Source organism: Thalassophryne amazonica, chromosome 20 (genome assembly GCF_902500255.1).
Source record: "Thalassophryne amazonica chromosome 20, fThaAma1.1, whole genome shotgun sequence".
In the NCBI taxonomy this organism is placed as follows: domain Eukaryota; kingdom Metazoa; phylum Chordata; class Actinopteri; order Batrachoidiformes; family Batrachoididae; genus Thalassophryne; species Thalassophryne amazonica.
Window position 1 is genome coordinate 26,051,018 of NC_047122.1, and position 60,173 is coordinate 26,111,190.

General features: G+C 43.1%; 1 long non-coding RNA gene across 3 annotated transcripts; it reads left to right on the forward strand.

The window, feature by feature from the left end:
- Window positions 1–283: 283 nt before the first annotated feature.
- Window positions 284–34,881, forward strand: LOC117501846. 3 transcript variants are annotated; one of them, XR_004558102.1, is made up of 3 exons: window positions 284–330; window positions 421–525; window positions 34,785–34,881. It is a non-coding gene; the product is annotated as an uncharacterized LOC117501846 (long non-coding RNA). The 3 variants fall into 3 exon arrangements; XR_004558104.1 differs by lacking the exon at window positions 34,785–34,881 and adding an exon at window positions 7,742–7,753 and having other exon boundaries at window positions 421–519; XR_004558103.1 differs by lacking the exon at window positions 34,785–34,881 and adding an exon at window positions 659–769.
- Window positions 34,882–60,173: the final 25,292 nt, after the last annotated feature.

Consider the following 60,173-nt stretch of genomic DNA (forward strand, 5'->3'; position numbering starts at 1 on the left):
CCGCACTTCAAGCAGGGCGCCATCTGGTGGTGGTGGGCCAGCAGTACCTCCTCTTCAGCGGCCCACACAACACATTTGTAGTTTGACTCAGCTGGCACACAGACTGTTGCTGTTTGACAGTTTTCCTGCTGTTACAGTCACATTTTAAACTTTCATTTTGACTTTGTAGCAGGAACACAGGAAACGGTTTTCCAGTTGCTGCCGACCTGCAGTGACTGTATGCTTGTCAACAGTAATATCAACTTCATCCACTACCACCAGTTCGAGAAGATATTTGATTTCCAACCGTCAGAGAAGATAAGTTTCCCGCCCACTCCTTTTACCTCATGGGTATGATCAAATGACTGAGAAGGGAAATGAGGCGAGTCTGACTGCATTCAGCAAATTCTTGAAGCTTTTTGTTTGTTTGTTTCTTTGCAGCAAAAAAGGTGTCTGTGAAGGAGGAGGACCTGCAACAATTCAGGAAGCAGGCGGCCTGTGTCGGCTTCTCTGGAGACCCAGACTATCACTACAACCCCAGTAAAGGTGCTTCAGCTTTAAGTTTGAACCAATCATATAGATTAAGCTCCACACATTTTTCTCAAGGACTGCAAAACTATTCAGCTTTTTATTATTATTTAATTCTTATTTTTTTTACAGTTTTTTTTTATCCCCACAGAGTTCTGTGCTGAAGGTGAAGGCCGACAGATGACAGTCTGACCATAAAGCCCTCAAGTGTCATCAGAAAGTCATTCTCCAAAAATAAAAGTGACAGAGTAAAAACATCAAACGTCTCTTGTGTCACTTCTTTGTACAATCAGCACATTGGTTGAGTTTGGTGACATAGTGGTTTGAACATTGGGATCCGGGATCATTTTCAGATCACAGTTAAGCTCCCAACTGGCACTTTGAGGTGGAGAGACACGTGTCGTGGACCCCTCTGGAAATTAGCTTTGAGCTTTTGTTTGTGAACCATGTTAAATAAAAACCTTTTCTGCAGGCTTAAAAATTCAACTTTCCATTTTCAGCAACAGAATATATTTTTGTTTCACAAACTCTTTGAGGGGAGGAGACAACATTTCCATCCAAAAGTGGTTTTCCAATAGTAGCCTGAGTTTTTTTTTTTTTTTTTAATTAAAAGTTCTTTTAATTAAGAGCTCCTTCCACAATTAACACGCTCGAGTCCTGGGTATAACTGGGCATTTTGACTACTTTTTTTTTACCTTCATAATTTACCTTGCAAAACTGTTTACCTGGCCTGGTTGGGTGTCATTTTTTTAAACACAACCTCACCTATGCACTTCAGCTGCTCCCTTGTTTTGCACTTGGGGTCGCCACAGCAAATCCAAGGTGGATCTACATGTTGAATTGGCACAGGTTTTATGCCGGATGCCCTTCCTGACGCAACTCCACATTACATGGAGAAATGTGGCAGGGGTGGGATTTGAACCCAGAACCTTCTGAACTGAAACCAAGCGCATTAACCACTTGGCCAGCCTTGTAGGGAGAAAAGATCAATAGTTATGATAAATCTGACTTCAGAAATCAAATCTACATACCTGAACTGACCAAAGCACAAGTTTTCACGTCTTAAATATAAATAACGACAGAGAAGTCGGCCAGAGAATCGACAGTGATTACAAGCTCGGGGCATGTGTTGTCCACTGAGGCAAAAGCTATGTACACCACTGACATGTAAATTAACATTTAGTACACTCCTATTTGCACCACCTTCATCTACACAAATTTAATGTATAATATTAAATGCAATATGGCTTCCTCTGCTCTTCTAGGGTCAAATTCAAAAAGCCTTCTGATAAAGTCAAATTTCACAGCTAAATATTTGATCCAAACTAGCAATATTTTGAAGTTTCCTTCCACATAAACTGCCCACACCATCCCAAAAGGCAATATGGCTGCCTTGGGTGGTGCATATTGTGTGATACGCATGAGTAATATACACCAGGTGGTGCAATTCCGCATTCAAATCATGCAATATGCACTACATGGTGCATATTGTGCATCCATATATCACAAAATGTACAACCCATGGTGTATATAGCCAGTCCAGTTGGCTGACAGCAGCTGCGCTTCAAGCCTTTCAAGATGGGTGACTCAGCGCTCCAGGTCACGTGACTGAATTCCCTGTCTGTTATGGGATGTCTATGGTCCAGACTGTTGTAATTGCCAGTATAAACAGCTTTCAATGCATTTTTACTCATTATAAGTCATAAATTTCCCAGTTACCAGTTGCCTGGAACGCACCATAAGGGGTAAAATATGATGCATATGACGTAATTTCTCTACTTCCAGGGTACAAACCATGGCATTTTCAATGGGTTTTTGGGCAAATAAATTACATGCACACAAAGTGAAAATGTAAATAAAAAGTGACGCGGTGGGAAAGTGGACATGTGTTGTGGTTTGTTCATGATCCGGAGCACAAACGTGTTGAGGTGGTTTTGCATGCGAGAGACCGGAGCTACTCTGGTGAGCTGTGTCGGCTAACACTTACAGACATGACGTCTCCCACCTCATCACCTTTTCTTCTCCACCGGGAACCGAAACAAATAAGAACCTTTTCACGACTGCTTCAGTGATTGCAGCCAAAAACAAAACCATACACAATTTATCTGTGTGAAGTTATGCTGTGTATAAGCCATTTCACAGTTACGGGTGTGCATGCGCGGGAGAGCCTATAGCACTTCCAGGTTAACGGTCAGGTACCCCAAACATTGGCTTGCTGCAGGCTCAAACAATACAGCTGGACTTTGTGTGTCTGCTTTTTTCTTAACCACTGTCACAATTATGTTTTTGTTCAATCTCGTGTTGCTGAACGCCACTTGTCCCTCTAAGAAGCTGGCGGCGACCGCAAAGGGCCGCGTAACTAGTTAGTATGTTGGAGTCTCGTTTGTTATCAGAATTAACCAGCCAAATTGCTCCACCAACTAAGAAGGGTGAGAATAAAAACAGACAGGAGCCGGTGGCAGCAAAAGAGGGATCAGTCTGCTCATCCTTTCTGTGTCTGAGCCGGGTGAGGTTTCCCATGTTGAGTCAAATAAATCCGCAAGCTCTTCTGTCTCCATTAGACTTCCTGGTGTAACCGGTTGCCCTGGAGGTTATGTGAATAACGCCGCTGGAATCTTAGTTGGCATCGCTTATGGTCAGAACTACAAGGGCATCTGATCATCTTCAAACCTCTGACAAAATATAATCGCAGTCCTAGTCCATTATTTCTAGATGGGATATCTAGGTGGCATGCTTTAAACACTGTAATTTCCAAAGTAAACACTTCAGACCAGGCCAATATCCCAATATATATTGACCAAACTGGACCTTCCAGGTGTGAAGGTGTTTCTTCCACTGAGATGCTGCCATGTCTTTCTGTCAAAGGTAAGACACTGGCTCGACATGGTATGACGACTGTTGGATTCTATGTCAAGATACCACAGTCACATACTTTTAATCATACACTTTAAAAGTTAGACTGAGACAAGTTTATTTAAATGTAAAAAAAAAGATTTTGGATCTGCCTCTAAATATAATCAGCTGTGCTTTGTCAGGTTAGCAGACAAAAAGTGAAAACATTGCACTCACTGCAGTCAAGCCACACCTTCCTTCATATTTAATAAACAATGAACAAACTATTTGTAAGTCCACTATGTAGGCACTATTATGCCATGAATTACTTTGTGTTCATGACAAGTTGAAATAATGATTATTATAATTACATGCACAAGGTTACAGACCAATTCGAATATCTTCATTACACTGCCATAACTGTGTCATGACTCATGACAGTCAGTTGATACTTCATGAAATGTTAATGGCCAATCAAAATGCTACGAATTTACTTGAGGTCAAAAAATATATTTATTACATTGTCATACTGCTGTCATGACAGTCAGTTTATACGTCATGATATGTTAATGACAAATCATAAAGCTACCACTTTACTTGAGGTCAAAGAAAATCTTCATTATATTGTCATAATGGTGTCATGACAGTCAGTTTATACATCATGATATATTAATGACAAATAAAAAAGCTACCACTTTACCTGAGGTCAAAGAATACCTTCATTACTTTGTCAAAATTGTGTCATGACAGTCAGTTTATACATCATGATATGTTAATGACAAATTAAAATGCTACCACTTTACCTCAGGTCAAATAATATCTTCATTACATTGTCATAATGGTGTCATGACAGTTTATACTTCATGATATGTTAATGACAAATCAAAAAGCTACCACTTTACCTCAGGTCAAATAATATGATCATTACATTGTCATAATGGTGTCATGGCAGTCATTTATATGCCATGATATGTTAATGACAAACCAAAAAGCTACTACTTTACTTGAGGTCAAAGAATACCTTCATAACATTGTTATAATTGTGTCAGGGCAGTCAGTTTATACATCATGATATCTTAATGACAAATCAAAAAGCTACTACTTTAATTGAGGTCAAAGAATACCTTCATAACATTGTTATAATTGTGTCATGGCAGTCAGTTTATACATCATGATATGGTAATGACAAATCAAAATGCTACCACTTTACCTGAGGTCAAAGAATATGTTCATTACATTGTCATAATGGTGTCATGACTGTCAGTTTATATGTCATGTTATGATAATGACAAATCAAAATGCTATCACTGACCTTAGGTCAACGAATATGTTCATTACATTGTCATAATGGTGTCATGACAGTTCATTTATACATCATGATATGTTAATGACAACCCATTTCTACAATGCATTACGATTTCATGCAATTTCAATGACTTTTTTGTAAAAACTATGAAAGTGAAGACCATTTATGCTTTATAAAGTATTTGTTAAGGTAGACAAAACCCTAAAATGTCACAAATCTCTTTTCAGTGCAGAAATCAGACCAAAATCAGTATACGTAAAGCCACGAGAAGTCAATACAGAATTAAGTATGTGCAAAACTGTACAGAAATAAAAACAGTGTACATATGTGTTGGGTATTCTCTCCTCCAAACATTTTTAAACCTTTAACAAGACAAACAGAGTCAAGAAACACCAGTGAGACAGAAAGTCAAATATTACGCGCGGAGTGCGGCCAGGCTGTACACCAAGGCTACACTAAAGTCTGGCCTGCTTTTCCGCTCTTTTTATTAAGAGACGCCCTCATCACATAAACAAGAAACTTGTCCTAAGGGTGGGGGTAATGATGCAAGACAAGTTTCTTCCCATAACATAAACGCATACGTCAAGTGCAGCTGTAAGGAAGAACACTTCAGGTCAGCACATCTCGTTCGTCTGTTGCAGTTATCAGCTGTTTTGCATCTGCCTGGAACACTAAGCATCACAATCAGTCAAAATTCAACCTTCAGTTCTTTTACTCCCAGTCGTTAGCGGCTACGAAAACAAAGTTATGTTATAACAATAAGTACATCCAGTCCTTCATTCCCAGTTCAGATTGACCCCAGAGTGCTAAAACAAAATTGAATTCTCAGGATTGCATTAAGACAGGTGCAAAACAGCACATCTCCGTTCTCATGAGAAAGAAGACAAAGCTAAAACAAGGTTGAATAACACGTACGTTCTCAGGGTGAAGTGCAAAACAGCACAACACCGTTCTCATGAGAAAGAAGACAAAGCTACAAATGTTTAACAGTGATAACATATATATATATATATATATATATATATAAAATCCTTAACATTTCCCACCTGTTTATCACCTGTTAAACGTATAGCAGGCATCACCCAGCTTAGTTAGTTAGTTTATTAACTTAGTTTATTCTGTCCACGTTTTTATTAATTGAACACCACCAACAGATGGAAGATTTGAATCCAGCTGCTATTTGATCAACCAGTTTATACTCGTCAGGCACTCCTCTGGGGACTCCTATTGCGTCAATATATGTTGGATTTCCTACTCCTTTCCAATCTCTTTTTACTCTATGTCTGGCTATGCCTTTCTGCCAATCCTCAGGAATAAGAGGCTGCATATGTCGTAACGTCTTCAGGGGTCATGGGTAACAATAATGATATTAATGCACAATAACCTGACACATTTCGTGGCAGTCTATCAAAGATTCTGTTATCACCACACCACCACCATACATCACTCCTACCGACTGGTATAAATGAACCGTTTTTCTGTATTATTCGACTACACCACTTGTCTTATTACTTTTTCAGCTAAAGCTTCATAGGCTAAGAGTGTGTTAACTCATCACGTCAACAGTTCAAGCTTGAACTGGAGTTGTGAGCTTTTCAATATCATCATAATTCTCAGTACAGTCATTACAGTTTTCTCCACTAAGGTCTGACTGTTTCAATGCTTGATATTTTGGCATAGTTTGTTGGAAGGCCAGATTACGCTGTACAAATGTATTTGACACCATTTTCAATAGTAACTGCCAACATGGTCCTGAAGTCAACCAGGACCAGGGATTCCACCGGTTCACGGCTAGGGTGTCTTTATGCATTGCATCACGAAGTTCATTCAGCTCCTCCAATGCGTCCTGCATATCCACTGAATGAATGGAGTCTGGGATGAAAGTACAGCATGTTGTGTTCAGCAGAACACAAACTCCTCCCTGTGAACCAGTAAGCAAGTCTAAAACCATGCGATTTTGCATCACCATGGTACGTAAAGCATCTATTTCAGTGTTTTGAGCCGCTACTATTTTTTTTGTTACATTCATGAACAGACCCAATCAATAATTCAGAGTTTCAATCATTAATGAATTTTTTCCCACTCCTATCCAGGGGAACAATGAATGTGCTATTTTATCTCCTACAGACCACAATTTTTTGGTCCTTTAGTACATCCGAGCCCCACATGTGATTATGTGGTAACACATCTGGGTATATCAATCTCCTCCGTCTGGTGCTGCCATTCTTCTCTGTGGAGGTCTTACCACATATGTATGGTCAGTCACCTGGGTAGGTGCACACACACCACCCCAATTTGGTGGGAGACTCATGTACAGTCTGGAACCATAAAGCCAATAGATGTCATCATACACCGGAGTACCATTTACAGGTGGTAGCAAAACTTACTAACATAAGCACATGATTCATCCGTTCCCCATGGACAGGAGCCTGTATAATTACATCCCCGTCCAATGTGATGAAGATAAGTACCATCCACATATTATGTTTTGGTTAGGCTTAAATTATTTGATAAAACATACGTTTGGGTACACAGACGTTTCTTAATTTTACCTACATTTTTATTCCCTGTCCCGTAAAAGCAAATTGGGAATGGCCGTTGTGATGACAATTTAACGTGATGATATTTTTGCGTTTCCCTTCAGTCTAGTCAATGGAGCAGCACTTGGGCACGCTTGTACGTCCTCTGTTGAAATCCCTATCATATAAGTGGTTGCACTGAGGCAAGTGGTGTTACATCTTATCAGATTTGCTGAGAACTGCTGCCCCCGAAATACAGTTTGATTATGCATCCGTATGATAAGACATTCTGTCACCCTAGCAGGGTACGGTTTAGCCGTCAGAGCTGGGTGTGTTGAGGATATAGGTATTTGCGAACAAACATAATAATTAGTAACGTAATTCCATAGCCAATAAATGAACATATCTGTACCACATATTAGTATGGTATATATGAGGGTGTCCATCTGTCTCGTTCACATTATGAATAAACCTCTTCTGATGTTGCTTGCGTTGTTCTCTGGCTCGGTCCACAGTGAGCTGCAATTCTTGGGTCAACCACCAGGCCAGGAATCCGAGGAGCACGAAACACACTAAGATCACAACACAACCGGCTGCCCTACCAACAGTCCGGCAGCGGCGGCGCTGAGCACGCCGCTCCGGGGTCTGCTGTAGTTCAGTCATGATTGCTAGGATACAGTGTTGTTAACCACCTCACCTAATAGTGCAAGGATCTCCCTGCTTCACTGGCATTGAGACAATCTATTGCTAATTAAATAGACTCCCTTTGTAGCCAGACTTCCCCTTACACTGTGGAGGCCGCCAACACACGCTGTATCTTACAGTGATGTATCCACGTTGATCTCTCCGCTATCTTTACTGCAGTTGGTGTTGTTAACAGCACTCGGTATAGACCTTCCCAACGAGGACTGGACCAGTTCTTCCTCTTAATCACTCTGATGAACACCCAGTCTCCTGGCTAGACTACTGGAAGGCCGTCCTGTGGAAGATCAAAATTATTCGGCAGTAAATGTGTTTAAGTTATCTCTTTCTGTGTTAATGTCTTTTTCATAAAATTTGCTAATGTTTGTTCCTCATCTGCTGTTTTAGTATCCATGTCAAAATTGGTAGACGATATGGTCGTCCATAAAGTATCTCAAATGGTGTTAACCCTGATGGTGTTGGTGTTATTCTCATATACAATTTTACTAGGTCCAACATTCAATCCAGGTTCGTTTTGTCTCTTCTATACATTTCCTTAATCTTATTTTATTGTGCCCTTTGTCCTTTCCACTAATCCGGCACTGTGTGGATGATAAGCGCAATGAGTTTTGAGATTGACCTGTAGCGCTTCTCCTACGTATTGCACTATTGTATTAACAAAATGCGCTCCATTATCTGAATAGACTGTTTCTGGTATTCCAAATCATGGAATGATGTCTTTGCACAATGCCTTAGCCACTGTAAGTGCATCTGCATGTTTTGTAGGGAACAATTCTACCCATTTTGAGAAGGCATCAATTATGACTAAACAAAATTCCTTCCCTTCATGTTTACTCAGCTGTATATAATCCATATGAATCACTTGAAAGGGATATTGTGGTGTTGGAAATTTACCTCTTTGGGGTCTCAAATTGCCTTGTGAGTTGTGTTTTGCACATGTCATGCATGCTCTACAATGCTGTTTTGCATATGCATCGAACCCATAAAGACAAAAAATAGATTGCAATTGCGATATCATACCCCCTGATGAGACATGCGTCACGCCATGGCTCATAATAGCTGCCCATTTAAACATATTTTTTTTTGGCAATATGGGTTTCTTTTGTGGTCATATCCGGAGGGGTGTCATATAGGAGAAAAATAGAAAGAGCTGTTGCCGCCTTTGCGGTTTTGTCAGCAACGTCATTTCCTTTTGAAACACTGTCAGAGCCTTTGGTGTGAGCCGCACATTTGCATATAGCAATTTGGTTAGGCAATTTCACAGCGTACTGAAAGCGTACTGGCTGTCTGTATAAATTGATACAGCCGTACCTTTAAACAGATAGCAAGCTGCAGTTAAAGCAACTAATTCAGCTGCTTGTGCTGAAAATGAGGATGGCAATGAAGCAGAATCCAATACTTCTGAATTTGTGACAACAGCATATCCAGATTGTGTTTGTCCATAAGCGTTTTTAGTGGAAGAACCATCCACATACACAATTGTACTGTTTGGGATGGGTGTGTCCTGGAGGTCTGGACGTGCTTTCGTACAGACCGTAGCTACATCAAGACAATTGTGCGGCTCACCATCCTCAGGTAAGGGTATCAATGTGGATGGATTCAATGTTGTACATCGCTCTACCGTAAGATGTGGTTGTGATAATAGCAAGGACATACACGAAAGATGTCTTGCTGGGGACAAAAGGCTCATGTTTGTCTGCAACAGAAGTGCAGAGACTGCATGTGGAACTTTCAGTGTCAACTGATGGAATAGAACAACATTACTGCTACTTTGAACAGCCATAGAGGCTGCAACAACAGCCTGTACACATGGTGGTAGAGCACTTGCTACTGCATCCAATTTAGATGAGTAGTAGGCAACTGGCCTCAATTTTGAGCCATACACTTGAACCAAAACACTAGTCATGAACTTATTCTTACAATCAACTGTTTGAATGAATGGTTTACTATAATCTGGTAGTGCCAAAACTGTGGATGACACTGTTTGTTTTACTTTTACAAAAGCTTCCTCAGCATCTTTGTTCCATTCCAACACGGTTGACATTGAAATATCATCCTTGTACATCAAATCAGAAAGTGGACTAGTCAATTCTGCATAGCAGGGAATCCATGCCCTGCAGTAATTAGTCAGTCCAAAAAATGACATCATCTGCTTTTTGGTTTGTGGTTTTGGAGCGTGCAAAATTGCTTCCTTCCTGTCAGACAGGATTGTGCGCCCTGTGGCTGATAATTCATGTCCTAAATATTTTACTTTATCCCTACACAACTGAACTTTGTTTTTACTCACTTTGTGGCCATTATCAAATAAGAAACATAATAATGCTACTGTGTCAGTTATGCAGTTTTCTCGTGTGTCAGAGGCAATCAAATGTCATCAACATACACTAATAGTTGGCTATCTGCCGGTGGAACGAAATTAGCTAAACATGCTGACATGACTTGAGAATAAATAGTTGGGCTCTCTGCGTAACCCTGCGGTAATCTGGTGAATGTATATCGTTGTCCTTTAAAGGTAAAAGCAAACCAGAATTGACTATCTGGGTGTACTGGTACGGAAAAAAAAAAAATGCATTACTGATATCTATTACAGAAAAACAACTAGAATTTAATCTCAATGAGCTTAACAGTGTGTGCGGATCTGGTACACATGGAGCTCTTTTTACTACAGCAGCATTTACTGCCTGCAGATCTTGAATCATTCTCCATCCCACTGAGGGCGGAGCCTTTTTTTACAGGAAATATGGGTGTGTTACATGGTGAATCTGGACATGGCACTATTACTCCTGCTGTTAATAAATTCTCTATTACTGGCCTGATTCCTTCAATTGCATCAGGTTTCAATGGATACTGTCTTACACATGGTCTGTATTCTGTTTTTGGTCTTATAACTACAGGTTGTGCATTTTTTTATCAGTCCTACGTCTGAAGGACCTGTTGTCCACAATCCTGATGGTACAGAAGAGAGAAGATCGTCCTCTTCAGGACTCAACTGAAACACTCAGGATTGTGAAGTGGACACATCAATCTGTGTTCCAGCTGTCAGCACCAATGAGACATTAACTGGCACTTTATACAATTTAGTTGATGGACTGAACTCCGTTCGTGGTCCAACTCTGCTCCAATCAGTGGCTGACAAAGCTGTTATGACTGTCAGTCCCAATTCTTGCCATTCTGTCAAATATGGTTTACAAAGTGACACATGTAATGGCATACCTGTGAATCTCAATTTTAAAACATCTTCAGTGGCACCTGTTACTGTTATGACAGCTGTTGAGTTGCCATCATGAATCAAATCGGTCATTATCAGCTTCACAGGTGAAATATTTTCCAATTTGTTTTCATACACTGGTGTTCCTGGCAATATGCCACTATGGACTCTAAATACACTCAAATCTGCATCTAAACTCTATCCATGGTTCTCCTTCTTTCTGAGTTGTCCTGGTAATTTCAGTATAATTTATCTTTGGTCCTAACACTCCTTTTGCACGTGTAATCGTAGCTTCCACTCTTGTTTTCAAGACTAGATCATCATGTGTCAGTGGTACGCCTTGTTGATCTGCAGGATTCCAGTCTCCACGTACCTGACTCCATTTAGGGCCACATGCTTTCATCCACACCTGTTGGACTTCAGGTCCATTAAGGTGGTAAGATGTTCTAATGTTTTCTATATCCTGCATAAATCCCTCAATGTCGACATGTGGCGATGGTATCATGTCGACTGCTGCTTTGATATCATCAGCATTCCATGTCCGATAAACGAGCATGGTTGGTAGCTGTCCTGCTGTTTCTGCACGAGGATTTGGTACTTCTATCATAGGATAGGCACCTCCCTGATCACTATGTTCCACCATGGGAGGGGCTGTAGGCACTTTTGCTTGACTGCGTGTTTGTGGTTTTTCTGGTTTTTCTCTTTTTACCTTAGGTTTTACTGCCAAATCATACTGTGGTGGCAATACATCGTCATCCTCTGGTAGAGGAGATAAAGGTCTCTTTGCCACCGACGGTCCAGCCGGCGGTGGTTGTTGAGGCTGTTCTGGTTCTCTGTGCTGAATTATCACATCTTCTTCTGCCTTACCTACAGCTTTCTTTTTTCTTGCTTTCTCTAATCGTCGCTTCTCTGCTCCCTTCTGTCTGTTCTCTGCTTCTTCCTCCCAAAATGCCACTAAATCTGCCCCTACTTTCTGCATCTTTTTCTCATCACCTTTATGTTGCTGTTCTAACTCCTTCTTCAGCTTCTGTATACTGATCAGGTTCAGTCGTCCGTCAAAGTCATGTTTATTAATCCAGGTCTCCAATTTTTTGTTGTTTTTGGATTTTTTGCTTCCATAAATTTCCAGTCGTCAGTTGATAAATTTCCCTTATTTATAGACGTCTTACCCCCCATTTTTTATTATCCCTTGTTATAATTTGGACTTCAGACGGGGGCACACCTAGGGTGTTCTAAATCTGAAGTTTTCACACTTTCTTTGGACGTGACAATTAATTTGCCGTCGTGTGGTTGATTCCTTTCACCTCCCCGTAGGAAGCGGAATCACTTGCCTCTGCTTCCACACGCACGGTTGTCACTAACGTTGTCCAAAGTATTACACACACACAGTTTTCACACAGTTATTTACACTTGCGCAAAACACTATTTACACATAGAAACACTCCTAATAATCGTACGCGTATTCTTATGCCAGGGGAGCTCACCCTCCTGTGAAATTTAACTAATGTCCTGCATTAGGGGACTCCGCCGTCCCTGCCAAATTTAACTACTTTTTACAGTGCACGTATTTCTACCCGGGATTTCCTTTACGTATTAAAACAGAGGAGTCCGTATCCTCCTTCCGGAATTTAACTACTTGCGTCCCTCGCAACCGTAGAGGAGTCCGCCCTCCTTACAGAGTTTAACTGCTTTGCATTAACAGACGATTCTGTATCATCGCTTACGGAGTTTAACTGTTTTATGTGATCACTTTTATCCCCTACCGGTACGCGTATATAAACAGAGGAGTCCGCACCCTCCTTACAGAGTTTAACTGCTTTGCATTAACAGACGATTCTGTATCATCGCTTGCGGAATTTAACTGTTTATGTGATCTGATCACCACTCACTCAGTACTATTTACAAAGAAATTCTACTCACTGACTCGACTTCCTGTCTGTCTTCTTCGGGAAAATCTCGTCAACCAGACGATGCCAACGGTGGTCGACAATTGCAGACACGATCAATCGATCGGACCTTGGCCAAGGATTTACGTCTGGACTTGACGACCTCCGCTGGACACCTCCGGTATTGTTGAGATCCCGGACGTAGCCCCCAGTCAATGTTGGGTATTTTCTCCTCCAAACATTTTTAAACCTTTAACAAGACAAACAGAGTCAAGAAACACCAGTGAGACAGAAAGTCAAATATTACGCGCGGAGTGCGGCCAGGCTGTACACCAAGGCTACACTAAAGTCTGGCCTGCTTTTCCGCTCTTTTTATTAAGAGACGCCCTCATCACATAAACAAGAAACTTGTCCTAAGGGTGGGGGTAATGACGCAAGACAAGTTTCTTCCCATAACATAAACGCATACGTCAAGTGCAGCTGTAAGGAAGAACACTTCAGGTCAGCACATCTCGTTCGTCTGTTGCAGTTATCAGCTGTTTTGCATCTGCCTGGAACACTAAGCATCACAATCAGTCAAAATTCAACCTTCAGTTCTTTTACTCCCAGTCGTTAGCGGCTACGAAAACAAAGTTATGTTATAACAATAAGTACATCCAGTCCTTCATTCCCAGTTCAGATTGACCCCAGAGTGCTAAAACAAAATTGAATTCTCAGGATTGCATTAAGACAGGTGCAAAACAGCACATCTCCGTTCTCATGAGAAAGAAGACAAAGCTAAAACAAGGTTGAATAACACGTACGTTCTCAGGGTGAAGTGCAAAACAGCACAACACCGTTCTCATGAGAAAGAAGACAAAGCTACAAATGTTTAACAGTGATAACATATATATATATATATATAAAATCCTTAACAATATGTACACACTTTTACATTATGTTATAAAAGATAAAAAGTGCCAAAAATGTGCCATCAAAACTCAGCTACACAGTTGCAAAACTTGTGTAGGCTACTTTAAAACACAAAATAATAATAAACAAAAATATTTTATCAGTGCAAATACTTATAAACATAACTCTGAAATACTTTTCAAAGGCAACAGTATCTTAGTGCAGATGTTTCTATCATAAATACAACTAAGAAATACTTTCTGAAACCAATGAACAGCTAACACTATAATCCATCATTACTTTATCTTAAAAGGCAGTAGCTTTCCACAAAGTAAAATCACCAGTGCTAAATTACCTTCTTCTTTGACTTCTGGCTGTTCCTGTTAGGGGTCGCCACAGCAGATCATTCGTTTCCATCTCACCCTGTCCTCTGTATCTTCCTCTGTCACACCATTCACCTCCATGTCCTCCCTCAGCACATCCATAAACCTCCTCTTTGGCCTCCCTCTTCTCCTCCTGCCTGGTGTCTCCATCCTCAGCATCCTTGTCCCTATATACCCTGGGGTCTCTCCTCTGCACATGTCCAAACCATCTCAATCTCGCCTCTCTGACTTTGTCTCCAAACCATCCCACCTGAGCTGTCCCTCTGATATGTTCATTCCTAATCCTGTCTATTCTCGTCACTCCCAAAGAGAATCTCAGCATCTCAGTCTTGCTTCTACTAACTTTCATTCCCCTTCTCTCCAAAGCATATCTCAACCTCTCCAGACGAGACTCAGCTTGCTCTCTACTCTCACTACAGATCACAATGTCATCTGCAAACATCATAGTCCATGGGGACTCCTGTCTGATCTCATCCGTCAACCTGTCCGTCACCTCTTGGAACAAGAAAGGACTCAGCTGATCATTGGTGTAATCCCACCTCCACCTTGAATAAGTCTGCCATTCCTACTGCCCATCTCGCTGCTGTCACACTATTCTTGTTCATGTCCTGCACTACCCTAACATACTTCTTTGCCACTCCAGACTTCCTCATACAATACCACAGCTCTTCTCTTGGCACCCTATCATAAGCTTTTTCTAAGTCCACAAACACACAATGTAATTCTTTCTGGCCTTCTCTGTACTTCTCCAACAGTATTCTCAGAGCAAACATTGCATCTGTAGTGCTCTTTCTTGGCATGAAACCATATTGCTGCTCACAGATCTTCACCTGTTTTCTAAGCCTAACTTCTACTACTCTTTCCCATAACTTCAGGCTGTTACTGATCAACTTTATGCCTCTGTAGTTACTGCAGCTCTGCACATCACCCTTGTTCTTGAAAATAGGAACCAGCACCCTTCATCTCCACTCCTCAGGCATCCTTTCACTTTCCAAGATTGTATTAAACAATCTAGTTAGAAACTCCACTGCTCTCTCTCCTAGACATTTCCATGCCTCCACTGGAATGTCGTCTGGACAAACTGCCTTTCCACTCTTCATCCTCTTCATAGAAGCCCTTACTTCTCCCTTACTAAATTCTTGCACTTCCTGACTTACTCTCACCACATCATCCAGCCTTTTCTCTCACTCATTTTCTTCATTCATCAGCGCCTCAAAATATTCCTTCCACATTCTCAACACACACAATGTTTATCTTTAACCACCCTAACCTGCTGCACATCCTTTCCAGCTCTGTCCCTTTTCTCCTTCCTTACTATTCAACTTCTTGTACAGCTCACAATATGCCCTTTCCTTCGCTTTTGCCACTTCTATTTTTACCTTACGCCACATCTCCTTGTACTCCTGTATACTTTCTTCATCTCTCCGACTACCCAAACCTTTTTTTGGCAACCTCTTTCTACTTATGCTTTCCTAAACCTCTTAATTCCAGCATCAAGTCTCCTTGTCTTCTTTCCACTGTCCAGATGTTACACCAAGTACTGTCCTAGCTGTCTCCCTCACCACATCTGCAGTACTTTTCCAGTTGTCCAAGATTGCTTCCCCTCCATCCAGTGCTTCTCTCACCTGCTCACTAAATTTCACACAACAGTCTTCTTCATTCAACTTCCACCATCTGATCCTTTGTTGAGCTTTCACTCTCTTCTTCTTTACCTCAAAAGTCATCCTACAAACAATCATCCTATGCTGTCTAACGACACTCTCTCCTGCCAACACCTTACAGTCTGTGATTTCTTTTAGCTTGCATCTCCTGTAAAGAATGTAGTCCACCTGTGTGAACCTTCCTCCACTCTTATATGTTACCCTGTGCTCCTCCCTTTTCTTGAAGTAGGTATTCACCACAGCCATTTCCATCCTTTCTGCAAAATCAACTACCATCTGTCCTTCCACATTCCTTTCCTTGATACCATATCTACCCATTACTTCCTCATCACCTCTGTTTCCTTCACCAACATGCCCATTAAAGTCAGCTCCTATCACCACTGTTTCATGCTTGGGCACACTCTCCACCACCTCATCTAACTCACTCAGGAAATCTTTCTCCTTCATCTCACAAACGACCTGTGGGGCATATGCACTGATGATATTCATCATCACCCCTTTAATTTCCAATTTTACATTCATCACCTTGTCAGACACTCACTTAACCTCCAACTTTTAACATACTCTTCCTTTAAGATGACCCCAACACCATTTCTCTTATTATCCTTACCATGGTACAACAACTTGAACCCACCGCCAATGCTCCTGCTCTTACTTCCTTTCCACTTGGTCTCTTGCACACATAATATGTCTACATTTCTCCTCTCCATCATATCAGCCCCCACTCTCATTTCCACCCTTTTAGTTTTCCTCTTCTCCCACTGTTCTCCTACTCTTCTTCATCTTTGCCCAGCAGTAGCCCAATTTCCACCGGCACCCTGTTGGGCAACAGCACCGGTGGTGGATGTTGTTAACCCAGGCCTCGACCCATCCGGAATGGAAATTTGATTCTTACTCTGCATAGTTGAGAAATTAAAATAATTATTTTTATTCCATTTTAAATACCCATTCTCTTAAAAATGCATTACTTTTAAATTGAACTCTGATTCAGCACCACTGATCAGCACTTGCCTTTCCTTTAATACGAGGTCTGTCCGAAAAGTAACGGACCTTTATATTTTTTGCAAAAACTATATGGATTTGAAATATGTGCGCTTGCATCAGACAAGCTTGAACCTTCGTGCGCATGCGTGAGTTTTTTCACGCCTGTCGGTTGCGTCATTCGCCTGTGGGCACGCCTTGTGGGAGGAGTGGTCCAGCCCCCTTGGCGGATTTTCATTGTCAGGAAAATGGTGGAGCGACTGCCGCTTTGCTACATCAAAATTTTTTCAGAAACTAGGAGAGACAGCCAGGTGGAAACCATTCGTAAAATTCAGATGGCTTTCGGTGAAGATCTTATGGGGAAAACACAGATTAAGGAGCAGTACAACCAGATTAAAGACCGCCCACAGCGGCTGAGAGTGCGCTGCGCTCCAAGCGGCGATTGACAGGCTGAAATGACCAGATCATCTCCAAAGTGAATGCTGTGATGATCTGGGACCGTCGTGTGATTATCCGAGAAATTGCGGAAGAGGTGGACATCAGCACTTTTTCGGCACATTCCACTGTGAAAGAAGATTTTGCCATGAAAATTGCGGCGGCAAAATTCATCGGCACGAAGCTGATGGCGCAGCAACAGCACCTCCGTGATGAAGCCTCACAGGACATGCCCTGACATGCCCAGCTCTTGCACCAGTTGGAAGATTCAGATGGCTTTCGGTGGCTTTTCAGTCATGTGACTATCCGAGAAATTGTGGACAAGCTGCACATGCCACAACATGTCCTGTGAGGCTTCATCATGGCGTTGCTTTTTGTCCCGCGCCATGCGGCTCCGTCCCGACACGCGAATTCCTCCGCTCCTCTTTCCATGACAAAACACTCCTGTAACAGTGGAATGTGCCGAAAAAGTGCTATGTCCACCTCTTCTGCTATTTGTCTGGTAGTCAGACGACGTCCTGGATCAACACAGCGTTCACTTTGGAAATGATCTGGTCGTTTCAGCCTGTCGATTGCCGCTCGGAGCGCGGGGCACTCTCAGCCGCTGTGGGCGGTCTTTAATCCGGTTGTACTGCTCCTTAATCTGTGTTATCCCCATAAGATCTTCACCGAAAGCCATCTGAATTTTACGAATGGTTTCCACCTGGCTGTCTCTCCCAGTTTCTGAAAAAATTTTGATGTAGCAAAGCGGCAGTCGCTCCACCATTTTCCTGACAATGAAAATCCGCCGAGGGGGCTGGACGACTCCTCCCACAAGGCGTGCCCACAGGCGAATGACGCAACCGACAGGCGTGAAAAAACTCACGCATGCGCACGGAGGTTCAAGCTTGTCTGATGCAAGCGCACATGAATCAAATCCATATAGTTTTTGCAAAAAATAAAAAGGTCCGTTACTTTTCGGACAGACCTCGTAACTGTTTTAAAGTATGCAAACTTTAAAGATATGATGAGGAGACTGTTGTGTGTTGGGGGGTGTGGCTGGATGTTTTGGTGTTCTTTTCTTTTCTTTGCTCCTCAGGTGGCATGGAAACTGATTTGTCTGTGGAGAAGGTGCTGGCTGAAGAATCCTCACCCTCATCAACATCATGTGAAGCACCTGTGACTGGTGCTCACATGCAACCTTAAAGACTTTCAGCTGAAGCAGATAATTGGATGGCGTTCTGCTTTTAAGGCATGTGTGATTCAAGCAGAACTGCCGGGAACTCGACCTTGTGATGTTCGTTTGTGAGACGCTGAGGACCGCACCTGGGTTTGACACATTAAGCCTGTGAAGCAAGGAAGGGTGAGGACACATGCTGTCAGCACACAGTAAAGGTAATTAAGTATTTGACTAATTGTTGATAGTAACTTGGTGTTTTGTTACATAGTATACTTGAATTGTGATGAGAATTGTGCAGCTTGCTTCTCACTGCTGTGGCGTGCAGGATAAGTGATCCTCCACTTGTTGTGAGAAGCTGCTCATTTGCATAAAGATAAAAAGTACAGACCTGAATGTGTTGCTGATAGCGTGTGTCTTTTGAAAGATATTGTTGTAACTGCTGACTTACCTCACATCTTCTTTGCTTCACAGAGAGTCAGTTTGTCGTGTCCACCTGGGGGGTGTTTGTCTGGTGGTAGTGGGTGCAGGAGCGCCGGACTTCTCTCCTTGCGGGCGCTGGAGAGCGTGCCAGCAGTCACTCCTCCAGAAGGACGTTGGTTTTGGTTTTGTACATTTTATTTAGGCACAGGTGAAAAATAAATTGTTTTGTTGTTGGAACCGCTTTCTGGTTATTTTTAGCGCTGGGTTCTGTCTGACGCAGGTTCGCTCCTCAATCCGCGTCGACACATAACAGAGACCCCTCTCAAGAGATCTGTAACCTCTATTTTAAACACCTTGGTTGAAAAAAAATTACTCTTTTCACAAAAAACTTTATTAAAAAAAAAAACCTTGTTTTACCCTTTTCAGCAATATTATAGGAAAGAACACAGGCTGTATAAGTTTAGAATATGTGGTTTATTACATTTATGAAAGTCACACTTACATAGAGAAAAACATCAAGAAAAAAGCATTTGTTCGCGTTTATTAAAGCCATGCTTACATGAAGGAAAACATGAATAATAATAATAAAAAAAAACATTTGTTCCACTTCCATAGAGAAAAAAAAGCATGTTTTCACGTCCAAACTTGAAAAACTCTGAGTAATACGTGCTTCTCGCATTTACGGTGTATTTCAGTATTTAGTTTGAATCATGTGGGAAAATCTGGGACCTCATTAGTTGCTGGTGTTTTACATGCCACGCAAACACGTCCACAAACAAAGCATATAATATAAATATAATATAATATAATATAATATATATAGACATATACATATAATATATATATAATATAAAGACATGCTGCGGCTTAAACCTTGCAAAATTGTAAGTAGTCGAAACACTGATTCTGAGTAATACATCATTCAGATACTTTTCAGAGGAATGGTGAGCTGTGTTGCAGACATGTTCCCCTCAGACTCCAGGCTCACCGTGATGTCTGATGACATCAAAAATGTGTTCCATAACGCATGAAGGCAGGTTGACAGGATTGTCCAGTCTCCGGATGATGATTTTTTTTTTCCAGCATATACGATAGTCCACGTATAACATACACTTCCCTCAGGTTTTGAAACAAGTTCATCACACAATTGCCCATGGCTGAATGTTTTCCACAACACCCTGCACCCTCTGCACTGAAGGATTGATGAATCGCTGCGCCAGCAGTTTTAAGACCACTGGGATGAACTGTGGGGTCCAGTTTTGTCATGAGTCGGTCAAAGTGTCAGGTGTAAAAGTATTCATTTAACGGTTCCAGACAGTCATGATTTTTCTGGCTGGGATGATCGGTGTTTGGCCACCATGTCGACTGCTTCATGTCAGTGGGGGATTTGAAGAGAGACTTTTAAACCTTGCCTTTGAGCAGACTCGCCACAGGGGAATTGAGGTTATTACACGCAGCTGGAGACACCATCATCATCAATCAGGAAATTTACCGTGACACCCCCGGCAACCAGATATGGGCCACCATGAACGGGTCCGAGGCCTCAGCTGGACACGTATATTTTCTCAATGAAATTGCCCCTCTTAAAAATATTCACCTTGAGTAACGGTGTTTTCACAGCTCGCGTGAACGCCATCATCCACCTTCCATGCTGTGACATTCAGCATGACACACACACACACACACACACATACACACACTTTGAAGATCCACCCAGGCTCTTGTTTCACTGACAAAGTTCTGTAAGAGTCAACGACGTTACTTTACAATGAAACTAAAGGCTATTTCTTTAATTACTTCAAAAAAGACTTATTTTAACAATGATTATAATTACTTCATAAAGGGCATCCCTTCACTGGCTTCCTGTCCCAGTAAGATCAGATTTTAAGGTTCTGCTACTAACCTATAAAATTATTCATGGGCTGGCACCTCCCTACCTAGCTGACCTAATTAAACCTTACGTACCGGCCCGGGCTTTACGTTCTCAGGACTACTTTGTGTCCCTAAGGTGAATAAGAAGTCTGCGGGTCAAAGAGCTTTCTCTTATCATGCCCCTGTTCTGTAGAATGATCTCCCTGCATCAATAAAACAGTTAGATTCTGTGGAGATTTTCAAGTCTAGACTTAAGACGCACTTATTTTCCCTTTCATATGGCTAGCATACTGGTACAGTTTTGTTTTACACTTTTTACTCTTTTAATTCATTTATTAGTAATTGGAGCGGGCTGCGGCCTCAACTTTACCTAAATTCTGGGTCTTTTAGTGAAGTTTAGGGCTAGTGGCCGGCAATCACCTTAGTATTTCTCTGTTTTTCTTGTTGTTTAATGCTGGCAAATTATACAGTATTTTTTGTCTTTCTAATGCCTGATTCTGTTTTTTCTCTGTTTAAGGTGCAGCTCCATCCAGAGATGGGAGTTGTATTCGTGTTGGCGATCCTCCTGTCCTATGCGCCAATAGCATTTCTTGTATATTCATCTGTGAATTGTTCTGTGAATTTTTTGTAATTTATGTTTGTATGGCCCAAGCAGAGGGTCACCCCTTTGAGTCTGGTCTGCTTGGGGTTTCTTCCTCAGAGGGAGTTTTTCCTTACCAGTGTTGCTCTGGGGGTTGGTAAGGTTAGACCTTACCTGTGTGAAGTGCTTTGAAGCAACTCTGTTGTGATTTGGCGCTATATAAATGAAAATAAATTGAAAACTGAATAAATATTCAAAATGGGCCACTCTGTGTGCAACTTAAAGGCATTCGGCCTTCAGCAGTGCTTGGATGTGCTGCAAAAAAATTAACCCTCCTTATTGTATAAAAGAAATCCTCCCATAATTACATTAAAGATACGATTTTTAAAATTGTTCTTTAATTCAGGAATTAAAAAATATTAAAGGGTAATAAGATATTAGATGCTGGTGACTCTGTTTTAGATATTCACATTTAATGATATCATAATTACTAAATTAAAGAAATCCTCCCATAATTACATGAAAGATACAGTTATTTTTTATTGTTCTTTAATTCAGTAATTAAAAAAATATATAAATGGCTATTAAAATATTAGATGCTGGTGGCTCTGTTTTAGATATTTATGTTGAATTATGTCATAAGTCAATATTTCTTTAATTACTACATTAAAGAAATCCTCCCATTACATTAAAGATACAATTACTTTTCTTAAATTGTTCTTTAATTCAGGAATTAAAAAAATATATAAAAGATATTAAAATATTAGATGCTGGTGACTGTTTTAGATATTCACATTTAATTATATCATAATTCAATATTTCTTTAATTACTACATTCAAGAAATCCTCCTATAATTACATTAAAGATATGGTTATTTTTTATGGTTTATTTTTATGGTTATTGTTCAGGATTTAATTGAATTAATTGAATTAATTTAATTCAGGAATTCAAAAATATGAAAGGATATTAAAATATTAGATACAGGTGGGAGGGGCAGGGGAGGTGGGGCCTGGGGGCGGGGTTTGGAGGTGGGGCTTGGGGGGAGGGAGGTGAGACTTTGGGAGGGGGAGGGGGTCATAAATCATGGCATTTTTATGTTTTTTTTTGGACCCTTTGATGACCCCAGTCCATAAATCATAACACTTTTTATAGCTGACCCTTTGATGACCCCTTTTGACAACTTGTGTCCTTCTTTTCTCTCAAGCCTATTTACTGTATGTACATTTTTTTTTTTAAGTTAGTGGGTGCAGCTTATATTCAGGTGCGCTCAATCGTCCAGAAATTAGGGTAATCAACTGATCTGTTTTCCATACATGAGAGTTTTTTTCTTGCCAAGCCTACAGACACATCTCAAGCAGATTTCAAGTGCAAACATATTTGAAGCTATTTAAGTTAAGAACATTTAAAGATAATCAGACTGTCACTTCTCTCCAGGTACCCAACATTCTGTCCAAAAGTGGTTCTCAGCCCAAGACTGTTACATTAAACTGTTACAACCGTTCCACCTGAAGAGGGCACTATCAGTCAGTTCATAATACTTTTTGAATTGTGTTTGTGATGTTCAGTGTCACAGGTCATCAGAGTATTGATGGCAGACTATGGCAGGACCAGCAAAGCGATGTGTAAGTACAACCCCCCTCACCCAACACAAATGCAGAGATGGCAACACCGTGTAGGTGATTGCCACCAGATGACTCATGTAACACACAAAACCACAACCAGCTGTCACATGACCTCTTGTGATGCTCAGTAACTGCTTATCAGATACATTTTCCTTTTCAGATAGATGTAAATATCCAATAACACTAGAAATAAACAAGTCAGTTTGAATTACACTGTCTTTTTGACGTGATGGAAACATAAATGTTTGAGCAAACCAGATCTTCTCCAACCACTGTCATGGAACCGGCAAATACCTACACTTCTACATCTGTGTGGGTTAGTCCTGATCCTGGCTGTCAGTCCAAAACCTTCACACTGAACTACAAGTAATGAAACAAATATGACCTTCCCTTCAGCATCGAGACTGATGAGACAGGTATCAAAACATCCAAAAGGCCCAGATGTTTTCCCCAAGCCCGAAGGCAGGTGCCACTGAGTTCAGCCAACTCATGATTACTTCCAGAAACAAGGTCAGACTACAGAACCTTGTAAAGCAACAGCTGAAAAGACAAGTGGGTCATGTGCTGGGTGACATCATATACACATCATATACACATTATCACAGCACTTTTCTTCTTTTTTTTTAGAAAATATGTTTGTCTGCTTGTTCATTTGAGGCATTTCAAGCTTCTATTACAAGACAATGGTTGTAGTGTCATGTTAATGTTTCCATCTGGTAATCAGGATGCACAGGTTCAAATCACATGAATGGTGTTTTTTTGTTTAAACAGGGTTGTTTAATGGAGGGGTTTCTGTATTGCGCCCCCCTTTATGTATTATTTCTAACAACCCAGTGATATTCCCTAATTACACAGCTGTTTTTTAAATTCATTTTCCTCCACATCAGCAGTGTGATGTGGTGCAGCTGATCCCATCGAACACAATGCGTGCTGCTGCAGCAACCATTGCACCGGCGTCGTGCATACCTGCCTGTCGGCACGATGTTTCATGGTGTGCTCACTTCGACTCTAACGCCATGTGTTGCCCTGGAGTTGTACACAAATCGACAAAATTCGCAGTATGGGTGAAGGGGCCCTGAGCACTGGCTTGGCTAATGGGTTCCAGGTCTTTATGTTTAGACACCAAGAAACAGATGCAATGCTGCTCTCTGCCAATGCAAATGTGAGAACCAGTAAGTACAGGACCTGTCTCACAGCAAGTCAGAGGTGATCTGCTGATTAAACGCAAATATGCATTAATCAACTACCGCGCTCTCAAAAGAGGTTGCAGATATCATCATAACTCTTCATGTGATCACTGGCAGTGACCACACCTCAGGTTTTTATGGACATGTGAAAAAGAAGGTGAAGATCAATTCAGAGACAATACAGCGCCTGTGATGAGTGGGTGAGTCTGGAATTAAAACAAAGTCAGAGCGGTTATGAAGACATTTATCCTCTCCATCATTTATGCTGAGAGTTCAGATCTGAGCTGTATAAAGGCCATCTAATGATAGAAAGACATCTAATGATATATGTGTAAGTTGCAAATTTAGACTCCCTACCTGAACTCAGGATGAGCAGAGCTTTCATTTGAGTCTAATATTGAGGATCTAAGACAATTAAAAAAAAAACAACAAAAAAAAAAACATTTAATAAGCCAGAAATTGGCCGCTATATCAGAAACTCTCAAAAACCACGTGTTATGCAACACTGTGGGCCAAAAGATTAAAAAGATCATTTCTAGCTTGGCTGACAGTAGCATTTTTGATTTAGGGCTCTGAACATTTTTGACAGGGCACAATTTTTTATTTAACCTTTATCGAGAACAAATCCAGTAAGAAACGAACCTTTGCTCTCCACGGTCATGAAACTGTAAAAGATGACCGAACTAATAAACACAAAAGTCACTCATCGTAAAACACAAAACTACATAGAGCACATAACTATTGATCTATCAAAAAAACAAAACAAAAAAAACAAAACAAAAAACAACTTAATCTAAACAATAATTTATGTTAAATTGGATCATGACAATATGATCTCACTCACTCACTCATCTTCAACCGCTAAGACCAATTAACTGTCGTGGGGGCTGGAGCCTCTCCCAGCAGTCATAGGGCGTGAGGTGGGGTGCACCCTGGACAGGACACCAGTCTGCCGCATGGCCACATTTAAGCAAACAAACAGATTCACACCCGCACGCACACCTACGGACAATTTCAAATTTTCAATTCACCTAACCAGCATGTCTTTGGATGTGGGAGGAAGCCGGAGCACCCAGAGGGAACCCACACAAACACGGGGAGAACATCCAAACTCCACACAGAAAGGCCACAGGTGGGACTCGAAGCCATGACCTTCTTCCTGTGAGGTAACAGTGCTAACCACTAAGCCACTGTGCTGCCCTCCAATATTAACTAAATGAAATAAAATATGAAACAAAATATGTGACAGGAACAAGTAAACATCACTTTTACAGCCAGCTGGGATTCAGGAGACAATTCAGGAGAGAAAAACAAAGATGGTGACACATCAGCCGACACGAACCCACTGACTGTGCACGAGTGTGCATGACTTCTGTCTGTTGCCAAGTTCAATAATAAAGAATTCTGAAGGGTTTTGAACAACCTTCTCACCATCTTCATCACGTGCACAAATGCATGTGTATATAGCAGAATGTGCTGTTTGCTGAATCAATATCTCGAGGAATCAACTGTTGATTGACAGCTGGATGCTTTCTGGGCATTAATGTAACTTATTTCAGGACTCTCTCTCTCTCTCTCGCTCTCTCTCTCTCTCTCTCTCTCTCTCTCTCTCTCTCTCTCTCTCTCTCTCTCTCTCTCTCTCCCTCCACCCTCCACATTCTCACTGCAGTCTGCTGTTTCTATAAAAGCTGTGATGCTGCGAGTGAAGTTCAGTGTTTTGGGCTGAGAGCACCTTCAGGTCTTCTGAATCTGTGTATTTGTCCACCATGATGCTGTGGCTGACCATCCAGTTCCTCTTTGCCGGGCTGGTTCTGAGTGACACCACTCCGACACCTGAAGATTGTCAGCAGCTGGTCAAACCCCTGTCTCTAACAAATGATTCCAAGGTAACAAGTCCTACATCAAAGTCTATCCATACTTTGATTTTTTTTTTTTCTCTTCTGCACTTCAAAAAGATTTTATGATTTTTCTTTGATTTTAATTCTGTGTCATTTTGGAAAGAGCTAAACAAATAGATTAATGCAACTAATACCTGAGCAGAATCTAATTGGGTTTAGAAAAGGAACCAGAGTAAACTGATGGCACCATGAAAAATGTAAAAACATTTTCGTTTGTCTCTGTGAAAAGCTTCAGACACGTCAACTCAAATTTTTAGAAAAAATCTGAAGATAAATATGTTGTTGTTGTCCATTTGGCTGCTCCCGTTTTCGTTCACCACAGCGGATACAGCAAGCTCCGCATTGGTATTTGGCACAAGTTTTACACTGGATGCCCTTTCTGACACAACTCCAGTTTCACCTGGAGAAACACACAGCCGCTGGTGTTCCAAAGAGGTCTCCCATATACGAACCAGGTCCTGCACTGCTTAGCTTCTGAGATCTGACTGGATCAGGCTTACACAGAGCAGACCAGCTCCATGAAGATAAATATGTATTATTTAGAAATAAGCAAAATGTGTGACAATTTGGCAACTTGAAATAATTAATTCCCTTTAGATATTATCATGCACTTTATGATAAAATCAAGTTGTACTGATAATTTTGAGTGACTATTATCAACCCTGTGTGTGTGTGTGTGTGTGTGTGTGTGTGTGTGTGTGTGTGTGTGTGTGTGTGTGTGTGTGTGTGTGTGTGTGTGTGTGTGTGTGCACGCATGTGTGTTTTGTCATGCACCAGATGGTATAACTGCAAAGTAATAATGTTTTTGTTATTTATTAATTTTACAGAATTTCAAGGGTGATTTTCTGTTGGCACAGAAAGAAAAAAATTATAAATTATAAAAAGCTTTGCTTCATTCATGAGACTGAAACTGTTCAAATGTGATAGATGTGAGTCATTAGTTAATCTTCTTCATTTTAGAACTTATAGTTGATGTATTAACAGTGTGTTTGCATTTGCGTGTCCAGTTCAGTGGTACATGGTACCTCATCGAAGGATTCACTGATAATGAAGTATTCAAATCCATGCTGAAGGCGCTTGATGCTTCCTTGGTCAAATTTGTAACACTCAACAACCCAGATGTACTACAATTCACAGATGAGCACAAATTGTGAGTGTGTCAACCAAAAACGTCTCTCTGGGTTATTTAATTGGAACTTAAATGAACATTTTACTCTTGACTCATACAGTCATAGCATTTAGTGATCAGACCACCCCTGCGTGTGTGTGATCACATTTAAATCTGAACATTATAGTTTTGAAAAGACTGACATGGTGTAGCAGCAGTTTTATTCATCTCCCCATCCATCCTGTCCAGTCTATTTTAATTTATCTTGATATGTTCCGGTAGGTCACATTTTATAGCCAAAATACACAAATCAACTTCTACATAGACGATCCACTGTTGTATCCACCTCACAAAAACAGGCATCCTACTAATTTTGATGAACAATGTCTCAAATCAAGTATTAAATATAGGTTAGGTTAGAGTTAGGGAAGAGGTGGTGGACTATCAACCTGGCAGAGACTAGGCAACACAAGGGCTAATTACTCCCGCAAAAGCGAACCTACTGAGTGAAACCTTTTTGTGTATGTGATACAGGATACCAGGTTTTAATCCTGTCAGGTTCCAAAATAAAGGAACCAAAATCTCTACCTCAGTCTAACCCATGCTGGACACTGGCCCAAAAAGTGGAATGACATCTCAGGTTCCTCCCCACAGGCTGTTTATGTACTGACCTGTTGAAGTCTTACCATTTTATGTCTGTTTAATAGGTTGTTACCTGTGAGATTCCCAACTCCTGTACTTATTATAATTCAAGGCAGGCCAACTCCTTCTCTGGAAAAGCTTGGGTTTGGTCCTTCAATAAGCTGTGTTGCATGCCTGCAGTCACTCAAGCACTGCCATTGTTTGTGATGCTGCTTCCTGATCCAGTTTTGAAATGCAGCCTTCTGAACTGTTGATGGCTGACACCCCAAGAACGGCCTCTGGACCCACAAATTTAGTTGATCTCCCCGACGTTGTGAGCCGAAGTACTTCTAAAGCTGCTGTGTTTGTGAAACAAAGGCATGCCACCCACTGAACATGAGTCAGCATAACCCTCCCAGCCCTGTGCTCCACCAAACTATTGCAGCACAGCTTAGCATGGGTCTTACCACCGAAGTGTAGATCCATCTCATCACATTTGGACAAACTCCCCATCTTCGTTCGAGAATATGACGGCACTCTTGTAAACTGAGAATTGCATTATGACATTTCTCAGTTATGTATCTCTTCCAGAAGAGTTTGCTATCTAACTCAACACAGGAACTGAACCGACTCAGATAGTCTGAGCTCAATACCACCCACGTTTGGTAGAACGAGACCAAATTTAGTTCTTTTATTTGTGAAGAGAATCATAACTGTTTTGTATGGATTCACAGACAAACTGTTGGACACACACCACTTCTCTTCTATCCTGACAGCATTCTACATGAGTTGTGAAACAGTTCTCAAACAGATACCCCTCAATAAAGGTAGCTAATTTGTCTCCATACCCTTGGGTGTACAGTCTAAGATTATTTTACTCAGTGAGAAAGCTGTCCACAACAAGTAACCAACAAAGAGGATAGATAATCCATGTAATATAATTCATATATTTGGACTGCAGAGCTCCTTTTATAGAATGAACATATGCATTATCTAATACATTAAGAAATTATCCCTAAATATTAAGAAAACAACCTAATCCATACTGTTGATGAGTTATCTCAGTTCTCAGAACAAGATTATGCCATTCAGTCTCTGTGGAGAGTGCTGCTTGATATGCATGTTGCCTTACATTGAGTGGTGACCCTTTAAGGACACCATCTCTGACATATCAGTCAATTTGTCACTCCAAATCTTTCAAAAGGAATGATGTGAGACTGATAGGTCTAAATTTCTTACATTTGCTCTAAAATGGACGGGTAGAAAAATCACAGTGGCTCGTTTCCACAATTTGGCCATTAGCCAGACATGCCTGATACATCTTAGTTATAGTATTGATTAGTACAAGCAATCCCTTCTGTAGAAGAGAAGAGAAAATCCTATCAATGACACTAATTTTGTCTAGGGCAAATAAATTGATTGCAGATTCCTCTCTAGTTTAATTTACTATCTTACCTGCGAAGATATGGAAGTCTGGGGTCCTCTGCTAGAGCTGTTGCCCCCCGCGACCCGATCCTGTGTAAGCGGTTGAAGATGAAATGAAGTTTGGGGCAAAGAAAAAAGATATGACTTAAATCACAGGGAGAGGAGTTATATCTTTCACTTCGTCAGAGGCATTGGGATACATTTTGGATAATTTGTACATTGAAAAATTCAGCCTGTGTACTACTTTAAATTCAATTCGGGAAAGTCTCGCACAAGATGATGATGTACGAATTCTGAAAATTACAGATGATTTTATTGACCAGATAACTGTCCATTGAAAGAACAAGATTATGAGATATAAGAGCTTTCTTCTGGGGCATGAATTCAAAGAGGTTCACCCAAGGATGTTTCTCGGGCTGAGAGGGGAAATCTGTAAAAATATTAGATACACAAAAAAAATAAACAAATGAAATGAGTGGTAAAATTATGAAAGGTATTTTCCTTAAAAGATCATGTAAACTTTTACTGTCCTTTTTACCCCATAGATGGAATACAGTGTCTAAGAAGAAGGGAGTACAGAGGTGATTTTTACATAATGGGTCAAGAGCAGAAGCAAAAATACATTTGATGCAAAGTCAAAAATGGTACCATATTTAAACAGAAGCAAGTACAACAGGGTTATCTGTGTCCCAAAACAGGTTCAAAGGGAGAGATGAAATCAATAAGTCAGGGAGAGATGTACACAAACACGACTAAGCTTCTAATTGACCCCAAACTTTATGATGATCTTTTAGCCATTAAATGTAATTTTGAATGTTAGCTGCATCAAGACAGACCAAAGCAAAAATTGAAGACTGCAGTGGAGCGAGCCAAATGTGAGTCTACTTTCAAACACCATACTGGAAGTCATCTTGTCACGATTATTTCTAATGCAATTTGTGAAGCAACAATGATTATTTAATCATATCTCTTAACACAGTTTACTCCTCCACATCTCTGATTTACCATCTGGTTCTGTGAATGTTTCAAAACATCAACTGACCCTCATCTGTCTTTGTCTTTAAGAAAAGGAATCTGCTATGGAGCAAAATTCAGCGCAACCATCAAACATGATACTGTCATTGCAAAATGTAAGTTTACACATTAAATGTTACACCCTGATGTGTTTCGGGGGTCAAAATAGTAAAAAGGTACTAATTTTAGACAAATTTGTTTCCTGTCATAAATCACAGCATGTCTAGCTGAGTTTTACCTCATCCATGGAGAACTCTGTGGACAAGGCACATCTGTAGTGAAACTACAATCTGTGTTTGTGAAAATACAGGAGGGGCTTATAGTATAGATCCTACCTTTGAGCCCCTTCACACATAACACAGTTGAGGCAGAACGGCAGATGGAGGAGTCAAATGACACTTCTGAAAAATCAGAGCAACCTCGTACAGCTGTCACTACAACTAGTGACAAAGTCACTGTTAAGTCATTCTCCAGTCATCAATCTGCAAGTCAAGTCTCATGACTTCAGACTTGACTTGGTGATTCATGACTTGAGAGTGACTTGATGGTGACTTTGTCTCACCTCTGGCTACAAACATTCACGCACACCAACAGCCAAAAGACAGTGAGTGCTCATTCGATCCCCCTCTTGGCAGGTGTTGGCCAAATGCCAGGTGTCACACACAGACATCCAACACTGCTCGCTGGACACTCAGTTTCATCAGGGACCGCTCACATCCCGGTCACCACCTTTTTGAACTTTAACACTCAGGGAGGCATTTCAGGGCAATAAAGAGCAGAACAGACTAAAGAACAGTGTTTTTCCTAGAGCTGTTGCTGCCCTGAATGCTGCAGAGTAACTTAATGTGCAATATGTTTTTATCAGTCTTTTTTAATCAGTCTACATTTCCCTGATAATCCTTAAAACATTTAAGATCTCTAGATAACCGCTATCTAAAGAAACAAGTTTTGTTTCAGTCATACAGTTATCAATCTTCAATTGATAACAGTATGACTCAAAACAAAATTTCATTATATTTGGAAGATGTTATTTTTTTTTTATTTAAGTCTTATTATAGTTTTCTTATTTTCACTTATTTTAGGCATTTTCTAATAAAATATCAAAATAGAAATTTTACACTTTTCTATGACTGTTATGTCTCGGACGCGGTCGGAGCACCGACCCAGCGTTTGACAAGACCCAGCGCGAAATAAGCAGAGCACGGTTCAAAAGATAACAGAATTTAATAATCATAATAAGTGCAGTGATAAACAACCAAAAATGTCCGCGGTCTGGTGAGGTGAAAACACGGTGCGCTCTCAGCAGCGCAAACGGAGCCACAGCAGTTCGGACCCAGGGACCCCGCCGACACCCCCCAGGTGGCCGCGACAAACTGAGTCTGTGAAGAAAGAAAACATGAGGTGAGTCCAACTCCACCCAGAGAGACACAGTTCAAAAGGGTGCACACAATCAGCAAACACTTCCTGGCTTAAATATATATCAGCTTTTCACCCTGCAGGCACGGAACAACTCAGTTCAAATCTCCACTGCAGCAGAAGCTGATTAGACAATTAGCATAACATGACAGCTCACTAACACAAGGTGTGAGGGACACCAAATCCACTGTCATTACTTCATAAAAGTCACCAAAACCAAATTACCTCAGGAAGTGTGCTGAAGAGCGTGAGACCTCACCCAATCCTCCTTCACAGACTGTGGCGTCAAACCTGGAGCGGTCTCTGCATCCGTAATGGTGAGATTGTTCTCCCGACGCCGATCTCACACGTCTGCTCACAAGGTCGAGTCTCTGGCAATCACACACTGTGCATTCAAAGTTTAAGTGCAGCAATCTCTGATCAAGACAGAATACACCACAGCTGTGAGCCCTGATGACCTGCACGTGAAAACAAGCCTCAGGTGTTCAGGGTGAGGTCCTAATACTCAGCCACTCAGTCCTGAATGCATACCACCTGGTGGGAGAAACAGAAAACAAAAACCAAGCCAGCCAAACACCCCAGCACACAACAATGACCCTCCCAAACAAGGTATTGCTCATTCTAAACATTTTAAATACATTGGAAAATCTACACCTTCTGCAATTTAGAAAATACAGTATTTGAAGTAACACTCAGGATGACAAAGGGTGTGGTCAATTTTAGGCTTTTTGTCCCGGATAGAGATTTGCCACATATCCCAAGTTGTTCATTGGGGTCATATTAGTCAAGAACAATTGAGGTGTCCTCTCTGAAATGATGTGCACACATGTCAAAGGTAGGTCCTGTACTATTATCGGAGAAAACCAGGTCCAGACCTTGCACAGGAGAAGAGAGACCTTCATCTCCTGCTGACTGTTTTTTTTTTAAACTGGACAAATCTGATGGTCCACAAAGAGAATATGACAGAGATGGATACAGGGTCTAGAGAAGGACACAACACCTAGAATATTAATTTCTCCTCAGTTTCTTTCAGTTTCAGCCACCGTATTCTTTTTTCCCAGCTCACTAAAACACCTTGTGGTTTCACACCTGCCTCTGGATTGTGTCCAGCATTAGGGCCCCTTAACACATAACATGATTGAGGCAGAATGGTGCACGAAGGAGGAGTCAAATGCCACTTGTGAAAAATCAAAGTGCCTCAAATGCCTCGTACAGCTGTCACAACAACTATTAGCACATACCAGCAGCTGAAAGACAGTGAGTGCCGTGTGAGTGCCCATCCTTCTCCTCTCTCGGCAGGTGTCGGCCAAATTGCCAAAGAACATCTAACACTGCTTGCTGGACACTTCAACATGAGAGTAGAGAGCAGGCGATCACATTCGAGCTGTCTGCCCGAAAAGTGTCTCAGTGCCCCACGAGTGTGGCGCCACCAAGCAACACATATGGGCATGACTGTGCCAAACTCTTCCGCCCCCTCCCCCACCCACACACACACACACACACACACACACACACACACACACACACACACACACGCACACACACACATGGATTGTGGAGCGTGTCATCATCTGTCTACACATACACACAAATACACACAAACACACACACACACACACTGTGAATCCAACATTGTCAGCTGCGACTGAGGGCCTCGGCGTACCGTTGCTGCCCAGCGCAGTGCGCTGCTGAGACAGCTGACTGTTGTGTAGTGCAACTGAGCCGGTGAACACACAATGCACACGCGTGGATGGGCTGTCATGTCCTCGTGACATGCTAATAATTACGTACCTTCACATTCACATAAGGACCGGCCATCGTATGGCCATCTGTGTGGAATTACTGAGGCAGCAGAGCAGGGCAATGTCACTTCCACCACGTAAATTGTAGTTTACATGACAGACAGAAAGAGTGGAGATTAAATAACACAAATAATGGTAAAGGTGTGAACTCATTCATTTGTGATCACTTTGTTCATATGCTTTGCTGCAGACATACAGCGCCTTTCAGCTGATCACCAACTGTCAGCTTGACCTGAGACGTGGATGCAAGGTGTTACATTACAAACACAGACATCGGACAGATGCACAACAAACATATATAATATAATAATATATAATAATAATACATACATAAAATAATTGTTTATATAATTATTATATATAATATTTTATAATTAGAATTATATTTTAGAGAATTATTATCATTATTTTATATTATTTATATTTATATAATTATTTGCTCCGCTGCTGTGTGTGCGACTTTCCACATGCTCGCTCTGTGTTCTTGCGTGTGAACATGAGCATGTACAAAACCTTTGTCGTGGTATTGTGCATGCTTGTCCAACTGTGCGTCTGTCCCAGCAGCAGATGGAACAATTTGTGGTTCCCCATTTTCTTTTGGTTTGTGGATTTTCTTCCGGTTTTTGCATCTTTCGTGTTATGTGTGAAGGGGCCCTTAAAGTGTCCTGTTGCATTTTGCATTTTGATGGTTCTATAAAGCACAAACTGATGCTTTGTAGTTTTAAATGAACAAAACCTGTTGTGTGTTTGTCTCAGCTGGCACACATGCTGTTGCTGTGTAACAGTTTTCCTGCTGTTACAGAGTCACATTTTAAACTTTCATTTTGACATTGCAGCAGGAATACAGGAAAGGGATTTCCAGCTGCTGCCGACCTGCAGTGACTGTTTGGTCAGCAACAATAATATCACCTTCGTCCACTTCCACACATTGGAGAAGATGTTTGGTTTTCCAACAACCCTCGGAAACGAGAAGTTTCAGATCGGCCTATTTATCCTCTACGGCACGATCGATGACTGAAAAGGGGAAAAAGTAAGTCTGACTGCACTCAGCAAATTCTTGAGGCTTTTTGTTTGTTTGTTTCTGTGCAGCCAAAAAGGCATCTGTGAAGGAGGAGGACCTGCAACAATTCAGGAAGCAGGCAGCCTGTCTTGGCTTCTCAGGAGACCCAGACTTTCACTACGCCCCCAGTAAAGGTGCTTCAACTTTTTGTTTGAACCAGTCATACAGATCAAGGTCCACACATTTTTCTTGAGGACTGAGAAGTTTTTGGAGTTCAGGTGATGTCACACAAACTATTCATGTTATTATTATTAATTTAGCTTTATTTTTTTAACATTTCTTCCACAGAATTCTGTGCTGAAGGTGAAGGCCGACAGATGATGCTCTGACCATAAAGCCCTCAGGTGTCATCAGAAAGTCATTCTACAAAAATAAAAGTGTAAAAGTAAAAATGTCAAATGTCTCATGTGTCACTTCTTTGTTGAATCAGCACATTGGTTGAGTGTGGTGACATAGTGGTTTGCACATTGTAATCCAGGTTCATTTTCAGATCACAGTCAAGCTCTCAACTGGCACTTTGAGTTGGAGAGGTGGAGATACACGTATCTTTTGCCTTTCTGGAAATGAGCTTTGAGCTTTTGTTGGTGAGCCACGTAAAATAAAAACCTTTTCTGCAGGATTAAAAATTCAACTTCCTAATTTCAGTCACAGAATACATATTTTTGTTTGACAAAATCTTTGAAAGTGGAAAAACATTTCCATCAAAAAGGCCTGTATATTTTACACCTTAGTCTTCAGAGCTCCTTCCTGTCAGGGATTGACGGCTGGGTGGGTTGTCTGTGTTGTTTTTGGTCTGTTTTGTTATCTTCCGTTTGTTCATGTATGCTTTGCTTTGTGTTCCTTTTCTGGTTGGGGTGTGTCTGTTGCTGTCTCGCTCTCTGTCTCTGGCCACGCCCTGTTTCTGGTTCCTTCCTTGCACACCTGTCCTGGATTTGCTGATTGGCTCTGGGGGTATATATGCTCACTGTCTGTATTTGTTCCTCGCCAGATTGATGCGCCCAGTGCCTTCTCTCCAGCTCTTGACCTTGTGTTTAGTATTGCCAGCTTCACCGTGTTTTCGACCTCCTGCCTGCCTGACCCGACCACGACTAGCCTTATGATCCTGGTACTGCTGCTGAGTTTTTTGGACTGCCTTTCTGTGTACCGACCCACGCTTCCCACAATAAACCTGATTAACAACAAGAGATGCTTGTGTGAGCCCAGCATTTGTGTCCTCCAACTATCGCCTGTCACTTCCACAATTAAGCTCAGTATCAGCCTCAAATGGTGCAGCAGCACAAATGTACATTACATTGTCATTATCAAATGTTACGAGTGTGTGGCTTCTTTAAGAGACAACGGAGTGCTTGTGTGTCTGGAATAGGTGGATGAGAGAGAGAGAGAGAGAGAGAGAGAGAGAGAGAGAGAGAGAGAGAGAGAGAGAGAGAAGAAGAAAAAGAAAATGGAAAGTCTTTCTAATAACAGGAAGTGAAAAAAGTAATATTAACATCTTATTTGTTAACATTCACATTCAGAAACAAGAAAACTCACAATGGTCACATTTGCTGATAAGACCACTAATCAAGAAAAAAAAAAATCTATAAAGATAAATAATACAATCAGAATGAAACAGATTCCAGCCAAGTTCCTGGACATTACGAGGGCTGTCCATAAAGTATAGGTCCTTTTTATTTTTTTCAAAAACTATATGGATTTCATTCATATGTTTTTACGTCAGACATGCTTGCACCCTCGTGCGCATGCGTGAGTTTTTCCACGCCTGTCGGTGACGTCATTCGACTGTGAACACTCCTGGTGGGAGGGGTCGTCCAGCCCCTCGTGGGAATTCCTTTGTCTGAAAAGTTGCTGAGAGACTGGCGCTTTGTTTGATCAAAATTTTTTCTAAACCTGTGAGACACATCGAAGTGGTCACGGTTCGAAAAATTAAGCTGGTTTTCAGTGAAAATTTTAACGGCTGATGAGAGATTTTGAGGTGATACTGTCGCTTTAAGGACGTCCCACGTTGCGAGATGTCGCACAGCGCTCTCAGGCGCCGTCGTGAGCCTGTTTCAAGCTGAAAACCTCCACATTTCAGGCTCTATTGATCCAGGACGTCGTGAGAGAACAGAGAAGTTTCAGAAGAAGTCAGTTTCAGCATTTTATCTGGATATTCCACTGTTAAAGGAGATTTTTTTAATGAAAGATGTGTGGACGGGTCCGCGCGTCGGGACGCAGCCGACGCGGTGCAGCGGCACAGGAAAAACACCTCCGTGTTGATAACCATTTGTAAAATCCAGGCGGCTTTTGATGGCTTTCAGTGGAGTGAGTATATGAGAAATTGTTTAACAGCAGGACATGTTCCAACTTGTCCTTAAGGCTTCCAACAGAGGTGTTTTTCCTGTGGCGGAGCGTCACGGTGGCTGCGAGCCGACGCTGCAATCCGTCCGCACGTCTTTCATTAAAAAAATCTCCTTTAACAGTGGAATATCCGGATAAAATGCTGAAACCGACTTCTTCTGAAACTTCTCTGTTCTCTCACGATGTCCTGGATCAATAGAGCCTGAAATGTGGAGGTTTTCAGCTTGAAACAGGCCGACAACTGCGCCTGAGAGCGCTGCACGACGTCTCGCTCCGTGGGAAGTCCTTAAGCGACAGTATCACCTCAAAATCTCTCATCAGCCGTTAAAATTTTCACTGAAAACCAGCTTAATTTTTCGAACCGTGTCCACTTCGATGTGTCTCACAGGTTTAGAAAAAATTTTGATCAAACAAAGCGCCAGTCTCTCAGCAACTTCTCAGACAAAGGAATTCCGACGAGGGGCTGGACGACTCCTCCCACAAGGAGTGCTCACAGGCGAATGACGTCACCGACAGGAGTGGAAAAACTCACGCATGCGCACGAGGGTTCAAGCATGTCTGACGTAAAAACATATGAATGAAATCCATATAGTTTTTGAAAAAAATAAAAAGGACCTATACTTTATTGACAGACCTCGTATATTATTTGCGTTTGACACACAGACACTGACTCACACAGAACATGAAAATCCACAACATTGTCCCCATTAGTTTCAACAGCAGAGAGAATCACAATGAAAGCCTCAAAGCAAATTTATCCCCTGGAAACAACAGATAGAAATCTGATTGGATAAAACAGACCTCTCATCTGTATTATCTGATGTGGAAATAAATGTCAGCAAATTGTAGTAATGATTTTGTAAAATACATGTCGTATGAATAAAAATATATTTCACTCTCTGATAAATGTAAAAAAAATAAATGTAGACACAAGAATTACCATTCAGATGCAAATATAACATAACCTAAAATTTGGAGCTGGAGCTGCTCCTTTAATAAATGTGAGTAGAGTATTCAAGACATTCTGCGTTGTTTTTTCCCACCAGGATGTCAGAAAACACATCAAATTGTTTTGTTTTTTTTGTTTTTTTTGCTTGTTTGTTTATTTTTTGTGCAGTTCATTGTAGGATGCAAATAAATAAATAAATAAATAATAATAATAATAATTTCTCTCTTGATTCCATCACTGTTTTCTCACAAACATTTGCTGATGATGCCACTGTTTCCGCGATTGTTTTCTCGCTGGTGTTTGCTGACGATGTTACTGTTTCTGACATAGTTTTCTCAATGGTGTTTGCTGATGATGTTGTTTCCATCAGTTATCTCACTGATGTCTGCTGATGATGTTTTGTTTTTTTTTGGCACCATTTTCTTACTGGCGTGTGCTGACAATGTCATCATTTCCATCACAGTTTACTCACTAGTGTTTGCTGATGATGTCAAAGATTCCATCACTGTTTTCTCAGTGGTGTTTTGACAAAATTTTCACCACAGATCCATATTTGACCATGGAAGAACCCATTCAATTTTGGAGGTGATCTGGATTCTGGTTCAAGTTTCACTTTATATAGGCTTTGCAGAATTACTTTTTAGCGAATTTTTGTGAAGGCTCTCAGTTGTCCAGGTGGTTTCCATTGTAGAGAAGCTTGAATCTTCGACTGGACTGGGTTGCTTGGCGATAGGCCGTTTCGCTTCAAATCGCAGAAGCTTTCTCAGATAAAATTCTTGCTCTGGTAGTCTGACTTCTTTCTTGACCCTTGTAGAGAAGAACAAACAGAAAGCAGGATTACATCAAAACTACAGCACAGATTTTGACAAAATGTCTACATATTAGGCCATGGAAGATGCCATTAAATTTTGGAGGTGATCCAGATCCAGATCCAGATTCAGGATCAAGATTTCACTTTATATATGCTTTGAAGAATTACATCAAACTTACTCCACATATTGTCACCCAGTTTGCACCACAGATAGATATTAGGGCACGGAAGACTCCACTGAATTTTGGATGTGATCTGGATCCGGATTGGCGGATGTCAGAAATCTCTGATAGCTCTTGTTTGCTGATGTTGTTTCCCTCACTTTTCTCTCACTTGCATTTGTTGATGATGGCATTCTTTCCATCGCTGTTGTCTCACTGGTCTTTGCTAATGATGTCATTGTTTCTCACATTTTGTTCTCATTGATGTTTGCTGATGATGTAATTCTTTCTGCCACTAATTTGTCACTGGCATTTACTAGGGATGGGTATCAAGAACCTGTTCCTTTTGGGTATCGTTCAGAAATTATTCGATCCACTGACATCAATAACCTTTTTGTTTAACGATTCCCTTATCGGTCCTTGAGAGTGGCCGTTGTTTTGGGGGGTGTTTGGAGGTAAAATGATCATTTTTCTACACTGATTACAGACCCTGAAGCGGGTCTGTAATCAACTTTTCTGCAGCGCGGCTTTGTTTTGAACCTTGAACCAACTGATGCAGTGATTCACAGATCAAAGTAGTCCTTCGACCTACTGCTTCATTGATTCATTGTGTTATTTCACTTTATCTTAATTTTTCCCCAATAAAGCCCAAAAGAGCATATGTCTGTGAGTAACATTTGCCTTTTTCATGTTAAACCAACCTGTTATGGTTTTCTGAAACATTTGAAAGATGTATTTTATAAATTAAAAATGGGAACGATGCTAACGCATTAGCATGTCTATGGCATTTTCAATGTTAAAGTTGGCATTAAGCTGTTCATGTCTCAACATGTTTGTGTGCATTTGTTTTCTGTATAATAATTAATGACTGTGTTCATTGTCGTAAAAGAGTCAAATTGTATTTTTTTTTCATTTATTTTTATTTGTATATTAATAATAATAGCAACAAGAACAATGATAGTAATAATAACTCATAATAACTAATAATGCTATAATACAATTTTAGAGAAAGAGAACAAGAACCTGCGCTGATCGACATGCTCAGACCCCGCTGAAACAACCAGATCATTTCCAACGTGAAGGCTTTGTTGATCCGGGACCTCGTCTGACTTTCACAAAAAGGCAGGAGACGTGGACATCAGCACTTTTTCAGCACATTCCACTGTTACAGGAGTTTTTTTCATGGAAAGAAAAGCGGAGGGACGTGCCACGGAGCCATTCATTACGTGGAACAAAACCATCTCGGTGTTGGTCTCACAGGACGGCTTTCAGGTGGATTTCAGATGGATGCCGCTTTTCAGTCGTGTGATTATCCGATTGTGATTGTGCATGAGCTGGACATGCCCCAACATGTCCTGGAAGGCTTCATCACAGCATTGCTTTGCGCCATGCATCTCCACCGCGACGCGCGGAACTCCTCTGCACATCTGTCTTAATGTGCTGAAAAAGTGCTGATGTCCACGTCTTTTCACAATTCCTGTGCTAGTCAGACGACATACCGGATCAAGACAGCGTCCAGTTTAGAAATGAACGGCACATTTCACTGTTACAGGAGTTTTTGTCATGGAAAGAGGAGCGGCTCCACCGATGGCGCAAAGCAACGCCGTAATGAAGCCTTCCAGGACATGTTGGGGCATGTCCAGCTCATGCACAATCACAATCGGATAATCACACAACTGAAAAGCAACCGGAATCCATCTGAAATCCACCTGAAAGCTGTCCTGTGAGACCAACACCGAGGTGGTTGTGTCGCATAATGAACGGCTCCGTGGCGCGTCCCTCCGCTTTTCTTTCCATGAAAAAAACTCCTGTAACAGTGGAATGTGCCGAAAAAGTGCTGATGTCCACATCTCCTGCCTTTTTGTGAAAGTCAGACGAGGTCCCGGATCAACAAAGCCTTCACGTTGGAAATGATCTGGTTGTTTCAGCGGGGTCTGAGCATGTCGATCAGCGCTGGGAGCGCGCCGCGCTCTCAGCAGTTGTGGGCTGTCCTTAAAGCGGCAGTAACACTCCTTAATCTGTATAATCCCCATAAAATTGTCCCTGAAAGCCATATTAATTTTCCGAATGGTGTCCACCTGGAGGTCTCTCACAGTTTCTGGAAAAAAACTGATGCAGCAAAGCTCCAAATCGTTCAGACATTTATTTGCAATAAAAATCTGCCGAGAGGGGTGGACCACTGCTCACACAAAGCCTGCTCACAGGCGAATGACACAACCGACAGGTGTGAAAAAACTCACGCATGCGCACGAAGGTTCAAGCTTGGCTGATGCAATCACACGTGATTCAAATCCATATGGTTTTTGAAAAAAATAAAAAGGTCCGATACTTTTCTAACAGACCTCGTAACTGTTTCCTGTGAACACCTAGTGACTCTTACATCACCACTTCATCCCTGTTTTATTTAAGTTTAATGAGAATTTGTTTTGGTCAAACCATATTTTCAATTTGTTAATTTCTTCTGTGATTTCCTCCAGAACTATCTGCCAAGCTAGAAAACTGCTGCATGCTTGTAAGAGCAGAATGCTACTGGAATGAATATGAAAAGGAAAGTTGTTTTTTTTTCTCATCAAAATGGATGCTGCACTCACTGCAGTTTATTGTCTGGAATAGTCCCAGATTGCATTTCAGAGATTCTCGAATTCAAAGATTTTCGTGCGGGTGGTGTTGGAGGGTAATTTTTGGTTTCAGCTTTTTTTGTTTTTCACCACTTTCATCTCTGAATATGTCAATCGTGAGTCACTTTTGTATGGATTAAAGTTACTAACTGAGACTCCTGTCTTGTTGCAAGAAAGAAACAAGAATCATCCTCTGTTCTGTTTACACAGCTCCAAACACTACCCGGTTATCTGCCGAGTCAAGTTAGAAACACAGAGTCCCGTCGGAATTAATAACTTCATAGCGAAACGCTGTTTAACTCAAATGACACCTCTTTCCAAACATTGTAATACAAACAAACTGCAACTGATAAAAAGGTTTTTCCTCCCGAAACAAGACATCCTGCGCTGACGTGGAGCAGCCAGCTCAGCTCAGCTCAGAGGTATGGAGAGACATTCATGCCAAAATGTCTGAAAGGAAATGCTTTTGATAAAGACTACAGATTTTATTTATTTTTATTTATGTCCAGAGATCAAGGATCCAGTGACCAATTTAAAATGTTGTTGACATAGAAAACCAGTAAAGCCTACTTTTAGTACACAGAAAATTCACAAGAGGTATCAATAAGGGAATCGATAAGGAATCGGATGGATAAGTGGAATCGACAATGGCATCGATATCGATAAAATCTTATCAATACCCATCACTAGTGTTTACTGATGACATCATTGTTTCTGACACTGTTTTCTCACTGGTGTTTGCTGATGATATTTTTGTTTCCGTTGTGCTGGCAGGTGTAATGGTCAGTTCAGGTGTTATATGCCAATGAATTTGTGTCACTTGCATGAACCCTGCCTGAGTAGGTGTGTTTGGATGGACACGTCATACCAGCCCAGTCTCACATTTTTTTTAGTGCTCCCGTGATGAAATGAGCCAAATTTTCGTGACGGGTTTTTTTTTAACTCACTATTCCTAACCCTACTCCTACCCTGTCAGGAAAGATGACTTTAAGCTTGCTTTCAGCTTGTTTTCATCTTGGAATATAATAAGTGCCATGGGATTAATATACATGCTGTTGGATTAAACTGGACAGTGTTTGGTACTTTCCCGGAGTAAGTGAGGTCATACCGGACTTTTCCATTACAAATGGGGAGGCCCACGGAATGAACTCAGTGGTGAAGACGATGGAATATGTCTAAGAATGATTCTAACATGACAGTATGACCAAATGAAGTATTAATGTGTTAAAAGTAATGTCTAAGAATGATTCTAATATAACAAGTATGATCAAATGAAGTATTAATGTGCTAAAATTAAGAGTTGATTAGAAAAATGGTGATTGGTGATGGTGATGGAAAAATGGTGATCTACAAGAGAGAATAGGATCATCAACCCGTGAGGTTCCTGAGGGGAGAAGCCGGAAAAGGAGCAGCTGATTTGGAGTTAACCTCTGGAATTAGCGATGAATAGCCAAGTAGTCTGTCACTCATCCCTGACTCAAGGCGCCCAGAGAGGCTTTGAGAGGCAGATGATTCGAGACGACAAGGACCACAGCTGAAGTCAAGGAGACGACAGTGGTGGAATCGACAATTTCAGCAACCGAGAGAATAAAGGGAGGATAATCATTACGAAACAGTAAGGTTAGTATTAAGAACAAGCAGTGAAAAAATGGCTGAAGAAGAGTCAGGACCCGTAGCAACCCTGAATCCAAACATGAAGAGGGAAAAGAAGTGGATTTTCGGCCACACAGAGTGGTATTGTATGGACGAGGATATGATACTTGGGCAGAAACAGTTCAAAAATATGTCATAGATCAAAGTGTAGAAACTGATGAAGAAAGTTTCAAAGAAGCTATGGCAGGAACTATACATACATTAGGGATATATTATCCAAGTAAGCATACGGAGGGGCAGATCATGGCCGTTTTGGAGAGCCCACCAGTCCCAAAGGACAAGACGGGGACCAGAGAGTGGCTTGAGTGGTGGTGTAAACTTCTTGGAGAAGAGTGGAAAAGAGGACAAATCACCACCTTAATAAGTCCTGAGAAAAGTTATGACTCCGTAGTAAAAATGACAGCTGGGTTGTTGGGAATAGAGACGGTCCTGGTAGATGTTAAAGCAAAATCAGCGTCCGTGTATGCTGAGTTTAAGTCCATGGCAGAACGGCTAAAAGGGTTAGGAAGAATGCTTAAGGAACAATATCCTATAATGGAAGATATGAGTGGAAGTCAGATCCTCGACAATGAAGACGAGGGCAAGATAGATTTTCAGGCTGAACCCGAACAAGATGATGAGGAAAACAAGCTAGAGGGAGGTGGAAATGAATTGATATCCCCGGGAGGTCCTAATTCTGGGGGAAATGGTCAAGAATATAAAAGCCTGGACCAGCTCCACACAAGCTTTGACCCAGTGTGGCCAAATTTGCCCTTAGGAAGTGTGAGAGGAACAACCTCAACAGTTAAAAAACAGACAGAACGCCTGGTTGACCAGGAAAAAAGACGAAGAAGCCTTCAGGGAGTGTCTGGACAGATATTCCATCAATCGCCGGAATGTGGGCCCAGAAGCTTGGGACAGCTTAAAGCTGAAGAATGTGTTGCTGGACCGAGTTACCATATTAAAGAGGAAGGGCGTTCTCAGGAGATCTTTAGAAAATCTAAAGCAAAAACCCACCATGTATACATTGAATCTGACTACATGGAGGACTTGAACCCTATGCCCGAAGGAACCAAAAAAAATGGTGACCCAAGATGGAAGACGGGCATATCATTATTTTGGCAGTCCTTGGGATATAGATGGAGATAGTCTCATTGTCTTCACAAATCACAGACTGAAAATTGCCAACCGAAAATTCCGAGCAAAGCTCAAGGAGCGGGTAGGCAAAGAATACCTAGAGGAGCTTAAGAACATAAAGGGGAGAAGTCTGGATGGAAAATCGATGGTGATAACAAGCGCACCACGAATGGATTATCATGCACTCATACATGTACCCTTCGAAAGCTACCCAGGGAGAGAAAATTCAATCGAATACACGGAGAAAATGTTGAAAACTCTGGGAACAGCTATTGATTTGGCTAAAGAACGCCAGCATCGGCGGGTGGTAATATGTGTGGACGGATTACGATCTGGACATATGACATGGGAAGAGGCAGAAAAGGTTGCCATGGCAGCCGTGAACCTACACATGCGTACCCCAGGAGTATGGGGATCAATCAGAGAGATTGTGGTGGTCACTAGCAATGAGCAGGAGCAAGATCGAGTGAGAAGGGCACTTGAAGCGGTGAACCTAGGACCAAATAAAACAGCTCCAAAGAAGGGTGCAGTTGGAGCAAGTGGAGTGGCAACTAGTCCCCCGTTAGTGATGCAGCCCATTCCCATGGCGACATGTGAGAAAAGATCAGTACATGCTGTGGGAGTGCAGCGATTAAGGATCAAAACCCCACGACCAACATTAAAACAAGTTGCAAGTGAGCTCCAGACTATCATACACCCGACAGGCTCCCAATCACGGATGAGAGAGCCTTTCCAGGCTCCTCCACCGGATAATGGAGAAGAGGATCCTATATTCATTCCTCTACCTGTCGGAAATACCGAAGCAACCGGGTCACAAAACAAAACGGGGACCCACAACCACAAGATCCACATCCTCCCCATGAGTCTGATATGGATGAGGACCAGGAAAGAGAGTCTGAAGAGGAGATCAATCCACAAGACTCAGAAGAGGATGAACCGCTATCTGTGGTAGGGGAAAGAGAAGTCTCATGCCCAGAACTACGAACTGGACGTTACAGAGGACGAAAGAAAGAAGTTGGGGTGTGTAATGTGCGTGTAGCCTCAGAGAGAATTGCAAGAGATGTCAGGGTCAACCCAGTGGAAACCCGAGATAAGCGACAAACCTATGCTCCAGAAGTTGGACAAACTGGGTATGACATCCCAGAAGAGTGGATTGAACGACAAAATGAAAAGAAAACTCTCAAGGTAACAGCTACTGTTGGAGAGTGGGCTAATATACTAATGTGGCCCTACACTGACTGCCTGTAAAGAGTTAACAAATAACTTCAGAGTCGCCTATTTAGGCGTTGCTCATGATGTGATGTTGAGAAAACTAAAAACAGCAGCTTTACGCTGGTCACGGCAAGTGTTGAGAGAAACCAATGAAGAAAATCTGGATGATGAGGGAGAAACAATTCCACCATCGTCAGGATTACAAGCAAGCCTCCCAAATCAGAACTTTCCTGCTGGATCTAGAGCGCAAAGTCTGCCAGCAATTCAAGCTGAAATTCAAGCAGATGGCAGGGAATTCCGTGAATTCAAGAAATTAAAGATGCTGGTGAGAGAGAAAGAACCAAATGAAGACCTAAAGGACTATTTGAAAGAAGTGTGGCCCCTTATTGACAGAGCTTCGAACAGTGAAGAGGGTAAATCTATGTGGCTAGCCCAAGTTACCAGTCAACCCATCAGTCGGGGTGAACCAGCACGAAACCATTATGCCAGGTTAGTGTTGGAAGATCCCAACGATGAAGATTCCCATATTGCTCGAGCTAAAGCTGGACTAGACAAAGGTCAAACATTGGTTCAAGTTTGGCATGGGCTGAAACAGACGATTTTGCCACAACGCTATGTTAGGGCACTGAGAGAGGTCACTAAAGGAAGAAGAGGGGAGATAACCTTTGTGAAAATGCCCATAGATGACACTACAGTCCCACAAATGGACGCGGTGGTAAAGAGCTGGGATTTGGAGCAGCAGTTCTATGAGGAAAGGAGGAAGAAGGAGAGCACACCAAGATCAGGACAAAAACCAGTGGGGGTGGAGAAAAGAAATTCAGTGCCTAAACCACCACCTCCTCAGTCACATCAAACACCACAGAGGAATAATCAAAGGCCTCCAGCTGGACAATGGAGCTCTCGGCCGAGAGGTCCACCACCTCCACCACCACAATCGCAACCTATACCTGCACCTCGTAGTGGTGGCAATCTCCCTAAAGAGGAGTATGACAAATTAACTCCAGAACAAAGGAAAGCCCTCCAGGAAGTCCGCCAAGCTACAGCGGCGGCTGGAGGGCAAAAGTAGTAATGGCTTCAGAGGCGCGGGTCACGCTAGACCATGCCTACTGGGAGGGGGACAATATCTACACTGATGTGGATGGAGAACCGTACCTAGTAGACACGGGAGCAGAGGTGTCCATGACCCGCAGAAACCTCGAGACCAAAGGATACCTATTGATCCAGTATGCAAATGCGCCAACGGAGAAAAGACCATTTGGAATATGGAAAGGGGTAGTTTGGATAAAAGGACCCTTTAATTTGATAACAGTCAAGGATTTGAGAGAATTGCATCGGCCCAAAAGGCTTCGAACTCTAATAAGACAATGAGTGAAAAAATTACAAGCAAGAGTTGTACGTATGGATATAACTCCAATTGGAAAGAGTCCGGTAAGCTGGTACAAAGAAGTGGATGTACCAGCTGTCACAGAAGAAAAGATTGAAGAAAGTGATTTCTCTGAAGCAGGGAAAGAAAAATTGAGGGAAATTATCTCCAAGGCTAAAGTAGCACGATTTAAAAATGATTGTGGAGATTTGGGGGCTAAACACGTTCATGTCATCGAAGGAGGAGTACATCCACCGGTGTGACAATATCCCTTGAACCCTGGAGCGGTTGAGGAAATGGATAAAATAGTGAAAGAATTGGAAGCTTTGGGGATCATTCGAGTGGAATTGAATCCGATCACTAACAGCCCAATCCAAGCAGTTAAGAAGCCAGTGTCGGCAGGAGGAGGCTGGAGACCAGTAATCAACTTCAAGGCTCTCACTCGACGAACAATAGCCAATAGAGCGAGTTTGATAAATCCCCAAGGAGCACTGAAAATGCTCCAAATTAAGAAATACAAATCATGCATTGATCTGGCAAATGGATTCTTTTCCCTGCGATTAGCAAAACAGTCACAAGGGAAAACAGCATTCACACATAAGGGGAAAAGTTATGTGTGGCAACGACTCCCGCAGGGATACAGAAATTCACCAAATGTGTTCCAAGCAGCAGTAATGGAAATATTAAAAGATCTGGGAGTAACAGTCTACATCGATGATGTGTTTATCGCAGATGATGATGAAAATGAACACCTAATGCGGCTGCAAAAGGTGATACAGAAGCTCACAGAAGCTGGATTAAAACTCAACCTGAAGAAATGTCAGTTTGGACAATTCAAGGTTAACTATTTGGGATTCCAGGTATCATCAGACCTGGGACTCTCAGAAGTATACCGAGAAAAATTGAGTCAGATTAAACCACCGCAATCTGAGAATGACCTACAGAAAATATTGGGACTGTGTAACTATGTGAGAGATCACGTTCCACACTATCAGAGATACGCAAACCCCCTTTATGCTCGTCTCAAGAAGAAACCTAATGGACAAGAGCAAAAGCAAAGGATTTGGACAGCTACAGATCAGGATTGCTTGGAAAAGCTAAAGAAAGCCATTCAAGACGCAGTTAGTGTTGTGTGCCCCTCTGTGCACCTGGACCTACGCCGCCTCCTGCCCGGCTCATCGACGGGGAGCCTGCTTGGACGGTCTGCAGGCTCCTGGACGTCCGTCGTAAGGGCCGGGGGTTCCAATATCTGGTGGACTGGGAGGGGTATGGACCTGAGGAACGCTCCTGGGTGAAGAGGAGCTTCATCCTGGACCCGGCCCTCCTGGCCGATTTCTACAGACGACACCCGGACAAGCCAGGTCGGGCGCCAGGAGGCGCCCGTTGAGGGGGGGGTCCTGTTGTGTGGGCCGCTGAAGAGGAGGTACTGCTGGCCCACTACCACCAGAGGGCACCCTGCTTGGAGTGCGGGCTCCAGGCACGAGAGGGCGCCAGACCCAGAGGAAGTGACAGCTGTCACTCATCACTCCAGCTGTCACTCATCTACACCACTATATAAGCCGGACTGCAACTCCACCTCCCCGCCGAGAAATCGACTACCAGTACCAAGGTAATTTCTCTGCTGACTAATACGTTGTGTCCTAAGCTGAACTTCTGTTGCAGCCGTTTTCCTGAAGTGTTGCCTTGTCTGGAGGATTGGCGTTTGGTGTGACAGTGACGGCTTCACCTCACACCCCATCCCAGATAAGTGGTTGACCAGGAGCTGCACGAGTGTGTGTGATTTGGAGGTGGAGGTGCTCCCTCCTAACGGTGTCTGGACTGTGAATTACTGAGTGTGCGGACTCACACTCACACATCTTATCTCTGCTTTCTGCCAGCAGTACCAGGGTCGACAGCCAAAGACAGAGGCCACCTGGGGACTCGGGACTTGGCGGCTCCGGTGTTCTTCAGACCGTTGGTGGTGGAAGCCGTGTGGGACGCGGCTTCTCTCTCGTTGGGCGTCTTCTATCTTCGAGCCTGCCCACACGTCACCTGGTGTTTATTGACTGTGAAAATTATGACACGTTTGGTTGTGTATTATCACAACATTAAATTGTTACCTTTTGGCTTACTCATTGTCCGTTCATTTGCGCCCCCTGTTGTGGGTCCGTGCTACGACACCTTCCCAACAGTTAGGCTGGAGCCGCGTAGTCTGACTACTCATCTGCTAGCTGAAATAAGCTGTGAAGAAGAGGATTCGGTGGTAAAAGTGAGCAATGAAGGAGGGGGTATGGTAACATTGTGGAGCTATACTCTGTCTTCGATTGAGAGAAAATATCCACCGGAAGAAAAAGAACTGGCAGTCCTGGCTAAATATTGGAGTGCGTTAAAAGAACTTGCACAAGGTCAGGGAATAAAAGTTATCACTCAAAGCCAAGTCCACCGGTTCCTAAGAAAAGGAACTATTGAGAGTACTAAAGCCACAAATGCCAGATGGGGAAGGTGGGAGGACATCCTGCTAGACCCTGAGCTGGAAATTGGGCCAAAACAGTCGGCGACAAAAAAGTTACCGAAGGAGAGGCAACTCCCTATGGAGCCATATGACTGGACTATGTACACTGATGGGTCGAAGAAGGGTACAGACAATATAGCTTATTGGGGCTATATTCTGAAGTATCAAGATAAGGAGAAATATCGTCGAAAAGGTCAAACGCCAGGGAGTGCCCAAGCCGGAGAAGTTACAGCAATACTGGAAGGACTCTTGGAGTTAAACAAGAGGAAAGTAAGAAGGGCTAAAGTGATTACAGACAGTCATTACTGCGCACAAGCCCTGAAAGAGGACTTATCCATTTGGGAAGAAAATGGATTCGAGGGAGCTAAGGGGAAGCCTGTAGCTCATATGGATTTGTGGAGGAAAATAGCCGAGTTGAGGCTAACAACGGACTTAGATGTGGTACATCAGAAGGCCCATGTAAAAGAAAGAGCACATTGGAGCGGGAACGAAGAAGTGGACTGCTATGTGCAGCTGAGAAAAGTCGTCGTTGTCGGGATCGAGAAGTGTGAACAGACACCCAAGGGAAGGGTAGTTCCAAAAGAGTCCGTGAAAGAAGTGGTGCTGGCCGTACATGAAGTGCTTGGCCATGCAGGCACCATTCCCACACGGAAGGAGCTGGAGAAGCTGCAACTTTGGATTCCAAGAAACCAAGTCTGCCGAGTCCTCAAAGACTGTAAAGTATGTGGTCGATACAATGCAGGACGACGAGGACAAAGGATAGATGGTTTCACCATAAAGAGTACTGTTCCATGGGGATCAGTATGCATGGATGTTGCCGGGCCCATGGGGGTGACCGGTAAGAAAGGAGAGAAGTATCTGTTGGTGCTTATGGACTCTATGTCGGGCTATGTGACTGTTAAGCCTGTGAGAAAAGCCAACGGCAGCAGTGTGATCAGCATGTTGGATCAAGTGTGTTCAAATCTGGGGATACCTAGGGAGCTGAGAACGGACAATGGGACACATTTCCGTAATGCTCATTTCAACCAGTGGTGCCAGAAAAATGGAGTAATGAGAATTTACTCGCCCCCATACACTCCTCAAGCAAATGGAGTTGTGGAAAGGGCTATTGGACTGGTGAAAAACTGGACTGGAAAAAATGCTAACACGAAGGAATGGAGTACTAAGGCCCTGGAAATTGGACAGGCCCTGAATGACCGCCAACGTGCCGGCAGGCCCACCCCTTCGCAAGAACTGAACCAACGCCCATTTTCGACACCGGAAGTGGAGCGGAGTCATACTAAAAGGGACAGAGAACCAGAACCAAAGATCCCATTTAAGGTTGGGCAGAAGGTGTGGGTGAGAGCTCGAGATCACCCAACCAATACTGCCGTTAAACCTAAGTATGAGACCACAGATACAGTAGTGAAGATACTGGACAGTAACACAGTAGAGTTGAAGAGGAAAGGAATCCAAGGAGTGGAGCAGCTGAAGCCAACTCCTAACTAGACGAAACCAGGAGCTAAACATGGCCAAAAACACCCAAGATCCTCCACCCTTCGTCAGAATGGCCATTGTTAATGGGGTGGTTGCCTTAAGAAGAACAAGAGAAGGCCTCTGGGCAGGCAGAGCCCTAAGGATACTATCTCATGCAAAGAAAGGATTTTTATCTGATGAAAAGGAGATATTACAATGGAAAAAATTTGAGAATCTCTGTGTGGTTTGCCGCGAAGAAGTACAGCTGACAATCCAATGGTCGGGACCTGGGGTTAGAAAACCCCCAATTCCAAATGGGGCAAAAAATGAATTCAAGCAATTACTTCACAAGCCGGTGAAGGTTTTGGATGCACTTGTATGTGGGTTATGCCAACTAACCCACTTGCCAAGAATGGTCTTTTACACCCAGTGGGACATACGTGGAGACAATGTGGATATGCAGGTGTGTTCATGCTATTGGAATGGACATGAGATCGAGTATTGCCTGGTGTGTAAAGCAAGAACTCATATGGGAAGACTACTGCATGTGGCAAAAGCAGATGGATGGCAAGTGAGAAGGTTTTTAGACCCTCTGAGGACCTTTTACACCGATGAAGCCTGCTGGGCTAATCCTGCAACAACAACTGCGCTTGATCAAGCTGAGGGGAATCAAGGCAGCGGTGACGTGAGTCCAACGGCCTCAAGTGTCTATTTGATGTTGGACACAACTAGAGCAGGAGGAAGTGACCAAGCTGCAGGAGGTAGTGAGCGAAAGCCGTCTTTGTTGCATGAAGCTATACATCAAAGTTGGTCCCAGAGTCCAGAGTATGGGCAAACTTATGACCCTCCAATAGATGCAGTGCAAATTCCACTGGTGTTCAGACTGTATAGAGATCCGGAGCGACCCGGATATACAGACATGATGGGAGGACTGACAGATGATCAACAGCAAAAAGCCCAAGAAGAAGGATGGATCGGCCCTTGGGAATTGACAACTTGGGCAAAATTGATAGAAGTTCTAAAAAACCCAGAAGTTCTATTGGAAAATGCAGAAGAGGTGCCACAAGAAAAAGGGGGCAGAGAAACGTATTGTATTATTTTACCACTGGATTAGACGCCTGGGGAAATAAAGCAGCAAAACCAAAAAAGAAGTCAGCCGAGTACCACGTGACACCCGAAGAATGGGTGAGAAAAAGGAGGATACAATCTAGAGGGGGAGTGGCTAGTAGAGCAGACACTCCTAGTAGGACGGACCAAACAATTAAGGTGCGGCTCACAGTGCTGATGGTGTTGGTCCCCTATGTGGGGGTTTATTTTGTCGGAGCACACGTTGACCTCCTGGAGGAACAGCAGCAGTCGTTAGACCAACCGACTCAAGGTGAGGAAAAATCAAGAAAGCCTCGGAGTCGCTGGATATTTCCCTCCATTTTCCGTGGGACAAGGAAGAAGTAAGAAGAAGCAGCTGTTTGCAAAATGTCGCAAGGACCAAGTGTAAATAGAGTACCCATTATTAATAATCGAGGAAGACTTGGACCCTACATATAAAGTGTCCTCGGTGCTGAGAAACTATACTTAAATTGGCCAGAAAAAGATTTTGAAGAAGAAGACTGGGAACTAGCATCTAAAGGATATTATGTCTCAAATTATGAATATAAAAGAGATGCCGAATTAACAGAGACAACAGGACAAAAATTACTCGCTGAACGAGTGCTGAGCGATGTAAGTCTGCGGCATTGGTACGTGAAAGGACGACGAAGAATGCCCCAATCGGTTCCAAGATGTCCAGATACCTACCCTTGGATATTAAATGTGATTTACCTACAACTCAAAGACCTAAGGTTCACGTTGAGATGGGGGATTAATTACGTTGAGCCACTCCAAGGAGTCTATGTTGAAATATACCTTAACCAGTGCTTGATCTGGACGACAAGCCCCAACATGCAACGTCAATTGAACAGACGACTGCAATACCCAAGATATCCCGTATTAGATAACCAGACATTAAATTTGAGAGTTATCGATCAACCCCTGGCCTGTATGAGCTGCCTACCCCCAACCATACCAACAATTTTTGTAAATCAAGACTTCTTCTACCTGTACAGAAGAGGAGTCTGGAACTGTAGCCAAGCAAGAAAAATTCAGCTTCAAATTGAGCCCAAGGATCAAGAAGACAAGCCTATAGTTCCCCTTTATCTAGCCCTATCACAAACCAGGTATTCTGGACACCAGTTTTGGCAGCATTGGCAAGATCTATGGGACTATGTACCCCACATCAAGTACAGAGGATCCCTGAGGGACCCCTCCCTAAACCTGACAGAATGATTGTTACAATGTGGAAGTGGGCGTGGAAAGGAATGGATTCAGAACTTAAGCACCCATCTCCCATCTACACTCATCTCTCTAAGAGACAACAACTGTTCCCTATGGTGGTGCATCTTGGTAGAAAGAGAAGGAGACCGATGGCGGAGTAACAACTCACTCTGAATCATGCTGCGGACTTTCAAACTGGATGAAATTAATGTAAATAGTCTACGATCCGGGCCGGGAGGACTTACACCATATTTGGAATTACCCTACAAGAAAATATGTTTAAGCTGGCCACAAAAGGATTACAAAGAAAAAGGATGGTTGCTGGGAACAGGAGGATACTTTGTAGATAATAACTCATATAAAAGGACTGCTGACCTTGCAGAGCCTGGAATATACACTCCTCTAGAAGCTATCGTGGACAAAGTTGGACAACACTGGAATTGCCCCGGGGTCGGATGGAAGTTTTACCCAATTCCCCGGTGTCCAGACTTATACCCCTGCATCTTGAACGTAGTGTATGTACAGAGAAGGGGCTACAGATTTAAAATAAGGTGGGGACCTAATTATGTTGATCCATTACAGGGAATGTATGTGGATATTTGGCTTGGATCTTTCCAGATTTGGACCAGTAGTCCCTATATGTTTAAAAGACTTCAACAAAAAGAGGCACGTTCAACTTTTTATTTGATTGAGAACCAAACTTTGCCAATATGTACGACAGTACAGTACCTTGACATCGAAAAAGGCGGAAGTGTTCCGCCTATTAGAAGTGGATGGCGAACCAGAGTACTAGTGGGGCTTTGGCAACCCTCAAAGGCTATACTGATACGACTTGGCATAAAGTCAGGAAGAGGACTATTTCGGAGATCGACTCCTCTGTACTCTGTGATGGCGCAGTATGTCTACAGTGGAGCGGCATATTGGGACGCCTATGAGGATACCTTGCATCTACGTAGAGAATTGAATCCTGCATCTTCACAGTGTTTCTACACACCCCAGGGACCACCGCCTGAAATGAAGGAGGTGACAGTCGTCACTTGGAAATGGGCATGGCGAGGACTAGATATTAGACTCCCATGGCCATCTCCCTTGTTAATCACCCTTCTTCAGCAACGAGCATCAAGTCTCTATGTTGGGAGCACGAGACAAACAACAGCACCTAAGATCATCTATCTCCAAGATGGAAGAACCAAGGGAAGACAGCGTGATCACCACGCAACCTCAAAGAATCAACGAAAGACCAAGAGAAGGAGAATTTGGCATAGAAATGCCACTACTGCAACAACCCCAAAAGATGGAGCCGCTGCCACCAGTACCGAGTGAATTCTACTACGAAAATGTTGGAATAAGGCAGCAGCAACAAAGCCAGCCGTGGAAGAAAAAGTGCCTCCAATGTTGGAGTTGGATGGCCAGACTTACAGCATTATTAGTCGGTATTGCTGTACTTCTAGCTATCCTGTACCACTATGGTAGTACACCCTGGACCTTAACCCATATCAGGGTCCAGTATGCAACAACTAAAACTTTCCAACAGACATGTTGGGGAGTTGAATCAAGAAACATCTACATGATATGGGACCAGAATTCTACAGAGACATGGGCAAAGATGAAGAACCTAACTCAGCAAATGCAAAAGACTAAGTGGCTGCAATACTTGAATGACAGTGGGGAATTTCCAACCGTCACTACCAATCACAACCTGAGCACCGGAGCAGACATCCTTCAAAACCTACAAGTGAGGGAGCAAGAGATTATCGTGGCAACCATTTTACAGTTAAAACAAAAAGAGCGAAGAGAAGTAGGCTGCACTTGGATAAGACCTGAACCTGGCGAGCCAGCCTGGTATTGCTCATGGGGATGCAGAGTACTGCTGGGCTATCGAGCAGGATATTGGGAAAAAGAAGCTGTTTTTCCAGCATTACCAAGACATGATGTTTGTAGAATGATAATGCCTACCTGGAAACATTGGGGAAATTATAACCTCACTTGTGACAACACCCGCAGCAGAGTGCCGAAAGTGGATACTACATCTATAATAGTCCCTCCGTTGAACAACGCTACCGACATGGGAGCAGGGATACCATATTCCAAACCAACCGCCATCTCACCAGCAGCATTGGTGGGGTCCACAAAGATATCACCAACACAGGGAAAAATCAAACCACTCCCTACATCACCAACACAAGATACCCAGCAAGTATTAGAACCAAAAGTTAAAAGTATTGATAACGTGGTTAAAAATAGATGTAAAAAGATTCATGATTATTGTGTAAAAGAAAAAGTGGCAAAATTAGATAGATGTTATTGGAATCGACCTATTGGATGTAAATCTCAAAATTACATGGTGCTTACACCAGTTATTGATTTGATAGAAAGGATTACTTGGAAACAAAAACAGGAGGCAAAATATGATGAATGGCTTAACGACACCTTTCCGTGGGTCTGGAGCGTTCCACTGATACATTTTGAGGGGAATCTTCCAAAGGGAAACACATGGACTGGGCATAGTTTGCGGGGTCCACATAAAGCAAAATTCTATGTGCAAAAACTACCAAACCCTGATGAGCTAAGGTCAGTACTGTTGTGTGGGCCGCCAGAAGAGGAGGTACTGCTGGCCCACCACCAGAGGGCGCCCTGCCTGAAGTGCGGGCTTCAGGCACGAGAGGGCGCTGCCGCCTACAGGAACAGCCGAGGTGACAGCTGTCACTCATCAACTATGACAGCTGTCACCGATCATCTGCATCTCACCTGGGATAAAAGCAGGATGACACCTCCACCACATTGCCGAGATATCGACTTCTGCGAGAGGTAACATTCTCAGCCTTAATCTGTGCCGTACTGCACTGTGTGTTTCTGATCTTTGTACAGGAGGTTTCAGTCGTTTGTGTCAGCGGGAAGCTGAGCTGGTCGGTAACGACAGGGTGACGGATCGCACCCTTCACGATCAGTGAGACAAGTGACTGTTCAGGTTCTGTAAAAGACTGTGTTCATATTTTCGGAGGTGGAGGTGGAATTCCCACCATTATTGTTACGGGGTGTACACACACCCACACTTGACTGTTTTTGTTCTCCGCCAGCAGTACCAGATCCGACACGCTGAGACGGTGGCCACCTGGGGACTTTGGGACTTGGCGGCTCCAGTATCCCTCGGGTTCGGTGGCGGTGGAAATCGTGTGGTTCCGGTTCGTCTCCAGATGGGCGTCTCCTATCATCGAGCCTGCCCACACGACACCTTCATTAATTGACTTGTATTCATTCTGTAATCTGCTGTGTGTGGTTGTGACATTCACAACAGTAAAGTGTTCTAATTTAACTCCCTCTATTGTCCGTTCATTTACGCCCCCTGTTGTGGGTCCATGTCACTACACTTTCCCAACAGGATATCTCGGCCAGCGTCATGGACTCCGAGGGGCGTCACCCAGCTGTTGAACGACCAATGGGAGAGCAGGGAGCGCAGGCATCTGCAGGAGGCGTGATTGGTGAGCTGCAGCACATTCTCACCGCCTTTACGCCTCGGTTGGATCAAATGACCGAGCAAAACATCCTCCTGAACCGTAGGGTGGAGGCTCTCTCTGCGCAGGTGGCGGCGAGCGCTCAGGGCGCTGCTGCAGCTCCTCCTCCTGCCGACCCTGTGCAGGATATGAATGTTCCAGTGGTGGTTCAACAACCCCTCCCACCATCCCCTGAAGCATACATAAGCCCTCCTGAGCCGTACGGAGGTTGTGTGGAGACGTGCGCGGACTTTCTCATGCAGTGTTCGCTCGTCTTCGCACAACGTCCCGTCATGTACGCGTCAGATGCTAGTAAAGTAGCTTATGTGATTAATCTGCTTCGGGGAGAGGCACACGCTTGGGCTACGGCGCTTTGGGAGCAAAATTCACGGCTCCTTCACACGTACACTGGGTTTGTGAGGGAGTTCAAGACTGTGTTTGATCACCCTAACAGGGGAGAGACCGCTTCAACTGTGCTGCTGTCAATGAGACAGGGATGCCGGAGCGCAGCCGCTTATGCAGTCGACTTCCGCATCGCAGCTGCGAGGTCCGGCTGGAATAACGCTGCGCTCCGCGCCACCTTCGTAAACGGACTGTCATCGGTCCTGAAGGAGCACCTGGTGGCCAAGGATGAACCGCGGGAATTAGATGGGCTTATCGATCTTGTTATACGGTTAGACAATCGGTTGGAAGAACGCCGTCGGGAACGAGACGAAGGGCGTGGCCGGGCGCGCGCCGTCCCTCTTCCTTCCGGGTCCGAAAAAGGTCCGCCCTTCCCACGCTCCCTGGCTTCTACGTCCCGTGTGGCGACAGCTCCCCCTGCTGACGAAGCTATGGACATGAGCAGGGCCACATTCAGACCACCGAATAGACAGAGGAGGCTTCCCCGCGGGGCGTGTTTTGTTTGCGGCTCAATTGAGCACAAATTGAGTAATTGCCCCGAACGGTTAAACACCAACGTCCGCCCCTAGAAACTGGGCTTAGGGTGGGCCAAGAAATTCACGTGGGACACACACACATTTCCACACGGCTCCCAGTTACAATCCTTAGCGGGGATTTAACCCTTCAGGCCCCAGCACTGGTAGACACAGGGTCAGAAGGGAATCTGCTAGACAGCAGATGGGCCAGGGAGGTAGGGCTCCCTCTGGTGGCGCTTCCTTCACCATTGCAGGTGCGAGCACTAGGTGGCACCCTACTCCCTTTAATCACACACAGGACACTACCAGTAACTCTGGTAGTGTCAGGGAATCATAGGGAGGAGATTGAGTTTTTTGTGACTCCCTCTACCTCCCGAGTGATTCTGGGGTTCCCCTGGATGCTAAAACACAATCCCCGGATTGATTGGCCGTCCGGGGTGGTGGTACAGTGGAGCGAGACCTGCCATCGGGTGTGTTTGGGATCCTCGGTTCCTCCCGGTTCTCAGGCTAAGGAGCAGGTCAAAGTGTCGGCAGTGCCGGTTGAGTACCATGATCTTGCTGACATTTTTAGCAAGGATCGGGCACTCACCCTTCCCCCGCACCATCCGTACGATTGTGCCATCGATTTGTTGCCAGGCGTGGAGTTCCCGTCCAGCAGGCTGTACAACCTCTCCCGACCTGAGCGCGAATCAATGGAGACCTACATCTGGGACTCCTTAGCTGCCGGGCTGATCCATAACTCCACCTCCCCGATGGGAGCAGGTTTCTTTTTTGTGGGCAAAAAAGATGGCGGTCTTCCTCCATGCATTGATTACCGGGGACTGAACGAGATCACGGTTCGCAACCGATACCCGTTGCCTTTGTTGGATTCGGTGTTCACCCCCCTGCATGGAGCCAAAATCTTCACAAAGCTGGATCTTAGGAACGCATACCACCTAGTTCGGGTCCAGAAGGGAGACGAATGAAAGACGGCATTCAACACCCCGTTAGGTCATTTTGAGTACCTGGTCATGCAGTTTGGCCTCACAAACGCCCCCGCGACGTTCCAAGCTTTGGTTAATGACGTCTTGCGGGACTTCCTGCACCGATTCGTCTTCGTATATCTGGACGATATACTCATCTTTTCTCCGGATCCTGAGACCCATGTACGGCATGTACGTCAGGTCCTGCAGCGATTGTTGGAGAACCGGCTGTTTGTGAAGGGCGAGAAGTGTGAGTTTCACTGCACCTCTTTGTCCTTCCTGGGGTTTATCATCTCCTCCAACTCCATCGCTCCAGATCCGGCCAAGGTCGCAGCGGTGAGAGACTGGCCCCAACCTACGAGCCGTAGGAAGCTGCAACAGTTCCTCGGCTTTGCAAATTTTTACAGGAGGTTCATTAAGGGGTATAGTCAGGTAGTTAGCCCCCTGACAGCCCTGACCTCACCAAAAGTTCCCTTCACCTGGTCGGATCGGTGCGATGCCGCGTTCAGGGAGTTGAAACAGCGCTTCTCGACTGCACCTGTCTTGGTGCAGCCCGATCCTAGTCGCCAGTTTGTGGTTGAGGTGGACGCCTCTGACTCAAGCATGGCAGGAAGGAGTTAGACGTAGTAAGGATGTCACCTGGTGGGGAATGGAGAAATATGAAGTTGAAGATTGGGTATTCCCCTGTTAGATCAAAGTAATAATTATTGGGTTAAATATCAATACATTGCCACGGTCTACTCCAGAGATAGAGCTACTTGGTCTAGTGTACTCTGGAGACCAAATCCTTATGTTCCGCCACGGCCATGGAAAATGATTTGCACTAGACGTAATACCACATGCACGATAAGCCTTGCCCGTCAAAATTGTAGAAATGTTCCTGGCTGGGAAGAATATTGTGACGCTTACTATGATGGCGAGTACGACACTTATGGCCATCAAACAGTTTGGGAGAAGAATGGTGCTGGCGAATGGATAAGAGCTTTTCCACCCAACGTTGGATGTGCCAAGGCTGTCCTGGGACATGGAATGTCGAAAAGGAAGCAGATCCTAGGCCACATAGTGCCATTTGTTGGAGATGCTTTGATAATGCTTGAAGAAGGATATGCCTTCAAGAAAAGTCTATGTGAAGGATGAGAAATTGTCGGTTACGAATGGTTGGGACCCAATCGGATTTACAATAATGGTACGTGTGAATCGCCTGCAGAACATTGGTTGAGCTGTGGAAAAGGAAGAGGTCGGCATGAATGTTCTTGGTGGGAAAGAACGCAAATAATCGCTGGAGGAATCATCATTACTTTCGCTGCAGAGACCGGAGAAGTCATTAAAGAAGGTCTCGAAGTAGTGACTGGTTGGATTGGACATTTGTTTGGATATCTTTGGCCCTATCTGTTAATCATAATAGGACTTATTATTGCTGCAGTAATTGGATATGTTTTGATAAAAGGAAGTTTCGCAGCCGCCCTGCGTTTGTGTAGGAGGAGCACACAACGCAGTGATATGGAGCCCCTCCTCCATTAGGGGAGGAGCGATGGAGCCTACAAAGCCAGATGCCGAGACACGCCCTGTTCATTCTGCCTTGGGGGAGTGAAGGAAGAAGAAGCATCTACATAACAGCGTACAAACTTAAGGAGATAAGTAAAAAGAATAAGAGAGCACAATGTCCAACAATACTGGCGGCATAAATGACACCATCTTCAAAGTGAGTAGAGTGGAGTTTATTGCACTACTGTTAATATGGCTGCTATACTGCTGTGTCGGCCGATGGGACTTACGACAACCACTGCGAATAATAACGCTACTACATGGATGTGTCAGATTGGTGATCATC